The sequence below is a fragment of the Triticum aestivum genome, chromosome 6B (assembly GCF_018294505.1).
Source record: "Triticum aestivum cultivar Chinese Spring chromosome 6B, IWGSC CS RefSeq v2.1, whole genome shotgun sequence".
NCBI lineage: Eukaryota > Viridiplantae > Streptophyta > Magnoliopsida > Poales > Poaceae > Triticum > Triticum aestivum.
In genome coordinates, this window is record NC_057810.1 from 556226075 (window position 1) to 556298163 (window position 72089).

Genomic DNA, 72089 nt, shown 5'->3' on the forward strand with positions numbered 1-72089 from the left:
CATACTCACAGTTTTGGTTTTGCAGATCATAGATTTGGGCTTGGAGGTGCTCGATCTTCTCGTGTAGCTTGAAGATGACCTCCTCGGTCTTCTTGGCATCCGGCTCGTAGTTGTTGGTGAACTCCACGAGCATCTTGTGGGTAGCGTTGATTTCACGCTCCACCATCCCCTGGCACTTGAAAACTTGTTGCTCCATTGCTTCGAGCCTCAACTCCACGCTTCCGGTTCCCTTTGGTCCCTCAACATCGCGGATGTGCAGCAACCCATCACGCATCTCAATGGTTTGAGGGTGTCGCAGCACCTCCGCGAGGTAAGGGTTGATCACCTTCTCGAAGAACTTGTCCTTGGAAGCACTTGGGTCGTCATGATGATCTAGACCTGTCAGAAAAACAGCTCGAAACAAGAACAGGGGAGATTTGCGTGATACGAGAGTCAAAACCTTCGGGAGTATATATAATGAATTTTTACCGACCAAAATACGTATTGTGCAAGGAAACGGAGTCCGGAGGGCACACGAGGTGCTCACGAGGTAGGGGGCGCGCCCAGGGCGGTAGGGCGCGCCCTCCACCCTCGTGGAGGCCTCGTGTCCTCCCCGGACTGCTACTTATTTTTCTAATTTACTAAATATTCCAAAACGGAGAAATATTGCCTTAGAAATTGTTTTGGAGTCGGTTTACTTACCGTACCACATACCTATTCCTTTTAGGGGTCTGGAACGTTCTGGAAAGTGTCCCTTATGTACTCCTCTGGGGTTACGGTTTCAATAATATTAGTTTCAACATTTATAGGATTACCTAAGATATAGTGTTTGATCCTTTGACCGTTTACCACCTTCGGATTTGTGCCTGCGAAGTTGTTGATTTTTATGGCACCGGAACGATAGACCTCCTCGATAACATAGGGACCTTCCCATTGGGAGAGAAGTTTTCCTGCAAAAAATCTTAAAAGAGAGTTGTATAGCAATACATAATCACCTACATTAAACTCACGTTTTTGTATTCTTTTGTCATGCCATCTTTTAACCTTTTCTTTAAACAACTTGGCATTTTCATAAGCTTGGGTTCTCCATTCATCAAGTGAGCTAATATCAAATAACCTCTTCTCACCGGCAAGTTTGAAATCATAGTTGAGCTCTTTAATAGCCCAATATGCCTTATGTTCTAGTTCTAGAGGTAAGTGACAAGCTTTTTCCTAAACCATTTTATACGGAGACATACCCATAGGATTTTTATATGCAGTTCTATAGGCCCATAATGCATCATAAAGTTTCTTGGACCAATTCTTTCTAGACCTATTGACAATCTTTTGCAAAATTAATTTGAGCTCTCTATTGCTCAATTCTACCTGACCACTAGACTGCGGGTGATATGGAGATGCAATTCTATGATTAACGTCGTATTTAGCAAGCATCTGACGGAAAGCACCATGAATAAAGTGTGAACCACCATCAGTCATTAAGTAGCTAGGGACTCCAAACCTCGGAAAAATAACGTCCTTAAGCATTTTAATAGAAGTGTTATGATCAGCACTACTAGTTGGAATAGCTTCTACCCACTTAGTAACGTAATCAACAGCAACTAAAATATGAGTGTATCCATTAGAAGCAGGAAAAGGTCCCATATAATCGAAGCCCCAAACATCGAATGTTTCAATAACAAATGAATAATTCATAGGCACTTCTTGACGTCTACTAATATTACCAATTCTTTGACATTAATCGCACGACAAAACAAACTTACAGGCATCCTTGAAGAGAGTAGGCCAATAAAAACCGGATTGCAATACCTTATGTGTAGTTCTATCTCCAGCGTGGTATCCTCCATAAGCCTCGGAGTGACACTTGCGTAGGATATGTTCCTGTTCATGCTCAGGTACACAACGTCTAATAACACCATCTACTCCTTCTTTATAAATATGTGGGTCATCCCAAAAGTAATGTCGCAAGTCATAGAAAAACTTTCTCTTTTGTTGGTAAGTGAAGCTAGGTGGTATAAATTTAGCAACAATATAATTAGCATAGTCAGCATACCATGGAGTGCTACGAGAAGTGCTTATGACATTTAATTGTTCATCAGGAAAGCTATCATCAATAGGTAGTGGGTCATCAAGAACATTCTCTAACCTAGATAAGTTGTCTACAACGGGGTTCTCAGCTCCTTTTCTATCAACAATATGTAAATCAAATTCTTGGAGCAAGAAAATCCATCTAATGAGTCTAGGTTTTGCATCTTTATTTTCCATAAGATATTTAATAGCAGCATGATCTGTATGAATAGTTACTTTAGAATCAACAATATAGGGTCTGAATTTATCACAAGCAAATACAACTGCTAAAAGTTCCTTTTCGGTAGTAGCATAATTTCTTTGAGCATTGTCTAGAGTCTTACTAGCATAATGGATAACATTCAATTTCTTATCAACTCTTTGCCCTAGAATAGCACCTACAGCATAATCACTAGCATCACACATAATTTCAAAGGGTAAATTCCAATTAGGTGGCTGAACAACAGGTGCAGACACTAATGCTTTCTTAAGTATTTCAAATGCTTCTACACAATCATCATCAAAGACAAATGGTACATCTTTTTGTAATAAATTAGTTAGAGGCCGAGAGATTTCTAAGAAGTCCTTAATGAACCTCCTATAAAATCTGGCGTGACCAAGGAAACTTCTTATACCTTTGATGTCCTTGGGACATGGCATCTTTTCAATAGCATCAACCTTGGCTTTATCAACTTCAATACCTCTTTCAGAAACTTTGCGCCCCAAGACAATACCTTCATTAACCATAAAGTGGCACTTTTCCCAATTCAAGACAAGATTAGTTTCTTTGCATCTCTGCAAAACTCGAGCAAGATTGCTCAAGCAATCATCAAAAGAGGAACCATAGATAGAAAAGTCATCCATGAAAACCTCACAAATTTTCTCGCAAAAGTCAGAGAATATAGCCATCATGCATCTTTGAAAGGTAGCAGGTGCATTACATAAACCGAAAGGCATACGTCTATAAGCAAAAGTACCAAAAGGGCAAGTAAAAGTGGTCTTTGATTGATCTTTAGCCGACACAGGTAATTGAGAAAAACTAGAATAACCATCTAGAAAGCAATAATGTGTATGTTTGCATAATCTTTCTAGCATTTGATAAAAGGTAAGGGGTAATGATCTTTTTTAGTAGCCTTATTTAATTTGCGGAAATCAATTACCATCCTATAACCTGTGATAATTCTTTGCGGAATCAATTCATCTTTATCATTAGGGACAACAGTAATACCTCCCTTCTTAGGGACACAATGGACAGGACTTACCCACTGACTATTAGCAACGGGATAAATTATACCTGCCTCCAGAAGCTTGAGTATTTCCTTTATTACCACTTCTTTCATTTTAGGATTCAAACATCGTTGAGGATCACAAACTGGTTTGGCATCATCTTCCAAATTTATTTTATGTTGACATAGAGTAGGACTGATGCCCTTACGATCATCCAGAGTATATCCAATAGCGGCTCGGTGCTTTTTCAGAGTTTTCAATAATCTTTCTTCTTCATGCTCTGAAAGGTTAGCACTAATAATGACAGGATATATTTTCTTTTCATCAAGATAAGCATACTTCAGATTATCGGGCAACGGTTTAAGCTCAAACACGGGATCACCCTTGGGTGGAGGAGGATCCCCTAGGATTTCAACAGGCAAATTGTGTTGCAGAATAGGTTCCTGTTTAAAGAATACTTCATCTATTTCCCTTCTTTCATTCATGAGCATATCATTTTCATGGTCTAGCAAATAGTGTTCTAAAGGATCACTAGGAGGTACAGCAATAGAAGCAAGACCAATAATTTCATCCTTACTAGGCAACTCTTCCTCATGATGTTGTTTACTAAATTTAGAGAAATTAAACTCATGAACCATATCATCCAAGCCAACAGTAACAACATTCTTTTTGCAGTCTATCGTAGCATTAACAGTATTCAAGAAGGGTCTACCAAATATAATGGGACAAAAGCTATCTTGTGGAGAACCAAGAACAAGAAAATCAGCGGGATATTTGGTTTTCCCACACAAGACTTCAACATCTCTAACAATTCCTATTGGAGATATAGTGTCTCTATTGGCAAGTTTAATTGTAACATCAATTTCCTCTAACTCAGCAGGTGCAATCTCATGCATAATTTCTTTGTATAAGTCAATGGGTATAACACTAGCACTAGCACCCATATCACATAAGCCATGATAACAATGATCTCCTATTTTAATAGAAATAACAGGCACGCCTACCACAGGTCTATGTTTATCTCTATCACAGGGTTTAGCAATTCTAGCAGTTTCACCAGAGAATTGAATAACATGCCCATCAATATTATCAGACAAGAGATCTTTAACAATAGCAATATTAGGTTCTACTTTGACTTGCTTAGGAGGTGTATAAGTCCTAGTATTGCTTTTACGAACAACAGTTGAAGCTTTAGCATGATCCTTCATTCTAACAGGGAAAGGTGGTTTCTCAACATAAGAAGTGGGAACAATAGGATCATTGTAAGTGACAGACTTTTCTTCAACTTTAATAGGTGCAGCTACTTTTACTTCCATGGGAGGATGATATTTAAACCACTTCTCCTTGGGGAGATCAACATAAGTAGCAAAAGATTCACAGAAAGAAGCTACTATCTCAGAGTCAAGTCCATATTTAGTGCTAAACTTACCGAAAATATTGGTATCCATAAAAGATTTAACACAATAAAACTTAGGTGTCATACCTGACTCCTTACCTTCGTCGAGGTCCCAATCTTCAGAGTTGCGTTTAATTCTATCCAATAAATTCCATCTAAATTCAATAGGCTTCATCATAAAAGAGCCATCACAAGAATTATCGAGCATGGTGCGATTGTTGTCAGAAAGCCGAGCATAAAAACATTGCATAATCACTCCTTTTGTGAGCTCATGATTGGGGCATGAATATAACATTGATTTAAGCCTCCCCCAAGCTTGAGCGATGCTTTATCCTTCGCGAGGCCAAAAATTATATATATAATTGCGATCACGATGAACAAGATGCATAGGGTAATACTTTTGATGAAATTCCAATTTCACTCTTTTATAGTTCCATGATCTCGTATCATCACATAGCCTATACCATGTCAATGCGTCTCCCTCCAAAGATAAAGGGAAGGCCTTCTTCTTAACAACATCATCGGGTATACCTGCAAGCTTAAATAGTCCACAAATATCATCCACATAGCGTAGATGTTCATCAGGATGCTTTATTCCATCTCCTGTAAAAGTGTTAGCTAGCAGTTTTTCCATCATACCCGAAGGAATCTGAAAAGTTGTTTCATTTTCAATAGGTTCAGTAGGTTCAGTAGGTTGAGGAGCAACTCTTGGCTCAACTGGACGGGGTGAAGATACCCTGAACAAGCCCCTCGGACAATTACATTCCATAGTAACAAGTGACAGAAAATTTCAGCACACTAAATAAATGTTTCCTTACCAAATTCCACCTACCAAAGGCGCTTCACTCCCCGGCAACGGCGCCAGAAAAGACTCTTGATGACCCACAAGTATAGGGGATCTATCGTAGTCCTTTCGATAAGTAAGAGTGTCGAACCCAACGAGGAGCAGAAGGAAATGATAAGCGGTTTTCAGCAAGGTATTCTCTGCAAGTACTGAAATAAGTGGTAACAGATAGTTTTGTGATAGGATAAATGGTAATGAGCAACAAGTAACAAAGGTAAATAAAGTGCAGCAAGGTGGCCCAATCCTTTTTGTAGCAAAGGACAAGCCTGGACAAACTCTTATAATAGGAAAAGCGCTCCCGAGGACACATGGGCATATCGCCAAGCTAGTTTTCATCACGCTCATATGATTCGCGTTTGGTACTTTGATAATTTGATATGTGGGTGGACCGGTGCTTGGGTACTGCCCTTACTTGGACAAGCATCCCACTTATGATTAACCTCTATTGCAAGCATCCGCAACTACAACAAAAGTATTAAGGTAAACCTAACCATAGCATGAAACATATGGATCCAAATCAGCCCCTTACGAAGCAACGCATAAACTAGGGTTTAAGTTTCTATCACTCTAGCAACCCATCATCTACTTATTACTTCCCAATGCCTTCCTCTAGGCCCAAATAATGGTGAAGTGTTATGTAGTCGTCGTTCACATAACACCACTAGAGGTTAGACAACATACATCTTATCAAAATATCGAACGAATACCAAATTCACATGACTACTAATAGCAAGACTTCTCCCTTGTCCTCAGGAACAAACGTAACTACTCACAAAGCATATTCATGTTCAACATCATAGGAGTAATAATATGCATAAAGGATCTGAACATATGATCTTCCACCAAATAAACCAACTAGCATCAACTACAAGGAGTAATCAACACTACTAGCAACCTACTAGCACCAATCCCGAACTTGGAGACAAGAATTGGATACAACAGATGAACTAGGGTTTGGAGATGAGATGGTGCTGGTGAAGATGTTGAGGGAGATTGCCCTCTCCCGATGAGAGGAGCGTTGGTGATGACGATGGTGATGATTTCCCCCTCCCGGAGGGAAGTGTCCCCGGCAGAACAGCTCTGCCGGAGCCCTGGATTGGTTCCGCCAAGGTTCCGCCTCATGGCGACGGAGTCTCGTCCCGAAAGGTTCTCTTGTATTTTTTTCTCATCGAAAGACTTCATATAGGAGAAGATGGACGTCGGAGAGCCACCAAGGGGCCCATGAGGTAGGGAGGCGCGCCCAGGGGGCGCGCCCAGGGGGCGCGCCCCCCACCGTCGTGAGCAGGGTGTGGGCCCCCTGGCCTTCATCTTTGGCGATGATTTTTCTTTATTTATTTTAAGACATTCCGTGGGGTTTCAGGACTTCTGGAGTTGCGCAGAATAGTCCTTCAATATTTGCTCCTTTTCCAGCCCAGAATTCCAGCTGCCGGCATTCTCCCTCTTCATGTAAACCTTGTAAAATAAGAGAGAATAGCCATAAGTATTGTGACATAACATGAAATAACAGCCCATAATGCAATAAATATTGTCATAAAATCATGATGCAAAATGGACGTATCGGTGAGGCTTTACTCCGCATCCCCCCGCACTTCGGCCTATGGCTAAAAATCTTCAATGTGAAGCCAAAGGTGGTTGGCGGGCAGCATGCGGACTGCAGCGGGGCCATGATTAGCAAGCTGCCCAACGCCACATGGCCCAAGGGGGCCTTCATCGAGACCGTGAAGGTCTGGCAGCAAGAGTGGTTCTACATCACCAAGCCGCGCCATACCAAATGGGCGGCAATTCCGGAGTTCGGATCTGGGCCCCTCATGAGGCTCACTTCATGGACCGCTAAGGGCCCCGACTGGGGGTCCTAGACGGGGGTGCAGACGCTGCAGACGCGCATCACCAATGTGCTGGGCAAGAATGTTGGTCTCACGAATGTGGTGCAGATCATACTCTTCTATCACATCCTCCCCTGCCAACGCAGGGCCTCCCCCATGTGGCTATTCAATCCGGAGGAGCCGCAGACCCTAAAGCACTTCTTCGGCATGATGCACGAAGGAATACGGAAGCTGCTCTTCAAGGCCCAGAAGAGTTGGCCTATGGAGACTGAAGACGTCAGACTCGACACTGAGAATCCGGCCACGCCATTAAGTATTAGCTTTCCGAAGATATGTCCGGTCTATATTTTCGATCGATATGAATCTTACCAGCTCACCCTTTATAGGGCTAGACCAAGAAGGCGGAGTGGATCAAGAGTTCGGCTCCGTTACCTGAAGACCGAGTCACCCCCCAGCTGACGGAGATGCTGGTCCCAGCGCCCTACCAGGCACCGGAGAAGAAGTGCTAGGAGCCCAAGGGCGGGCCCGCTGCAGAGGTCCTTCGGATGCTATGTCCGGAGGGACCGAGGACTTCTCCTCTCATGAGGAAGACGAGGACGAAGAGGAGGAGGAGGAGGAGGTGGAGAGAAACTCTCCTCGCAAGACGAGGAGGAAGAAGAGGACGACCTCCGAGAACCCGGAGGGGGCAACGCCGAAGAGGGGAAGATTACCCTATCGGTCAGTTCGGACTTGGAATCCGAATACAACCCGAGGAGAGCTTCCAGGGTCAAGCCCCTGGCAGAATCGTAAGTATCAAAAAATCTTACTTGTTCAGTCTCCGCTTACCCGCCTCCATTATACAAATTGTATCTTTGCTTGTATTTCAGCCCTTCACGCAATATCCCGAACACCTTGACCTCATCGGGAAACTCTCTAGCGCCTGAAGAGGCGAAGAGCAATGGACCGGTGCAGGCCCCATCCCCCACTGCCATGGAGGATACCAAGGTGTCGTCCCAAAGGACCTCTCCTGCCTGGGGAGGGGCGGACGAGTTCGTCCAGAAGGCGCCCGAGGTTAATACCTCGGATGCCGCATTCGGGGGATGGCGACCCCCACGACCACTGAGGGTAGAGGGTCTCAACAGTTCAGGCCCCTTCCGAACACCGTCCCGGAGACCAATGTGGCTCCGGGTTCAGATCAGCAACCCCGTTCAACGGAAGGGGTGGGGCGGCAACTCCATCAGCGACCTCTGTTAATCCGGAGGCCGCTCCTGCTCTGGAGGAAGCGCTGCAACGCACTTCCATTGTGGAAGAGCACCACACCCTGATGGGTGTGGTTATGAAGAAGGTTCGGTCTGCGAAAAGCGGACTGAATGAAGCCTTCAATAGCCTACTAACGGGCTTTGAGGTATGCGATGTAATTCTCTTACAAGTTTTTCATATGAAAGGTTAAACCCATGTATAGACAGTAGCCCCTGAGACTCTATCCGGATTAGAACAAACCGGACGGAGGATCCCCGGTCATATTATTAACATACTGTGCTAATGTGTGAGACAGGCATCCATGTTGGCGGCTACTGCCCAAGCCGCAGAAGTTTCCGAGCTCAATCGGAAGCTTCAACTAGCCGATGAGGAGCTTGGCCGCATCAACAAGCGGTTTGACGAAACGTAAGGTATGTGTCACTTTTACATACCCGAAGTGATATGTGTGCTAATTCTTTTAACTTATTGAGTTTTATGATTACACTCATAGTTGGCGCAGCCGAGGTCAAGTCCATCAAGGGCATGCTTGCCCAAGCCAAAAAGGAGGCGGAGGTGAGCAGGGCGGCCGCTGACAAAACGGCGAAGGAGTTGGAGGCCGAGCGAACTGTCCGCCGACAACATGAGGCGCGGTTGGTCGAGGTCGAACAAGAGCTCAAGGACGCCATAACTAAGTGCGAGTGCTTGGAGCAGAAGACTTTAGATAAAGCCTCCGAACTCGCCAAAGCTCTCCAGAGCATGAAGCAGGCCCGGGTTGAAGCCCAGGGCGCTTGTCAGGAGATCTAGGAGGCGAGGTAGATAGCGGCTGGTAAGGCCTTTCTTCTGCAAAGCAAATTTGTAAGTAGGAGATACATCTTGCTGACCCGAGTTTGGAGTTCTCCAGGCATGTTTGTGGATCTGCCCAGGAGTGTCGATGATGCCACGGAGTTTTTCCGAGCCGAAGAGGGGAGCTCGATGGATAAGTTGTCTGGTTGCAGTACCTTGCACCAGAGCATCTGGTGCCCCTCAGTGATCAGCTAAAGCAGCTGACCGAGCTGCATAGGGTGGCCAGGTTGGCCATGAAGGATGTAATAGTCCGTCTTTGGCCAGCCAAGCCCATATCCAGTAGCTACTTCAGACTCGTGAGGTGGCTTGTCAATGTGTGTCCTTGGACCGATGCCATAAAGCGGTCGGCCTGCATAGAAGGTGCCCGGATGGCCTTCGCCCATGTCAAGGTGCAATGGGAAAAGATGAAGGCCATCGAAATTGCCACCGCAGGGCCCCCCGAAGGCAAGGATCGCCAAAGGCCAGAGAGGTACTTCGGCGAGGTCCTGGAGGGAGCCCGAATTGTAGAGGGCCAATGTTCAAAGGATATCATATTTGAGTAGTGGAGTTCGGTTTGCCAAGACCATGTAATGAACTCATGATGTTTAAATATTTATGCTTGCGCCTTATGATTTGGTCAGTTTATCCTCCTGTTCGGCTGTTTTATATGTGAAGATTGCCAGTCGTCGGCTTCCGCCCCCGTGAAAGTATTTTCGGGGTGTTCAAAAACGCGTGTCCGCTCTTTATCCAACGTCTTGGTCCGTGGAGGAGGCGTCCACTGGATGAACTAGGTAATCAGACTATGCGGCTTTATTGTCCTCACTTAGCCATAGGAGTCCATTGGTGGGGCTAAGTACTAGCCCCTGTTGCGTGAACGGCAATCCGGAGTACGGCACCTTTGCAACACGGCTTTGTCAAATCCTATCCCCTCGTATAACACAGCATAAATCATGAACGATTTGTAGTATGACACTAAGTCACCGGATCGCTGACCAGCTCTCGCATATCATGACAGCTAGTTTTTGGCTTTCTCTACCGAGGTACTTGACCGGACGAACCGGAAATACAATCGAAGTAGTTCTCCCTTTACTACCTTAGCCGAACTTGGGAACGTAAGGTGGTAAACACAGGAGCCGGGCAACCCAACTATAGACCAAAGACATGATTTGGAGCTGATGCATATAATGCAATATCCGGGATGCCGAAGAGTTCCCTATAGGTGTTCGGACTTAAGAGTTTGTGGGACCAGAGACAGCCCCTGGTATAAAGGTCATGCCGAAGCGCGAATGTCAGTCGAAAGCAAGGAGGGAGTATGGATGATAAGACAATATAAAAACCCAAAAAAAGGTGGGATCATATGCTTCCTTTACATCCTTGTTGAGGCGTGTTTCGACAGATAATGTCACAAATATAAAGGTCATGTTACATGCCTAAAAATTTACATAAGGGAAAGTCTAATACAGCGCCTAAAAGTAATGGTTCGAAGACTCCAGTGATGCCCTGCCGCATGTCTGCACCGTTTATCCTTAGTAACGAATCCTTTGACAGGGGTATTTGATGGTTATCCGTAAAGGAGGGGAAAACTAGCCTTGAAAGGGTCTCTGATGCAACCATACGGCGGATAGAGCTCTTAATGAACCTGCAAAAAATGTATAATGTCCAAATAGGGTCAAGCCACACTATGGAATGTTTCCGTAGTGTGCCTCTGCTACGTCTTGAGCTTGCGTTGGTTTTCCTTGAAGAGGAAAGGGTGATGCAGCAATAGTAGCGTAAGTATTTCCCTCAGTTTTTGAGAACCAAGGTATCAATCCAGTAGGAGGCTCCTCAAAAGTCCCACGCACCTTCACAAACAAAAAAGAACTCGCAACCAATGCAATAAAGGGGTTGTCAATCCCTTCACGGCCACTTGCGAAAGTGAGATCTGATAGAGATAGTATGATAAGATAAATATATTTTTTGTATTTTATAATATAGATTGGAAAGTAAAGATGCAAATAAAAGTAGATTGAAAGCTTATATGATAAAAGATAGACCCGGGGGCCATAGGTTTCACTAGTGGCTTCTCTCAAGATAGCATAAGTATTACGGTGGGTGAACAAATTACTGTCGAGCAATTGATAGAAAAGTGAATAATTATGAGATTATCTAGGCATGATCATGTATATAGGCATCACGTCCGTGACAAGTAGACCGACTCCTGCCTGCATCTACTACTATTACTCCACACATCAACCGCTATCCAGCATGCATCTAGAGTATTAAGTTCATAAAGAACAGAGTAACGCATTAAGAAAGATGACATGATGCAGAGGGATAAATTCATGCAATATGATATAAACCCCATATTTTTATCCTCGATGGCAACAATACAATATGTGCCTTGCTGCCCCTGTTGTCACTGGGAAAGGACACCACAAGATTGAACCCAAAGCTAAGCACTTCTCCCATTGCAAGAAAGATCAATCTAGTAGGCCAAACCAAACTGATAATTCAAAGAGACTTGCAAAGATAACTTAATCACACATAAAAGAATTCAGAGGAGATTCAAATATTTCTCATAGATAAACTTGATCATAAACCCACAATTCATCGGATCTCAACAAACACACCGCAAAAAGAGTTATATCGAATAGATCTCCAAGAAGATCAAGGACAACTTTGTATTGAGATCCAAAGAGAGAGAAGAAGCCATCTAGCTAATAACTATGGACCCGAAGGTCTGTGGTAAACTACTCACAACTCATCGGAGAGGCCTTGGAGATGATGTAGAGGCCCTCCATGGTCGATTCCCCCTCCGGTGGAGCGTTGGCGAAGGCTCCAAGATGGTATCTCACGGATACAGAAGGTTGCGGCAGTGGAATTAGGTTTTCGTGTGCTCCCATGATGTTCTCGGGGTACATGGGTATATATAGGAGGAAGAAGTAGGTCGGTGGACGCCCGAGGGGCCCACGAGACAGGGGGTGCACCTAGTAGGGGGGCGTGCCCTCCACCCTCGTGGCCGCCTCGGCTGTTACATGACTTCCACTCCAAGTCCTCTGGATCACGTTCGTTCCAAAAATCACGCTCCCGAAGATTTCATTCCATTTGGACTCCGTTTGATATTCCTTTTGTTCGAAATACTGAAATAGGCAAAAAAAACAGCAATACGGGCTGGGCCTCCGGTTAGTAGGTTAGTCCCAAAATTGATATAAAAGTGTAAACTAAAGCCCATAAACACCCAAAACGGGTAATATAATAGCATGGAACAATCAAAAATTATAGATACGTTGGAGACGTATCAGCCTCCGGTGTTGCCCAAGGTATTTTGAGTGTGTAGTTATGTACGTGCGGTACGTAAGCCGCAACCTTATAGGGCCGTCGTCGGAGGCCGAACTGCTAATCGAGGTCCGGATCCGTCGAGTCATCGCGGTGCGGTGCGGACCGGACTCGTTTACAGATGTCATTGGTTTTAATGTCCGGTGAATTATTCGGCTTGATAAGGCTGCCGTATACCTCGGCTGCAAGGGCTGTGGTGTGCTCTTCGGTACGGAGGGAGCGCTCCATATTTCCATTGACTGTGATAACGCCACGAGGTCCGGGCATTTTAAGTTTTAAATAAGCATAGTGCGGGACTGCATTAAAGCGAGCGAAAGCAGTTCGTCCGAGCAGTGCGTGATAACCACTTCGAAAGGGGACGATGTTGAAGATCAGTTCTTCACTTCGGAAATTGCCTGGGGAGCCGAATACTAACTCCAGTGTTAATGAGCCCGTACAACGGGCCTCCAAGCCGGGTATCACACCTTTAAAGGTGGTGTTACTGGGCTTGATTCTTGATGGGTCGATGCCCATCTTGCGGACAGTATCTTGCTAAATCAGGTTGAGACTGTTGTCGCCGTCCATAAGGACTCTAGTGAGATGGCATTCGTCGATGATTGGATCGAGTACCAGGGCGGCCGAACCCCCGTGACGAATACTGGTTGGGTGGTCCCTGCGATCAAAGGTGATCGGACAGGCTGCCCATGGATTGAACTTTGGGGCGGCATGCTTTACGGCGTAGATGTCCCTGAGTGTGTGCTTGTGCTCCCTTTTGGGGATGTGAGTGACATAGATCATGTTCACTGTTTTCACTTCTGGGGGAAACTGTTTTTGGCCCCCAGTGTTCGGCTGTCGGGGCTCATCATCTTCCTCACTTGGAGGTCCCTTTCCCTTGTGTTCGGTATTTATCTTACTGGCCTGTTTGAAACCCCAACAGTTTCTGTTGGTGTGGTTTGTAGGCTTGTCGGGTGTGCCATGAATCTGACAGGGCCTCTCAAGGATTTTGTCCAAGTTGGATGGACCGTCCCTGTTGCCTTCAAAAGGTATCTTCCGTTGACCGGGTTTAGAACCACTGAATCCGGCATTGACTGTCGTGTCATCCGCATCGTCGTTATTGCTTTGATGTTTGTTTTTATTGTGGCGTGGTTTACCATTGCCGTCCCTGGCCTCAGAAGTGCCGGGGTCGCCAGAGTTGTTGCTTCTACGAGCCGACCAACTATCTTCACCCTCACAAAAAATGGGTCATGAGTGCAGTTAATGTTGCCATGGTCCTCGGCTTTTCCTGCCCGAGGTGTCGAGCGAGCCATTCGTCACAAACGCTGTGTTTGAAGGCCGCTAAGGCTTCGGCGTCCGGACAGTGCATGATTTGGTTCTTTTTAGTTAGGAACCGATTCCAATGCTTGCGAGCCGATTCGCCAGGTTGCTAGATTATGTGACTTAGGTCATCAGCATCCGGTGGCCGGACATAAGTGCCCTAAAAGTTGGACCAAAAAGCGTCCTCCAAATCTTCCCAGCTTCCAATGGAGTTCTCTGGGAGGCTGTTCAGCCAGTGTCGTGCTGGTCCTTTCAGCTTTAGAGGAAGATATTTAATGGCGTGAAGGTCATCTCCATGAGCCATATGAATGTGGAGGAGAAAATCCCCAATCCAGACGGTCGGATCCATCGTTCCATCGTACTGCTTGATGTTTACGAGTTTAAACCCTTCCGAAAACTGGTGTTGCATTACCTCATCGGTAAAGCACATGGGGTGTGCGGCACCCCTATACCGTGCGACATCACGGCGGAGATCGTATGACATCTGAGTTCGGTGCTAATCCCGAATATTGTAACGTTCATCACGCCGAGCTTCATAGCCGTTATCTCATGCCGGGGCCCGGCCTCTTGATCCATAGATCGATCTGGTCTGACCGGCTTTATTGGCCAGGTCTTGATGCAAGTCATATGTATAGCCCGCAGCTGTTGTCTCCTTGCCTCTTCGGCGAGGGGGTGCGGGCTGGTGTTCAGCTTGATGTGCCGCTTTATCCTGTCCACGTGGTGGTCGGTCTGGTTGATCTGCCTGATTGTATTTCAATGGTATTGGCTCAAGGGCTTCATCGCCGAATTGTGGCAGCAACTTGCGCTTGGGGTAACTTTTTACGGGTCGCTCGGGGCCGTACTCCTCGGCAGTCAGGACCTTGGTCCACCTTTCATTGAGCGTATCTTGTTCAGCTTTGAGCTGATGCTGCTTCTTTTTCAGGCTCCGCGCAGTGGCGATTAGCTGTCGCTTGAAGCGTTCTTGTTCGAGAGGTTCCTGTGGGACGATAAAATCTTCGTCTCCAAGGCTAAAATCCTCTTCGGAGACTGGCACATAGTTGTTGTCTTCCGAATCTTCATGATCAGCGTGTTCGGGGCTATACTGACCCTCCTCACTCTCATCCTGTTTGGACATGGGCTCAACGGGGTCTTTGGCATTATCTCCGGTGCCGGTGTTGATGTCCCTTGCCCGACGCGATCGTGAGCGGCGCCGCTGGCGCTGGCGCTTTGCTGGTTCGTCGACGGGCTTGTCCTTTTCGGGGTCCTGATCATCCTCGTCGTCCTTGTTATCCGGAGTGTCCACCATGTATACGTCATAGGTAGAAGTGGCCGTCCAACACCATGTGATAGGTGGGACTTGGCTTGATTCGACGTCGGCATCGTCGCCCATACCGTCGATGTCTTCGAACGCGTAATCTAGCATGTCGGTTAAATCCTCGACGGTGGTTATTAAGTGGGTGGTGGGCTGGTCATAAAATTCCCCGCTCTCAGCCCCTAGCGCATGTTGGGCGCAGTTCGGAGGTAAAGCTTTTGTGATGGCGAGAGATCGCGTTAAGCCCAATGCTTCATCTAAGAGTGAAAATTGGGTAGGAGTCTGCGGATCTACACGGCTGAGTTCGATGATAAACACTTGGTCGGCCCCGATCGATGCAGACATCGATAGTTCGGAGTCGCGGCCCAGAGGCGAGTCCACGATCGCATACGGGTCTCCGGTCGGAAGTTCCATGATAAAAAAGAGTCCGGCGGGGTTGATCCTCTCGTCTTCGGACGATACGGCCTGCTCCAAATCTAAGGCCGGGGCGGGCGCGAGTGTCGACCCCTTGACGGGATCTAAGAGCGGACCCGAAGAGCTTCCTTCGTGAGGGTAGGGGGCGGCACTCGAGGTCGCGAACCCCTCAAAGATCAGAGATCCTCGGATATTGGCGACGTAGTTCAGATTTCCAAACCTGATCTGGAGGGCCGGGGGCGTAACTGTCGACCTGCTCAAGGTGGCCGGCCGAGTTGGCACGAAGCACGAAGCCGCCAAACACAAAGACCTGTCCTGGGAGAAAAGTTTCCCTAGACACAGCATCATCGTTGATGAAGAGGCGAGCCATCGATCCTTCTGTCGACAACACAGCAGAGCTCTCAACGAAAGCACCAATGTCGGTGTCAAAACCGGCAGATCTCGGGTAGGGGGGCCAAGTTGTATGTCTGCGGATCAATGGTGACGATAATCAAAGGGACACAGTGTTTACCCACGTTCAGGCCCTCTTAATGGAGGTAAAACCCTACTTCTGCTTGATTATATTCGATGAGTATAGGAGTTACAAGAGTTGATCTACCTCGAGATCATGGTGGCTAAACCCTAACTTGGCTAGCATGTTAATGTTATGATCCTGCCTTCGGTCTAAACCCTCCGGTTCATATAGATACCGGAGGGGCCTAGAGTTGTACAAAGTCGGCTAAACAGAAAGGAAACAATATAAACGGACACCTAAACATACCATTCACGTATATGGGAGTCCCAACAGGACACGAGTAGTGATCTTCTTCCTTGTATCTTGACAGCACATTAGTCCGGTCCATAATGAATAGACCGAACGCCCGCGGACCCCTTAGTCCAGGACTCCCTCACTGGACGATGGTGGGGATGGATCGGGTGGACCAAGGCGAAGCTGCTCGTAGCTCGTTGGGAGGTGGCCGGACGATGTCGGCCCCTTCGTCTCCGGCGGCAGCATGCTACAGGCGCTAGCGAAGTCGAGGATTCCAGCGACCATTGGAGCACCCGAGTGGCTGGGGAGGGTCAGAGGGACTCCAGGGGGTCGATGGTGGTGGTGGATGGGGATGAGGGACGCCGGAGCAAGCTCAAGGTGGTGAAGGCCGAATGGCGGAGCTCCGGTCAGAGTTGGATGAGGAGAGCTCACCGGCTTGGATCTTGGGATCCAGAGAACGATTTAGAGAGAGGGAGGTTGATTGGTGAGGTTGGACGGGGTTAGGACAGGCTTAAATAGGCAGGAGGAGAAGCGGGAGCCGAGAGGTGTCGCGGGGATGCGGTCGATGCTCCGGCGAGGCTAGCGCGCTACGGAACGCCTTGAAGCGATGGGAGAGGGCAAAGGGAAGGCGCCCGTGACACCAGGGACACGCGGGTGCGGACGGAGAAAGGAAGAAGAAGGCGAGGCAAAGAACTGAGCCAGTCGCGCACAGTGCGCCCGTGGGCACACGGCATCTAGCGCCGGCGAGGAGGTTTCTGGAGGGGGAGAGGGGTCCCGAGGGTGAGATGGAAGAAGGAGAGCGAGGACGGCACCAGCGGACGCGCAAACATCATCGAGGCGACGCGGCTTGATACGACCCAACGTGCAGAGCGCGGGTGCAGCGGCCAGAGCGTGCGCACAGGCAACAATCCAGCATGGTCACCGCCTGGCATGGCCAGCAGTGGACACTAGAGCCAAGGAAAGGTTGTCTAGCACTTTGTCCTTGCATCCTGGAACTGCTGTGAGGTGATGGATCATCATAAGAAGCTCTGCACTGATGTGAGGCATCGATGGAAGTTTGTCGTAGCAAACTTGGCCACATATCTGTGATCAAATGAGAAAGGATAAGAGGCAAACTTGATGTCTGAGAGGTTTAGTACGAAGGACTACAGTCCTGGGAAGTTTGAGAAGATTAGGACCAATATTCATCATAGTTGCTTTACAACTGCAAATATGGTCCGGAAAATGAAATTAGAAGTGGCACTCACATAGAACATTGGATTGGGCTGAAATTTGGCATGGAATGATGATATGGACATAAAAAGATGTTGTAAACATCTATGCCCCTAATTTGCGCCCACTCTCAAATTTACCCCTAATTTCAAAGCCTGCTCAAATTTGCCCCTCCGCTGTTAGGTGCACTTACAGAAATGCCCTTCTGTGCCGTTACCGTCCGGTCAAAGATGGTCAAAGCTGGTCAAAGGGCATTGACCGTCCTGAAAAAAATAGCAAAACAGTTCTAAAAAATCTGAAAATTTGTGAGATCAAAGATACTCAGGTTCGCATGGTGCGTGCAAATTTTCGTGCTGTTTGGGCATTCCAGGAGCTCGTGTCAAAGGAAAAACAATAAATATGTAAGCCTGTGAACAGTAAATTCAAAAAATAGCAACAAAATTCAAAAAAATATGAATTTTTTTGGCATCAAAGAGGCTATAGTCTACAAGCTGCGTGCAAATTTTTTTTGTGTTTGGACATTGGAGGGGCTTGTGGAGAAAAAAACAAAATTTGGCTCGAGAAAAAACTTGGGAAAAAATGACTATTTTGTTTTTTCTTGCTAGAGCTCCTCGCATGTCATTTGATCACAAAAACTTGCAAGCACCTTGTGCACCCAAGCCTCTTTGATGCCAAATTTTTTCATATTTTTTTTGAATTTTCTTGCTATTTTATTTCAAATTTACTGTTCACAAGTGTGCATATTAAATGTTTTTCCTCGCCACAAGCTCGTGGAATGTCCAAATAGCACGAAAATTTGCACGCACCTTGCGCACATGAGTATCTTCAAACTCACAAAATTTTAGATTTTTTAAATTTTTTTTGCTATTTTTTTTAGGACGGTCAAAGTTGTTTGACCGGACGGTAACGGCGCAGAAGGGCATTTCTGTAAGGGCACCTAACGGCGAAGGGGCAAATTTGAGCAGGCTTCGAATTAGGGGTATATCTGATTAGGTGGTTCGAGTTAGGGAAAGAAATGCAAATGGCCCTAAAAAATTTATACCATTTGGACATGCCAAAATGGTACTTCCTTCACAGTGACCCTCTCTGTCCAGAAACTTGAGAGAATGTTGGAGAAATATTGGCTTGATCAAATGATCCAAAAATTAGTGGAGAGAAGTTATGTGGGTAGGATCATGCTAAGGTAAATTCTCAGAATTAATGAAGCAATATAAAATATAGTTGCTTCACAACCTGAAAATATTGCCAGAAACAAAGATTTGAAGGTGTGCTCACATATATAGTTGGATGAAGCTCAAAATTGGTGGAGAGTCATTATTTGAGCATATGAAGGAGCTTGCAAAATTTTAACTCATTTGGATATTCCTAGTTGGTACTTCCTTCACCAAGACTTCCCTCTGACAGAAACTTTAGAAAATTGTTGAGGAATATTGGCTAGGCAAATGCAGCTGAATTTTGTCATATGCCAATGATTTGGATGTGAGAGTGTGCCCAAAAATCTTGGGTGCAATCAAGAAAAGATATGTGGCACTTCCTTCACAAAAGGCCACTCTAGACAGAAATGAAGAATGAATATTGCTGGATTATCTTTGAACTGGACAAGGAAGGTTTGGACATATTTGGGAAATATATGATCCAGACAACTTATGAGAATTATTTGGAAATTTTGTGGGAGACAGAAATGTAGGTTGCTTCACAACCTAGGTCAAACAGGATTACTCCTTTAGTAGAAAAAGGAATATTCACAAGAAAAAGAATTTGGAGTTGGGCTAGAAATGAAGTGACATGACTTTTGGGGAAAATTTGAGAATGAAGAACCACTTGGGAGAAGGAGAAATGATGATCTCCCAGGTTTTAAGTCCATAGAACTGCTCCAAAGAGAAAAACTCGGAGCAAAACCAAATAAAATCAAAAGAAAAAGAAAGAGCCAAAAATCAGGATGTTATATTTTGTGTGTAATTGCATGTGAATACCCATAGTAGGAATATATAGAAATGCAAGACTTCCTTGTGATATGACATATGTGTAAATTCAAGATCTAGTTAGGTTGACGTTCAATTGAACTAACAGTAACACTACATACACATTTGCCAATATTTTACTGTTAGCACGTGCTTTACTGGTACCATTGTTTTGAACCATGGGTATATACTTTAGTTCTAATGAATGGGATAATGTCTTTGAATATAATTTCGTTGCAACCAATCCAAAGAGAATTAGAAATTCAGAATTAAGAAGAAAAAGAACACCTAATATGCTGAGGTCAAGCAGCACTACACGATACACGGGCAGATGAAAATGCTATATACCAAAATGACCCGTGAGAATCAGTCAACAAAATACATTCACCCAATCAGAGAGAAGACTGTAATCTGTACCAGTGTAGTGACCATCCTCATGTCTGTGTTCAGAGAAAGTAGAAGGAAAAGGGGATTTATAGCGCTCGTACCTCATGTGTGTTTGTCCTCGCAAGTGAGCACACCGGGGAGAATGGATGTCTTTCCTTCCAGCTAGAAATACTCCCTCCGTCCGAAAATACTTGTCGGCGAAATAGATAAAATTGGATGTATCTAGAACTAAATTACATCTAGATACATCCATTTCTTCGACATGTATTTTCGGACGGAGGGAGTACATCGCAGTCGCCATATCCCTATGGAGTCGGTTGAAATGAGCCTTACATGGAGGGGCTAAGAGCATCTCCACTCGCCCCCATCCCCCCCCCCACCCCCCAATAGGCCCCCCAAGCCGCATTTTTATCATCAGGCCGCTTTTTTATCATCGGCTACAAAAAAAGGCTCAGTCGCGTTCATAGGAGCCCAAATTTCGTCGGTTAGGACCAAAATTATCGCCAGCGGACCCAGGCCGAACCCAGCGCGCTGGGGGCGATCGGGGGCGTCGGGGGAAAGAAAAAACGCGCCAAAACTTCTCGCATCGATTTCCCACCCTGTGGGCCCGCCGAGTCAGTGACTGCATCATCGTCCTCATCTCATCGCCTCGGCTACCGCGCGAATCAATACCAAGGCTGCCGCCGATCAGCCTTCCATCGATCACAGGCGGCATAGTGAAGGCGAGCCGCCGTGCGTCCCGCCTCTTCCCGCCATGCGTCCACACTGCTGCCGCCCCCTCACCGCTATAAAATTCGCCCTTCGTCGCCGCTGGCCGCACACTCGCCTCCAGAGCCATCTCTCTCTCACCACCGACCACCTTCTTTCCCTCGGCGCCCTTGTTTGCCCTCTCTCCTCCTTCACAGATGGCTGAGCGCTTCCCCGGCGACAGAGCGGCGGCCAACGGCTTCGGCCGCCGCCATCTTCACGAGTGGGAGGCGCACCTCCTCTACGAGGCCAACTACCCGGCGCCGCCCGACATGCGCGTGCCGGGATCGTGGAGGCTCAGCGCCGGAGGCGTCCCCATGCCCCCGCCGTCCTCCGACGCTAAATGCCGCGATGAGATCGTGCGGATCCGGGCGACGCTGTCGGAGGAAGCACGGCAGCAGCCGAAGTACGCCCCCGACAACCACGCTCTGTGGATGGCGTTCTTCCAGCGCCGCCACGCCGACTAGCTCGCGTCCACGAATGGAGCTCTGCCACCAAGAGGGCGCCACAACTCCGACGCCCGCCGTCAGTGGTGGGCGTCCCTGGGCGCATGCTCCACGCCGCCCTCGAGCACATCGAGGGCGGCAACTCGCCGCCGTTGGAGTACCCGGCGTCGTATTTCTCGTGCCGGAGCGGCAGCTCGTGGCTGCCGAGGCACATGGCGGGGGCGTCCTCCTCTTCCACCGGCTCCCACCCCTTCAGCACAACGACGCCGCTCGCCGTCGTCAACGCCGAGACCCAGGAGACATCGGAGCACCGGCGCAGCCGCGGCCGCAGCCTCATCATAAACGAGCGCCGCCGCCAACCTTCACCTCCTCCCCGCGGCCATCTTCGCCTGTCAGGCCGAAGAAGGAGCCGGCGACGCCGCCCGTGGTCGTCAAGCAGGAGCACGTCGACATGGCCGCCGACCTCGAAACCGGCCTGAAATGGGCGTGGGATGACTACGTGCGGGAGGAGATGGAGCGCCAGCGCCGCGCCATGGAGGAGATCGCCGCTCGGCGCCGCGGCCGAGACAAGGGCGGTGTCATCGTCCTCGACGACAGCGACGAGGAGGCGCCGGCGCCGACCAACCCCGTCCGCAGCGGTGACCCGGGACAGGACTGCAGCAAGGACGGAGGCGTGCAGGACGACGGCGACGGCGGTGACTACACCGCCTTCTACAAGCTCCTTGGCATGTACAGAGGCTAGGGGCGGCGGCGGCGGCATAGTTTTTTAAGTTTTTAATTATGTCTTTAAATTTGCACAAATATGAATGAAAATCGCCTGAATTTTGTTCAAAATCGTGTCATTTTCTTTGAAATTGCTGAATTTGTATTTCAAAAAATGGCGTCTGGGGCCAACTTGGGGCGGCGGTTGGGAACCCAAGCGCCCCAGGACGAAAATAGCGCCGGGTAGCCCCAGGAGGAGCTATTTCAGCCTCGGGGGGCGCCGAACGGCTGGAGATGCTCTAATAGCAAGAGGGTTCCAACGGCATCCGCACACCATCTCTTCTTCACCGCTTTTTCTTCCCCAACAGCGAGCACCCTAGCATCAAAGCAAGCTACCACAAAACCATGAGCCTCTGCTTGCTTCCTGCCGTCGGGGGTCGATGTTGAGCTACTGCCATCCATCGCCTCGAGAGGCATGCGGCCCTTGCGTGCTTCCCTGCCCCGCACAGACATCAACCGTCTATTCACGATCGAAGGCTACGCCACATCACAGAATTAGAGGGCCTCCAGGTCGTTCTTCGGAGCAGCAGCCCGTTTAGTGTTGGGCCGGCCAAGAAAGTTTGAGGCGGAGTGGTGAAAAGGCTACGGGCACGCGCAGTGAAACGACGGGGCGATCCACAACGATGAATGAGCTAATCGAACGGTTTAGAGTGCACTAATGTCAAAAACACTCTTATATTCTCTGGATCTATTTTCTGCAATGGTCTGATCATATAAATTTTAGACCGAAGGACAGCGAAAGGAGACAGTCGCTGTTCAATGCATTCCGATCACATACACCTCTTAAGACACATTATGCTTAATCTGTCTTTGGTGGCCAACAATCATTGACTAATCTCTTTTTAGCTTTGCAAGAGAAGACGCGAAAAAGAGCATCGTGAAAGTATATCGTACGAACCGAATCCAAACAACGCGAATGTTCACCTCATCGTGTCGTGCCACCCAACTATTCCCCCTTTCTTTTGCCTGTACAACCCCTACTAGAAGAGAACCGGATTCTCCTCCCTCCAATCAGGCAGTGCGAGAGCTAATGGGATTATGGGAGTACGACGCGAGAACCTCATTCCTCGCCGGCCCGCCGGCCGGCCGACTTCAAGCACTCAGAGTGAGAGTCAGACGATGGCGCAGGCGTTGGGGTTCTCCTCGCTGAAGATGGTGGTGAGCCGGTTGGCGTCGGTGGCCATGCTGTAGATGCCCTCGCGCACCGGCGTCGGGTAGCTGTACCGGTACTCCCCGGAGAAGTACTCGTGCCGCCTCGGCGTCGCCTCCCACCTCGGCAGCGGCGACGGCGTGTACCTCAGGTACCCCGGCGGCCCGCGGCCCTGCTGGCCGTGGTGTCCCGGCGCGCCGCTGCCCGGGTTGCCGTTCGGCGCGTGCTCCGGCTGCTGTTCCTGTTGCTGCTGTTGCTCCTGGTGTTCTTGCTGCTGCTGCTGCTGCGGTGGCGGTGGCTCGGGGCCGAACCGGACGCGGCGCGGCGGCTTCTTCTTGCCTCGCTTCGGCTGCCTCGGCTGCTGATCGGCCGGCGGCGGGCCTTGCTCCGGCGCGGGCGCAGGCTGCTCGGGTTGTGGCTGGGGCACGTGCTGGGGTGGTGGCGCTTGCTGTTGGGGCGATGGCGCTTGGGGCTCTGGGTGCTGCTGCTGCTGCTGCTGCTGCGGTGGCGGGGGGTTTGGCGGGATCATGTGCACGGAGTTGGTGCCGCTGAAGGTGACGGTGCGCGCCACGGGCCGCATGTAGAGCGTCTCTGGGTGTGGGCCGGGAGGGTAGGCCATGGCGTAGTCCATCCTCTGGTCTTCCATCCATCGTTCGCGCCCTGCATATGTCACCGGAGCTCACAAACATCAGTTAGCAGCTTTGTGTGACAAACGTTGGAGTTCTGAGACTACACAGTATATGATCACGTGACATGAGTTAAACAATAATGAATACTACTACTAGGACCGGTATGAGCTATGGTACAGAAACTTACGCAAAGAAATAAACTAGTAGCAGAAGTAGAACTGAATTGTAGCGACGGAAACCTATCTTGAGAAAGACAAGAGGTCTCTAGCACTAGTGCATAACGATAGTCTGCCAAAAAGAACGACGCAGAAGGTCAAAGCTGCCCCCCGCCTGAGAATGCTTCGAAAGTAACCAAGCGTGAGCTCTCAAAGGCCTAGGACTATCTATCATCAATCGTCGGAGAAAAACCAGAAGAAAAGAATACAAGGGGACGCATCGTACCGTTGCATTTCCCAAGCGCTTTGGAGACGATCACGCGCAGGGGATAGCAACCCATCTCCTTCCTTCCCACCCTCCCTATCTCGCACGGTGCTGGCCTTGCTGCTGCTGGCTCGCGTGTGCCCGTCGCGGCGCGGGTCTGAGCGCGGGATACATGCTAGCTCTCCTTCTGTTCGCGGCAACGAAATAGAACCGGCGAACCATTTAAAGAAGAGGCGCCCTTGGATAATTGTTCGGTTGGTGCTACCGTGCTAGCTCTCGGAGGAAAGAAGGAATCCGGCAACAAGGAGCGCCTACCTAAGCGCTTCTTTTCCTCTCGGCGGAAGGCATCCACCGGAGTGGCACGGAACAGGACGCATCTAAAGGGACGGCCCTCGTTTTCGCGGATAATTGTTAGACCCAGAGCCGGCTGGTAGTAGTGGTGGCGGAATATATTCCTCGGGAGATATGCGCTCCAGAGGAGAGGAAATTAGTAGAACGTACGTCTGGGCTTAGATAGATAGATATATGATGATGGGCGCATGGTTTACATTTGTCAACACGTCGCACAAAAGGGACACGATGACTATGAGGTCGTTTCGATGCTTCGGCTGCTATCTTCTGCCTACTTGCGTGTTGATTTGCCTGAATTTACGCAGGTGGGAAGGGATTCCTACTTTCTTAAGACGGATAGCGGCTTTGGTTTGGCTATGCTCAACGCTTCGAGGAATATCGTGCTACGCATCTAAGGTGTCCATGCACTGTAACCAACACGACATCGGTGACATGAGGTCCAAATCTCAAAGGAAAGCTTCACATACAGAATAGCTTGGTCCAAAAACTCAATGACCGAGCATCAGCACCACTACATCCAAAAACTGCAAACGAAGTGCTCTGCAGAAAAATACTCCAGTTGAGACGAGAGCTAAATCGCTAAATGGTTTATTGCTTCTACAGGAGAATAAAAAAATATATCCAATAGGTACAGAAAAGACACACCCCGCAGTCCAATTATCCACAGGCATTAAAATCCTTATGTCATCTATGAATTACACTACATCCTAGTGCCCCACCCTGATTCTAGCTCACCGGCATGACAAGCATTTCAGAGTTCCTCGCCTCTCCATGCTTGCCTTCCTAGAGAAGGCCTAGGCCCGCTGAAAATATCACAAGAAAGCAGAATAAATCAAGCCCCGGTTGGCTGCAACGCCTTTATTGTTCTCCTCTTCCATGTGTCAGTCTCCGGTTCAAAAGTGAGCTCCCAGGTTGGCCAGTAGTGGAGGTCCTGTTTCAGAGTGAGCACGCGTGGTTTTCCGTTCAAATGGACGGTCTTCACCCTGACGAACTCACGATCTTCCAATCCCTGAGAAAAATATTATTCCGGCCATATTAACTCGAATCAAATGACATGTGAACCATGTTCACCATCAATACAAATTATAGACTGAAATATACCAAAAGAAGACTGCTATTGCCAATGCGTACCTTCACCACTTGAATAAAGGACTCCAAATCTGGAGTTGGTTGCCCGTTAACTTCAACTATCCACTGGAGAGCATAAAGGCCATATCTATGTACGGGACTTCCATGGCACCATCTGCATAACAAACTTGCTGCTCAATCCTAAACCCAACAATGTGCTTATAAACTGCATGCCTAACATCTATATAATCATGTGCAAATTATTTATATTATACTATAGGTACCCTGCCTTGCCAATCGCATCGAAAGGAGGACAAAATGGAATCATACCAAGTGTGGGCTTCAACTATGCCTAGCATTTAGAGGTAACACCACCCAGGCAGTATCACAAAATATGCAGATAAGACATCCATTACAGGATGCGATTTCGCAAGATATGCTGATATCGGGAGAAACCAGTGTCTATTTACATTGATGTAGATGAACTTCGGAGCATGCCACAAGAGGAAAAAGGCATCCATTGATCACTATTTTCTCTTCTTATTTTCAGGAAATCCATTACTTGGTTTACATATTTGCCTAACAGAATTACAGTTCCTATGGGTCACATTCTTGTATTCATTGACCCGTCAGGTCTCCGATTCCATGTGAAGTCGTATACAGCCAGAAGCACAACTACTTGAAAACTGTGTTAAGTGAAAAATAGCACTCCCTTGAGCAAATCATTGCTAGTCTATTCAAACTGATCACTTAAAAACCTATAGTGGCTGCTACAGGTTTATAACTGCAACTAAATATTTAAGTCAAAACTCCTAAATGTGTTAGCACACCAAAACAACTGAAAAATAGCACTTCCTTGAGCAAATTATTGCTAGTGACTCAAATCTCTTTGACTCGCAGGTTCAAAAACACAGGAATGGGAAAAATATAGGATTGGAATGTCATGCTCATCTCAATCCTACAGGATTTTGGTTTGTTTCATTGCATCGTAGGAAAAACAAAGGATTGTTTCAAAGAGGTTTGAGTGGATGCTTGAAATCCTACGGGAAGTACAAAGAAATCCTTAGGATGAATCAAACAACCAACATAGGAAAAATTCCTATGGATTCTAATCCTCCAAAATTCCTATGAGAAATGTAGTACATAGGAATCCTTATGAAAAACAACCAACGTAGGAAAAAATTGCAAGGATTCTACCTATGAGAGGGCCCTGAAAATTCTTTGCATCAAAGGAGCCATTGTAATGTCATGACCGTTTGAATCCTAGAGGATTTTGGTTTGTTTGATAGCATCACAGGAAAAACACAAAGGATTCTTACCAAGAGGTTTGAGTGGATGCTAAAATTCCTATGAATTCGAAATATAGTACTCCCTCCGATCCATATTAACTGGCGCTGCTGTAGTACAATTTTATACTAAACTTGTACTAGAGCAGCGTCAATTAATATGGATCAGAGGGAGTGCATAGGAATCCTTAGGAAAAAAATCCTATAAAGTTCAATCTTATGAATCAAACGACCAACATAGAAAAAATTCTAAGGATTCTACCTATGAGAATCCTTTGAATCAAAGAGGCCCAAGAACCTATAGTGGCTGCTACAGGCTTATAACTCCAAAAAAATACTGAAGTCAAAACTCCTACGGGCCCGCTTGGGAGCATGGAATAAATTTACACCGGCAAATCTTTACGCCTGTAATATACATGTCACAAGTGATGTGCCGGCGGAACACAGCCGTATTTCCATTCCCCTTCCGGCCACTGTTTGGAAAGATTGCGTACAGGTGTAATTCCAGTCCCTTCCATGCCTGGCTGGACTGAAATATCAACAGGCAACAACGACTAACCTTGCACGGCTGAAACCCTAGGTCAATGCCATGGATGGCGGAGAAGCACACAAGGGGGGTGGGCGAGGGAACTCGGGATCGGGGCGCCTCTCTCTCTCTCACTCCCGGTTCTCACCAACGGAAAGAAAATGCGGCCTCCCATGCTCTGTAATGTTTTTCGGGTGTAATGGACCCAAACCGGGGGAGAAAAAATACTGAAACAGCAAACCAAGCGCGTTTCTGGGCTCCCTAAAATATTCCGGTTTTGAGTCCCACTCTGGCGAACCAAGGGTGGCCTCTAAATGTGTTAGTACACCAAAACAACCGAAAAATAGCACTCCCTTGAGCAAATTATTGCTACTCACTCGAATCTGATCACTTCAAAGTTTAAACCTATAGTGGCTGCTACAGGCTTATTATAACTTTTAACTAAATACTGCAGTCAAAACTCATCAGAGTTGGTTCTAATATTTGCGCATAAATATTTGTAAAGAAAAAAACATGTTCCTCACCTAGCAACATAAACTCCATGACCTTCCTCGGGCAAAAAGCCAAGTGCACGCACTGCTGAATGAGGATCCTGAATTATGGATCCACACCAATTCACCATCCTTGTTGAACCATTACCATCTCTTACATCGGTTCCAACAATAAGGTCAATTTCTTTTCCCTGCATGAAACAGTTGTAATAATGATATATATAGATATAGATATTTTAGATTCATATTGTAACTGTACAAAAAAAGGGTTAGTAGATCTTCCTCACCTGACGAAATATTGTCATGTTAAGCAGGCCATCTGAATCGATAGATTGGTCCAACTTTTGGCAAGCATTCTCAATGTCAAGAAAGCATGTTATTGGTTCCTTGTTGATAGCTAGAATCATGTCTCCTTGTTCCAGAAGCTTTTCCGCTTTTGATCCAGCCAAACAACCTTTGACCCGCAAGACTTGTCTGCGCACAGGGTCCTTCTTAGCGAGAGCCTACAAAGATAATCAAATAGAACAATAAATGACTCATTGATATACGCACACAATATTCAGGCCCAGAAGCAACATAAAAACAATATAATCACGTTTGCCAGGTCAGGAAAACATTTTTTGGCGAAATTAAGTGAAACATTAAGCTAATTACCTGCACCCAGTTATCGCTCAATCCATAACTTCTTGCTTTCGAAAGCAAAGTTGGATAAAGTTCCACCTCCAGAAGTCTGACAAGTGGCATCGGCCTTCGAATTCCATTGATAAGACGAAATGGTCCAGGAGTACCCGAGATTATCTTCTCAAGGACTTGACTTATTGCATATATTGGTATACCTCTAACGAATTGATGGTCCTCTGAACTGCTACAACCATATTTGAGCTGGAGAGAAAAATTAGGTCGTTAATTACACCATCAAGTACATGAGAGGTAACAACTAGGGATAGTACCATTACATGATCATTTACAAGCATTAGGACTACAGGTTATGATTCATGATGTCAGGCAAAAGGCCAAGTAAATTGGCTGCTTTACTTAATAGAACATTTAGATTCTTAAATGCAAGTTAGGATCTTTACATACTGAATATGTATTTTTATTTCATTGCCCATTTACTTGATGTTGGAGATATCAAGCGGCTAACCTTGGGCGTAAGCTGCCGTTTTGTGCTTTTCTTTTTTCTTTTGATCTTTTCATGAAATGCTCCTGAGAACATGGGAGCGTCGTTACTTACAAAAACAGACCAAGGTTAACAACACCCAACGCAAACTAACCTGGGTGGAAAAGCTTGCCCATAACGCTTGAACTCTTCCTTGCTCATCCGTCAATATACCCGAAAATGAGCTACCGAAATCTATAAAAAACAGTTTTCAGTACAATTACAAACAATCAAGACATGAGACCGACGAAGGTTAGTTGAAATGTGCATAGGAAGTACCAGTATCAAGCTCAATGACCTCCATATTTATTGCACGATATCGTGGGCAGTCAGCTGAGCCAATATTAACAGCTGTGCAAGGATTGGTTATGGTTGATTTCCTTGATGTAGCTTGTAAGCTTCTACTTAGCCCAACTAGGTAGACAGAATCTCCTCGGCGCAAGGCAGGCTCTACATATACATCCAAAATGGCAAAAAACAAACCGGTACAAAAAGGTTGTTAAGTCACTGACCATATTACTTGATACTTGTGCAATCTAGTCTCTTTCTTTGACCAAACAATATACTTTTAGGAAATAAATAGAAGGGACACTAAAATGGAACAAACCAGGAAGAAGCTTAGCAGCCCGAATAACAGATGCTCCAGCTCCCAGTGCAGAAGGATCATAGGCAACCAGTGCAAAATTATGAACAGGATGCAGAAAAACAACCTGAAACCCAAAATTTGGAAGCTACTATTTAATCGAAATTCAATATGACATGGATTTAGTCAACAAAATGGGTACTGAGCTCATACCTCTGCAGGTATTTCAATGGGATATGCAGCAAAAGAGAGCATTATATCAGAGATAGATACAGCAACTGTATTCCTATCGACGGCAACCAGACCTAGACAGTCAGAATGATATATTATCACACCGGTTCCAAAGAAATGTTGAGAATGCACTCCATCAAGCATGCATATTGGTGGCACATGCACCTATAAAATAGTAGAGGTTAAGGTGAGTCAGGTTTTGAATAAGAACAAATCACAAAACTGCTGAAACCAACAACTGCTGGTTACGATATAATGTAAAACACATGGCAATAGTTCATTCACCAGTCCAAGAGTAAAGAGCAAAACAGTAGATATGCAAGTAAATGAGAGAACAAAAATTACTAAAAAATAATCAATGAGGAAACGAAAACAGGACAGGAGTCACAGGACTATAGGTCATACTCCCTCCGTTCCAAATTACTCGTCGCTGAAATGGATGTATCTAGAACTAAAATACATCTAGATACATCCATACGTGCGACAAGTAATTCTGAACGGAGGGAGTACAAGATACAGATTTGTCATACAGGTATAGGCGTCATTGGTTCACTATCATCAATATATTAAGATCATTTGTAGAATTTCTAAGAAAAATGATGCCACTTGTTCTGAATATTGACACAGTTGTATCAGAGAGAGAGAGGGAGAGAGAGAGAGAGAGAGAGTAGGGGTGGTACAGAGGATAAAGCCATAAGTAACCTTCAAAAACGATAATAAACAACTGAATATACCTCAGTTTCTCTCAAAAATTATCGTCATCAAATATTCAAGTAAACTAAAACAACGAAATAAGCAATAACCTTGATAGCTCCTCAAATTTTAGATTTGAGTATAGCACTCACCTCAAACATTACAAGAGCTGGCTCAATTACTTGTTCTGCCAATGAAGCATTACTTGATATTGTCCGAGCAAGGTCGGAGCCTTCCACACTGGAAGGATGCCTCAATGCGCCATCTTTCATGTCATCTAAATCTCCAAAAGATGATATAGTTCCCTCAGCAGCTATCTCCTCATCCACCCGGCGCCTTTTTTTCTCAAGGATGGAATCTTCGCCAGAGTGGGATCCATCTATGGCAATCTCCTCATCTGTTTGCATTTTTACGCATCCATCTGCCGTATTTTCAGACTCGTGCTGGCATTTGAGATCCATAGGACTTGATTCAGTCAACGGTGAAACAGAATTTGAGTTTGCATCCATATGGCCAGCACGATGGGAAACTACAAAGGGAGATTCGAGTGGTATAGCCAATTTTGCATTCCAAAGACCAGTTGCGTCATTTCGAGTGTATAACTGAGGAGGCGCATACCAACCATGTTGATCAATTGTCACCAGTACAGACTGAACACATAAATAAGGTGCGGGCTTAGTTGTATTTAAAAAATCAACATTTACTATGGAAGGTTTGTCATGATAAAGCTGCCAAGGCCTAAGTAATATTTGTCTACCTTGTTCCGATAACGGTCAGTGTACTTTACATATTCAAGAGGCACTCGTGCTCCCCTAGACAGCTTTGAAATAACTGCAATAAGGTCATCTAAATTTTCAATATCCTCTCCCGCAAACTTTTTGATAATTGAATGGCGTGGAACCGATGCCCGAGAGAGCATGTACCTACATTGCATGGTGTTGAATAAGTCGCTGAAAATGATGATTGCTTTGAACTAAGAAACACATGGTGAAAACCACTCAAACTTGAAGTAAAGTGACTCTGGAGACTTGAACATGGGACAATTGGACAAGTATAATCTTCAAGTAAAATGACTCTGGAGACAAGAGAAGCAAATAAACATACGTTGCAGCTTACACTCTTTAGGAACATTGTGATATTCAGATTTAGTTGGCAAAATGGCACCCGGTTGGAATTCAAATACAAGGCAATTCTACTAGTCTATTCCAAAGTGATGTGCCCAATGACTAAGAATGATAAAGGACTGGCTAGACTAGAATCACCAATATACGTCGATAGTTCTTTCAGGAAATGTAACATCAAGTCATCAACAATTATGGTTAGTTGTCTTACCCTGCTTCAGCAACATATACAAGACCACATTTGAACCGGAAGTTTCTAGCCTGAAACGCGATATGAACAACATTAGTACCAGTGTGAAACTTAAACATATACTGCGACAGCATACGTTCATGTAGTTTAATACAGGTTTGAATAGGATGAATACATGATGTTATCATCAGTCCAATTTCGTTTACCGAACACATGTGGTCACAGTGGTGAGATTAACATTTCTAGCAGAAAAGTTCAACATGTGTCCATTCGACATTTGACTTACTCCCTCCATCTGGTGAAGAGTGTACATTTGGTGTAAATTTTGTCCACAAAAGAGTGTACTTCTATCTTCCCAATGCACTTTAAAGTAGAAAAAAGTGGCTCTCTCTTATCACGCAGTAATCAAGACCAATAACATTCTACACATGTTCTCCTTAATTTCTACATGCACTTAGCTCATTGGGGATTGGCTAATTAAAGAGGAGAGAGATGGTGGCTTGCACCTTTCCAATGAATTTTTTACTCCACTCCATAATTTGTCCTAAAATTTCTATATGTACACTTTTCACCGGACGGAGGGAGTAAGGGATTAATTGTGGTTTACAAATGTAATAGGGCAGAAAGCTCAACACTTCAGAAACCAAAATGCAGCCGGTCAATAAATTAGACAGATCAGGCCTGGCCTGAGCTCATGCTACTCGAGCACGGCTCGTGGAAGCTCAATTCAGGCCTGGCCTGAGCTCAGGCTATTATCAAGAACAGCTCGTATATACTCTGCCACCACCACCACCACACACCCCCCCCCCCAAAAAAAAACAACTTCAATGATAACACTAGTCCTCGCTTGTTCTAATAGTCCAAAGCCTATGTGTTAACGTTAATTTGACCCAGCACAAGAGCCTAACAGCCCATAGATGCCCATCCCAACAGCAGACAGAACTCCAATCTCGCAACCCTAGCTAAACTCCAAATGTCATATTCATCCACCGCGACAGAAATCCTACCGCCGCCGCCCAACTCATCCAGCCACTGCCTCCTCCCACTACTTCGAACGCCTTCCACCATCCACCATGGAATACGTCTCCAAGCGTCGGCAGGTGCCTTGAATTCACTGCTACATCCACAGCCAACCTCCTCTTCCGGCAATATTCTGGGAATGTGAGCTTTTTCACATGGTTTTGGATCTGTTGCCAATAATAGCGTGTTGAGCATTTGAGAACACAACTTTCCTGTTTGGTTATTCATTAGGTCATACATGCAGTTTGTTTCTGAATCTCAGTTTTGTTGCTGGCCTTTTTATCAAGCAGGGCATTATATTACCAAGCTTGGTCGAGCCGGTCCCAAGCCTAGTTGAGTAAGGATGCAAGTTCAAAGACTAACTCAGACTTGCTCAAGCTCAACTCAAACTTGAATGCTGTATATAGCTTGAGCTGAACCAACCTTGGCTCACTCAAGGTCGGCTTGTTGACAGCCCTAGAATAGATTTCACGTACTCTCTTAAATTTTTATTTGCATTCAACTATTCTTTGAAGCAGCATACCACAAAAGTAAATGTGTACTCGTTCCTTGAAAGAGTAAGGAGAGCATCAACTTGGAAAGAAACGAGGGAAACTTACCTGCTGGTATGAAAGTGGATGGATGACAGCACCACTGACTTCCAAGAAATGATTTGGAGTTATAGAGTGCAAATCTTCAACCTGAAGAGTTACAGTGGCATAAATATGGCTTGCTAATTTTATTATAAAAAAGATAGTTGCAACAGCTATAGGTGTGAAAGGAAGTAAACATTAATATATGCAAGTTCTTCTCTGCTGAAAAGATTAAATAAGATGCGTCAAAATTATAAATTACCTCTAACTTTACTGTCAAAGGCACTCCACCTCTTTCAATCTGCAAATTTACCTCCTTGCCAACGCTGTCATCAAGTAAAGTCTCCATTGCGAGAAACTGGGTTACAACCTGCAATTAGTTCAGTAAAAATGCTTGGTGAGAATATGCTTGAGTCAGAAACCTATGAGGTATGAAACTGCAATTAGTTTAGTAAAGTAACATGATTGGAGAAAAAATGAGTCAAAAAAGGAAAGGATAAGATGTAGTAGTACAACCAACAATGCCACATGATATCAGGACAGGGAAAATGGAAAGGAGAAATGTGATTTCCTTGAGGTTGGCTACTATAAAGAAACTGGGAAACTTGCTTAAAACGTTCTGGATCAAGATACACTATCGAACTTCTCCTAGAATTTGCAGATCTGTTACATTATTAGACCATACTCCTTGACGACGACAACAACGACAACAACAACAAAGCCTTTAGTCCCAAACAAGTTGGCGTAGGCTAGAGCTGAAACCCATAAGATTTCGAAACCAACGCATGGTTCTGGAACGTCGGTAGCTACCTTCCACACACCCCTGTCCATGGCTAGTTCTTTGGTGATATTCCAGTCCTTTAGATCTCTCTTAACGGACTCCTCCCAAGTTTGGTCTACCCGACCTCTCTTATGAATATACCTTTTGAGACAAATCTATGTATATCATTGGTAAGCTCTCAATCTAAACATTTGAAACAGTATTTATAGACAAGGTTTTCAAAGTTTGACTGAAGACACCCAAAACGACATGTATTTGTGATATGAAGGGAGTAACAAACAGCAAGATTGTAACATACATGAAATGACATAGCAATTAATTACTGGCATAGTATAGATAACTGACGATTGTTAGATTACTGTTCACGGACAATGTTATATCCTTTTGAACCGACGGTTCACAGCCTAGAGTTGTTTGTGTTTTGGTACTATTGGAAAAAAGAAAATGTCATCACAAATTCATCATGTCACATAGTATCTTCAGTTCTCAGTATTAGGTGAATAGGAATAGAGAACAGTGGATACCAATGTTCTGCTAATTTGCTACTGCTGTCTCTGAAGTTATCAGGCTATAGAGTACGCTAACAAATATAGCAAGCCACTTTAAAGCGATGATTACCTCCCCATTGATGTGAACTAGCACATCACCAGGTTCCAAATGTTTATGTGCAGGTCCTTCTGGCACCTGCAAGGACAGAGCTCTCCAGTTTCAGCAAGACATAGAAAGGCATAATACAAGAAGCAGCAAGCCAAGTAACAATGTAGAATGCATGTTTAGAAGTTAGAACTAATAAATGCAAATTACCACAGAGTCAACAACCAGCATTCCAGTTTCGCCTGCTGGAGAAACAAGGCGTACCATCTGTACAAATAAAAATGACAAGTTCCGGTACTTAATCACAGGACTTGAGAGTTAACATTCAAAAATATATTCCAATGGAAAGAAAAATGTAGATGTTTACCAATATAAACAAGTAGAAGTAGAACAACTAATATTCACATCTGGCATAACTAGTAGCAGGTATACATAAACTTATGTTCATAAAATACAAACAAATTGAACTTGATTCCAGCAATAAATTTGATCGGGGGCAGGCGGATATTTTCTAGACAATTAGCAAACCATGAACAGTGTAAATACCTGCTCTGTTTCATTCCTCAGTCCAAGACGTCGAGTTTCTTCGAATCCTTTGTGTTGAAAGGTCATCTTTAAGGACAAAAAACAGAATAGGGATAATGTGAGATCTAGACTCTAGGGGAGAGTAAAGCAACAGTGATCGATGATAAACAAAAATTACAACTAATAAAAACACCAATAGCATTGCTAACTAGATATTTTTTTCTTGGGCAAATTTTGCTAATTGTCATGGTTTAAAGCAGTACTTTTAATAGTGAGGCAGTGAGCCATAATACCAACACTGCTACACAGTGGCTTATGCAGTGCTCCGTAATTTGTACAGTTGTGGAATCACCGAACATTATACACTACCATCCAGTGTAGCAGCACTTCAGTCCAGATGCATTACAGGATTTCATACAGTCCATGTGTTGCATATCATAGAAACCTAAAGAGCATGTTTGGTTTGAAGCTAGCTACACAATGCCGTAAGTGTGGTGCCCCACGCTTTTGTGGTGAGCAAATCATCCACCACCAGTGTAGAAGTTCTGCACATAAAGAAAGTGCCTATGACAGGTGGGGCGTGAGGCTAAAAAATTGTGGCTTATGAGCACACCACAAGTGTGGCAGCAAATCAAATAATAGGCCAAAATGGTGAGACCAGTCTAAGTGAGTTTTTCCAGACCAACATGCCCTTATAATTTGAATCCATAACCCAGAACACTTAATAGCAGCATTGGTCATAATACAGCATAAGCTCTTTTTTCTATTTCAGCATTTGTTGTTCAACTTCCTATTCATAACCAAGCATGTCGTAGCCACTATATTTCCATTATCCTCTATACAAGACTCCAGTGCTGTGCTTCTGCAACACACTATGTGAACTTCAGTTCTAGGTGTTGAACAACAATGGTAAACAGTTAACATAGCAAATTTAGATACTGAGTACAAATATAACAGGTAAGATATTCATTGCATTCTAAACTATAGAAATATTTGTAGAGAAGTAAGGGTTGAAAAAATATAGGTCACTAAGAAAGAATTACTTAATTTCCATGTGCTATGCGCACATGATTCAGAGCTACTTGACACTGCAGTACGGCACTAGCATACGTGCGAATGTTGTGGGCCCATTTTAAACTCATGTTATCCAGTATATACTATAACTATAAGCAGATAGACCAGAAGACTATTCTTTACACTGTTCAAGTTCTTCAAGGTTACATACATACAGATTTAACAAGACTACAAAGTTCACTGTTCACCATAATTCATAAGCAGCTCTCCACCTAGACAACATCTAAAAATTAAAAAATGGTATCATCGAACAGCATGCACACCTGCAGTGTACCACGAGGAATATAAACAGATTCTGACTTGATACCAAATGCATCCCAACAATCACGTATCAAATTCAGTGCCCTAACCACCTGGAAATAGTTTACACAAACAATGTTAAAAAAATAAGAGTGCCACGAACAATCAATCTTAAATAGCATGATGTGTTTTTAAGGTGTCCTGCCTTAAGGCGCCCTGGCAACGCCTTACAAATATGCCCACCTTAGGCACTTAAGCATCGCCTAGGCGCTAGAGCGGGTGGTGTCGCCTTAGGTTGCCTTACCGCCTTATAAACAATGATGTTTATAATTATATGTAACTAGACAATGTCAAACTCGCATTTGTTTCTGTTTTCTGTTCTTTTTTTGGTGAAGTGAAGTGCATCGGTCACATGAGACCGTACAGCAAGACATTATTAAGGAGACTGGTGCACTCTTATACGTTTAGCTGAAATGAAATTTTCTGTAAAGCCAACTAAATTTAGTATGTGTTAGTTCAATTACATATGGATAATTTATGAATGCCTAACACTGGTTTAACTAGCAGTTTCATTTCCTTATGATCAATACGTTATCCCACAATTCCGGTACATCTCAAATAGTATGAGGAGGTAGTAATGTACTAATGATACTTACACGTTCTAATGGAAGGAAAAAAGCAGAAGCACTGGAAGATTTGCTTCCAGCATTCAGCGCAACAGCTCTTCCTTGGCAATCAACAACTGGGGAACCACTAGAGCCACCTTTAGTTCCAGATGCGGCCTAAAGAAAAAACAATCACGTTAACTTATGAACATCAGCAACAAGACAATTAACAAGTTATATGGCACAATGCAATAAAAGATCATTTCATATGTACGAATCCAGCAATTCGGTCAAACTATATACACATGTCATATTTAGTAGCTAAAGAGAAGCACCTGCATATAGAATGTGTTGAAATCATTGTACCCGTCCCTGTCAAAGAATTAAAGGTTAGAATATATACGATACATGGTGTAACAATCTTATATACTGTCTACAAGCTTGGGGCGGCTAGGAGCATAAAGAAAATATCATAAGCCCATATCATAAACTTGTCATGCAAAAAAGTAAGGCGTACTTCTTGTAGTGAGGCGCTTCTCTATCAAGTCGAGCAAGTGTTCCCGCCAAAATTGAAACCTAAATCCAGTGGAGATGAATCAGAAAATTTTACAGTATGCAACACAATTAAACAACTTTCCACAGCTAATCAGTTATTATTTGCACATTTATTTATTTATTCAAACCGGGCATGACCCCTTTCCATTGCAAATGAACGGAAATACAAAGTTCCGAGAACACGACAGGGGGGAAAGGGAAAGAGGTGCAGCGAGTTCGAGCACTGCCAGAAAACCCACTGTGTTCGCCCGACACCGAAACGAACGCCATGGGGCGAAAACCTGACAGCACCATAGTTCAACAAACACACCAAACACTACAGTCTATTACAGCCAAAAGCCATCACATAGTTATTATTTGCACATGTATCCAGCTAATCAGTTATTATTTTCACATGTATCCTTGTTAAGGATGAACCTCCATATCTAGGGGAATCCACATCAACTCCAGCATGCCGTACAAGAAAGATGTTGCAATCTCAGTTGCAAACTTAATAGGAGTTTGTTTCAATGCTGACGTAAACAATTTGTTCCAAATTCCTTTTCTAGCTATCATCTATCATGTCAAATGTTGTCACTAGCGCTGTTTAGTACATGTCTACTGTTTAACTACCCTCTGTTCCTAAATATAAGTCTTTTAGAGATTTCAATAAGTACTACATGCGGAGCAAAATGAGTGAATCTACACTCTAAAATATGTCTATATACATCCGTATGTAGTCCGCATTAAAATCTCTAAAATGGCTTATATTTAGAAACGGAGGGAGTAGTTGAATAAGTGCATTCCAGGTCAAGGAATATTACAATTGCAACTACTAGTAAGCTTATGGTCTTAGTATGGAAAGGTTGGAGATTAAAAGCTCCTAATTAAGCATCACATTCATCTAACTGAAACCTAAATAGTTCTGCTGAGTTAGACACAAAGAAAGATGGTGTGCGTATCATTATTTTTCTAACATGCAAAACCCTCACAAGCATTTAATCACATTTGCTCTGTGGAATATGATTGCTAATAGCAGTAAGGAGATCGAGATTCAGGTAGGGTCACTCCTAATTTTTCAAAAGAGAACGAAACAAATGCTTATTTCATACAGTTAAGATATCATTATCTTGCTGAAATGGCATAATGTGACATTTTACTAGTGTGGTTTCAAGGAACTGTGCGCATGAATTTTGAAGTGAAATGCTTTGTTTTACAGGATGGCAAAAGAAGAAATTAAAGGTCTGGTAGAAGCAATTAAACATGCTTCATTCCCATAATCCAACGCTGAATTCCTCGTGCGCATCACTTTACGGGATACTACGGTTCATAATGTGCAGCAACCAGGGAGCGAATGAACTAGCATATAAGGAAACCTTTTCGCCGCTGTCATTGCCGACAACTCGGATTTCTAGCCCAACAGATGCTGCTTCAGGGTCTAGAGGGATCTCCTCATACTTGAGGAACTTTATGGCACCTGGATCATAGCGAAAAAAACCAAAATCATGTACCTGTTTTGAGAAGAAGGGGAAAGTTGGATTAACAATACGCCATTGGCACAGGGTTAAACAAGATAAAACAGAACAGAACCGGAATGGAATGGAACAAACACTAACAGGGTCTCTGTACAGGGGGTACACAGGGATCTCCTCCCGGTTCACGAACATCGCCTCCGAGACCACAGGACCTACGAGCACACAGCAACACACGAATGAATATATTGCACGAGGAGGAGGAGGAGGCATCGGATCGGCGGATGGGTGGAGGGAGGGAGGCGCGCACCGGGCTTGACGACGTGGCGGTTGGTGAGGATGATGCCGCGGGCCTTGTCGACGACGAAGCCGGTGGCGTAGCTGGCGCCGGCGACCTCGGTGTCGAAGGCGCGCGGCGCGGTGGTGCGGAGGACGGCGACGGCGGGCACGACGCGGGAGAGCGCGCGGCGCCAGTCCTCGGCCGTGACGCTCGACTCGATCTCCATCGCCAGCTCCCCGCCGACCTCCTCCTTCACGGGGCTCTCCATCGCGGCGGCGATCTGGCTCCCCGGCGCGCCTCCCCTGCCGCTGCCGCTAGGGTTTAGAGCTCCTCACGGCCAGAGAGAGAGAGGAGCTCCAGTTCGGAAGTAGAGAGGGAGGATTTTTTTTATCAACGACAATCGCTCACGCGGGCGATGTGATGAGGAGGGATGGGAATGAGATCACCGGGGGCAGTGGAGCTGGTAAACGAGGATTTGGACTGCTCGCACGAGATTTTAGAGGGGGAGACAGACCACCCTGCCCTGAGTCACGCTCCCCTGGCCGTGGGCGTTGACGAAAACTGATAGAGTTTCTTTTTCCTCGCCTTTTTTGAGTGGGATATTCTTTTTCCTCGCTGAGTCACTGGATCTGGATTAGGCCTTGTTGGCCTGCGATAAGTTTTTCTTTACTATAGAACACTGGGGATCCTATTTAATTAGCGCCTAGGTCAGGGAATAGCGAGGTATCGCGCACCCTCTGTGCTAAGCACAGTTGGGCCAACCCAACTAGCTCCCTTTTTCGGTTCCAGACTTGGGTTTTTGTGTTTTTTCTTTTTGGTTTTTCCTTGCTTTTTTCATTTTCCAGACTTAGATTTATCTTTTTCTTTTACTTTATTTTATCATTATTTTGTTTCAAAATTAGGAATACTTTTAAATTAGCGATTTTTTAATTCAAAATTTTTGAATTTCACAAACATTTTCAAAAGTTTAGAATATTTTTATTAAATTTTGAATACTTTTAAATTCTTGCACATTTTTTCAATTTCGGAGACAAAATTTAGAATTCGTGAACATTTTTCTAATGGGCAAACATTTTTTAACTTTTGCAACATTTCCTAATAGATGAATATTTTTGGAAATTTGGAAATAATTTCTGAAATTTGCTAACATTTTTTGGGTTCATGAAAATATTTTGAATCCATGATTATGTGCTTTCAACCGTACCGCTTTGAACTGAACGAACATTTAGTACCACATAGATGAAGCACAATTATACTCCCCACAAGAGTACACACGTGCCTCCCTAGTGAACTAACTTGTTTTTTCGCGGGGATGAAGCACACTTTGTGTTGTGCGTGGAGTACACATATGCTCGACATGGAAGCACATGAAGAAACGAAAACACCAAAAAACCCAAGAAAACCTACAAAACCAAAAGGTGAAAGAAAAACTTCAAAATCGACAAAAAATGGAAAAAAAAGAGGAAAAGAATAGTTCCAACACGGTTTTTTGTGTAATAAAACAGTTCCAACACGTGAAACATGAAACGATGGAGGGCTCCCCATGCTAGAAAAGAAGTGCCCTCGGTTGGGGCACTCATTAACTTCTTTTACAACTGCACCCTTTATTAAATGTTAATGGTCATGGGGATACAGATAACATCGGGCAAAACAGAAAGCCACACATGGCGCCTGGTTGAGAGAGAGGAAGCAGACTTGGCAAGGGAGTGCGCCTCTCCATTGTGTTATCGTCGCTCGTGGATGAACTTGATGTCCCGGAAAGAACGCCGAAGATGGTCGATCTCTCGCATGATAGCAACATAGGAGCATGGAACTATGGAATCAATGTTGGTTACCACTTCACGCAATCTCATGCGATGCACTCTGAATCAACATACAGATCTGTGGCTAAAGAAGATAGAGCCTCTTAGCACGCCTGAGCTTCTAGGCTTGTTGGGTCCATGAGTCCTTCAAAAACGACGGCAAGAACTCCTAGATATAGACCGCCCTGGTCCCTACAAACCACTGTAGCCTCATCCCTGGTGCCATTCCTGGAAAGGTTGTCGTCAACGTTCATTTTCACCTCGTGAGCTACAAGCCACAACCATGTGTTAGGGCTCCTTGCAGAACCAGACACATGTAGGTCCTCATTCCTCACATGCAGGTTTGCCATTACATGCAAGTCCCTAGCGGCAGTTGTGTGATGAGTTGGAACCAACTCAAGCTCTCGGAAAAAATTCTCAATAAAACAGTGGGTGCTCATTGGACTTTTGGTACTGATCTGAATAGCACGTCGTCGAGCCCACCATATTTCTCACATTGTGATGAGGACTCATGTAATATCGCACGGTGGGAGTGTGTCAACTTGCCATAGAACCCAGATCTTCGCATCCTCTATTTTGTTTGAAATCACCACATCCGTTAACTCCTCGTCCGCTAAGGCCCACATGCATCTAGCCATGCAGCAATCAAATAGGGAATGACGCCATGTATCATGGCCGCATGACAAATTGAGCATTCAGGGGTGTCTGTCATGTTCTTGTCCTTGCAAATCTCATTGGTGGGAAGAGAAGTTTTTTCAAGTCGTCAAGCGAATACTCTAATCTTTGTTGGAACTGGAGACTTCCACAGCTTCGCCCAAGAGCGTCGATCAACCGCTGAATTAGACTGACCCGAATTGTGCTCAAGCCAATCTGTGCATTGCTATTTAGTACTCCCTCCATCCCAAAATAAGTGACTCAACTTTGTACTACCTTAGTACAAAGTTGAGTCACTTATTTTGGGACGGAGGAAGTAGATGATAGTAAGCGGTATGCTGACTTGACGGTAAAAACACCCTTCTTCTCGTAGTGCCAAGACCAAAAATTGTTGGAAATATGCCTTAGAGGCAATAATATTGTATTATTATATTTTCATTATTCCTAATTAAGAGTTTATATTTCATGTTATAACTGCTATGATCTTGGAATATGCAATTAAGTGGAAAACTCATATGCACGTGTGGAATGATAAACGGTAAACAATAGGTTCCTGGTCTCACCTCTAAGACCGGCTCCAGTGTTGTTGGTGATCATGTTTTCCAGATCTTTGGATATCATTAAGTGTAACGATAGTCCTAAAACAACATTGAGTGCATGACGTCATATTGAATCGACCCAATACTTGTGTGTTATACTATGTGATCATATCGTCTGAAATCATCTGTTATAACACGGAGTGTTGGCATGTGTTTTAGTTCCTCGGACCATGAGAGTGTACCGGTCACTTCCTATCGGACGGTGGGCTTTGGGGTTGCTCAAACATCATCTGTAACAAGGTGATCATAACGATAACTTTCAGGCTCACCGGAAAGTTTGATAAGTGACCGGACAGCTCGAGAGTGGGATTTGCTCCTCCGACAATAGAGAGATATTCTTAGGGCCCTCACAGTGTGACAACATCCATCATCGTCTGGCCAAACGCAGGTGACTATGTCATGGCGATGCCAGAATACGTCAACGAGAAAGAAGAACAAAACCGGTAACGGGAGCAACGGTATAGTGAGCATGGTGATGACTCTAGAGGATGCTGATGCACACCGGGTTTTGTGAAGTGTCGCAAAGCAAAGGGAACATCACATGATAACCAAAGGTTCACTCTAATATCATTCGTGTAATCATAGGGACCGATATGGATGTCCATGGTTCCGCTATCGATCATTGAACGAAGGGGTTTCGTTCATGTCTATGATCTACCGAACCTATGGGGTCATGAGCTTAAGGTAATCACGATTTGTTGAGTGTTAGTAGGACAGGAGTGAAGGCACTATATTTGTGTAATTGTTTCATTAATATCCAAAATAGTTTCGAGAGGTTCCGAAAGCGTTCCAGGGTCACCGGAAGGGTTTCGGTGAATATCGAGTAATACCAGGTATTACTGATTAATTATTTATAGGTGGAAAATATCAATGGGCCTTAAAAGGCCAAGAGGTGGAAGGAAATATGGGCCACTTAGGCCCATATGGAAGTGGCAACCCCCCCCCCTTTCCTTGTGGGGGGGGGGGCGAATCCTACTTGGGGAGGGAATGGGACTCCTCCCCAAGGCTGGCACACCAAGGGGGGCTCTTTCCCCTTTGATGGTTGCCCTCTCCCTTCCCTTAAACCTATATATACTAGAGGATTTTCACCCTATGTCAATGTTGGGAAACATTGCATGGAAAAACAAAAAAAATCTACGCACACGCAAGATCTATCCATGGAGATGCATAGCAACGAGGGGGGGAGTCCGTAAGCGGAAGCGTTTAGTAACGCGGTTGATGTAGTCGAACTTCTTCGCGATCCAACCGACCGAGTACCGAACGTACGACACCTCCGTGTTCAGCACATGTTCAGCTCAGTGACGTCCATGCCTTCTTGATCCAGCAAGACGGCGAGGTAGTGGATGAGTTCCGGCAGCACGATGACGTGGTGACGCTGATGGTGATGCTATCTCCGCAGGGCTTTGCCTAAACACTACGAAAATATGACCCAGGGTGTAAACGGTGGAGGGGGCGCCGCACACGGCTAAGAGATTGTCGTGGTTCTGTGTGGCGCCCCCTCCCATATATATACATAGAGAGAGAGAGGCCAAGGGGCGCCCCAAGTAGGGCTGAATCCTACTTGGCGACTTCCCCAAGCCGTGCCCCCCTTCCATATATTAGTGCGGGAGGAAGGCAGGGGGAGGAGCCCCCCCTTCCCTTTCTCTCACGAGAAGGGAAAGGCAGGAGGGGCCACCCCTCCCCTTTCCTTCCCCTAGGGCCAACCAGCCAATGAGAAGGGCACACCAACCCCCTAGTGGGCTGGTTTGTTCCCTCGTTTGGCCCATTAGGCCCATACACTTATCGGGGGTGTCCGGAACCCCTTCCGGTGACCCAATGACTACTTGATGCACTCTGAAACTCTTCGGGTGTCCGAATACCATCGTCTTATATATCAATCTTTACCTCTCAACCATTTCGAGACCCCTTGTCATGTCCGTGATGTCATCCAGGACTCCGAACAACATGCGGTCACCAAATCATATAACTCATATAACACTATATCGTCAACGGACGTTAAGCGTGCGGACCCTACTGGTTCGAGAACTATGTAGACATAACCGAGAAACGTCTTCGCTAAATGACCAATAGCGGAACCTAGATGTACATATTGGCTCCTACATATTCTACGAAGATCTTTATCGGTCAAACCGTTATGACAACATACGTAATTCCCTTTGTCTGTCGGTATGTTACTTGCCCAAGATTCGATCATCGGTCTTCATACCTAGTTCAATCTCGTTACTGGCAAGACTCTTCACTCGTTCTGTAATACATCATCTCGTAACTAACTCCTTAGTCGTTTGTTTTCAAGCTTATGATGTGTATTACCGAGAGGGCCGAGAGATATCTCTCTGATACTCGGAGTGACAAATCCTAATCTCGATCTATGCCAAGTCAACAAACACCTTCGAAGATACATGTAGAGCATCTTTATGATCACCCAGTTACGTTGTGACGCTTGATAGCACACAAGGTATTCCTCCGGTATCCGGGAGTTGCATAATCTCATAGGCGAAGGAATATGTATTTGACATGAAGAAAGCAATAGCAACAAACTAAACGATCAATATGCTAAGCTAACAGATGGCTCTTGTCCATCACATCATTCTCCTAGAGATGTGATCCCATTATCAAATGACAACACATGTCTATGGTTAGGAAACCTTAACCATCATTGATCAACGAGCTAGTCTAGTAGAGGCTTACTAGGGACACGGTATTTGTTTATGTATTCACACATGTATTTAAGTTTCTGATCAATACAATTCTAGCATGAATAATAAACCTTTATCATGAATAAGGAAATATAAAATAACAACTTTATTATTGCCTCTAGGGCATATTTCCTTCAGTCTCCCACGTGCACTAGAGTCAATAATCTGGATTACATTGTAATGAATCCAACACCCATGGAGTCTTGGTGGTGATTATGTTTTGCTCGCGGAAGAGGCTTAGTCAACGGGTCTGCTACATTCAAATCCGTATGTATTTCACAAATTTCCATGTCCCCATCCTTGACCTTTTCACGAATGGAATTGAAGCATCTCTTGATGTGTTTGGTTCTCTTGTGAAACCAGGATTCTTTCGCCAAGGCAAATGCTCCAGTGTTGTGCTACCTCTTGAGCACTGCATTGGTTTTCCCTTGAAGAGGAAAGGGTGATGCAGAAAAGTAGCATAAGTATTTCCCTCAGTTGTGAGAACCAAGGTATCAATCCAGTAGGAGGCTACACGCAAGTCCCTCGTACCAACACAAACAAACAAGAACCTCGCAACCAACGCGATAAAGGGGTTGTCAATCCCTTCACGGGCACTTGCGAAAGTGAGATCTGATAGAGATAATAAGATAAGATAAATATTTTTGGTATTTTTATGATATAGATTGGAAAGTAAAGATTGCAAAATAAAGTAGATTAAAAACTTATATGATAGAAAATAGACCCAGGGGCCATAGGTTTCACTAGTGGCTTCTCTCAAGATAGCATAAGTATTACGGTGGGTGAACAAATTACTGTCGAGCAATTGATAGAAAAGTGCATAATTATGAGAATATCTAGGCATGATCATGTATATAGGCATCACGTCCGCAACAAGTAGACTGACTCCTGCCTGCATCTACTACTATTACTCCACACATCGACCGCTATCCAGCATGCATCTAGAGTATTAAGTTCATAAGAACAGAGTAACACATTAGGCAAGATGACATGATGTAGAGGGATAGACTCAAGCAATATGGTATAAACCCAATCTTTTTATCCTCGATGGCAACAATACAATATGTGCCTTGCTGCCCCTGCTGTCATTGGGAAAGGACACCGCAAGATTGAAACCAAAGCTAAGCACTTCTCCCATTGCAAGAAAGATCAATCTAATAGGCCAAACCAAACTGATAATTCGAAGAGACTTGCAAAGATAAACAATCATACATCAAAGAATTTAGAGGAGATTCAAATATTTCTCATAGATAAACTTGATCATAAACCCACAATTCATCAGATCTCGACAAACACACCGCAAAAAGAGTTACATTGAATAGATCTCCAAGAAGATCGAGGAGAACATTGTATTGAGATTCAAAGAGAGAGAAGAAGCCATCTAGCTAATAACTATGGACCCGAAGGTCTGTGGTAAACTACTCACAACTCATCGGAGAGGCTATGGTGTTGATGTAGAAGCCCTCCATGATTGATTCCCCCTCCGGCGGAGCGCCAAAAAAGGCTCCAAGATGGGATCTCCCGGGTACAGAAGGTTGCGGCGGTGGAAATAGGGTTTCCTAGTGCTCCTGGATGTTTTTGGGGTATGTTGATATATATAGGCGAAAGAAGTCGGTCAGGGGCCCACGAGGGTGGGGGGCGCGCCCTGGACCCTCGTGGCCGCCTCGTTTGCTTCTTGACGTCCACTCCAAGTCTCCTGGATTGCGTTTGTTCCAGAAATAACTCTCCCGAAGGTTTCATTCGTTTGGACTCCGTTTGATATTCCTTTTCTTCGAAACACTGAAATAGGCAAAAAAACAGCAATTTGGGCTGGGCCTCCGGTTAATAGGTTAGTCCCAAAAATGATATAAAAGTGTATAGTAAAGCCCATAAACATCCAAAACGGGTGATATAATAGCATGGAACAATAAAAAATTATAGATATGTTGGAGACGTATCAAGCATCCCGAAGCTTAATTCCTGCTCGTCCTCGAGTAGGTAAATGATAAAAACAGAATTTTTGATGTGGAATGCTACCTAGCATATTTCTCAATGTAATTTTCTTTATTGTGGCATGAATGTTCAGATCCAAATGATTCAAGATAAAAGTTCATATTGACATAAGAGTAATAATACTTCAAGCATACTAACAAAGTAATCATGTCTTCTCAAAATAACATGGTCAAAGAAAGTTATCCCTACAAAATCATATAGTCCGGCTATGCTCTATCTGAAGGAAATATGCCCTAGAGGCAATAATAAAGTTATTATTTATTTCCTCATACCATGATAAATGTTTATTATTCATGCTAGAATTGTATTAACCGGAAACATGATACATGTGTGAATACATAGACAAACATATAGTCACTAGTATGCTCTACTTGACTAGCTCATTAATCAAAGATGGTTATGTTTCCTAACCATAGACATGTGTTGTCATTTGATTAATGAGATCACATCATTAGGAGAATGATGTGATTGACATGACCCATTCCGTTAGCCTAGCACTTGATCGTTTAGTATATTGCTATTGCTTTCTTCATGACTTATACATGTTCCTGAAACTATGAGATTATGCAACTCCAGTTTACCGGAGGAACACTTTGGGTGCTACCAAACGTCACAACGTAACTGGGTGATTATAAAGGAGTACTACAGGTGTCTCCAAAGGTAGATGTTGGGTTGGCGTATTTCGAGATTAGGTTTTGTCACTCCGATTGTCGGAGAGGTATCTTTGGGTCCTCTCGGTAATGCACATCACTATAAGCCTTGCAAGCAATGTAACTAATGAGTTAGTTACGGAATGATGCATTACGTAACGAGTAAAGAGACTTGCCGGTAACGAGATTGAACTAGGTATTCGATACCGACGATCGAATCTCGGGCAAGTAACATACCGATGACAAAGGGAACAACGTATGTTGTTATGCGGTTTGACCGATAAAGATCTTCATAGAATATGTAGGAACCAATATGGGCATCCAGGTTCCGCTATTGGTTATTGACCGAGAATAGTTCTAGGTCATGTCTACATAGTTCTCGAACCCGTAGGGTCCGCACGCTTAACGTTACGATGACAGTTTTATTATGAGTTTATAAGTTTTGATGTACCGAAGTTTGTTCGGAGTCCCGGATGTGATCACGGACATGACGAGGAGTCTCAGAATGGTCGAGACATAAAGATTGATATATTGGACGGCTATATTCGGACACCGGAAGTGTTCCGGGTGTTTCGGAGAAAACCGGAGTGCCGGAGGGTTACCGGACCCCCCCGGGAGAAGTAATGGGCCTAGTGGGCCTTAAGGGAAAGAGAGAGGGGCGGCCAGGGTGGGCCGCGCGCCCCCTCTCCCTCTGGTCCGAATTGGACTAGGAGGGGGGGGGGCGGTGCCCCCCTCTTTCCTTCCCCTCTCCCCCTTCCTTCCCCCTCCTAGTAGGAGTAGGAAAGGGGGAGTCTTACTCCTACTAGGAGGAGGATTCCTCCTCCTTGGCGCGCCCTCTAAGGGCTGGCCGGCCTCCCCCCTTGCTCCTTTATATACGGGGGCAGGGGGCACCCCATAGACACACAAGTTGATCTTCGTGATCGTTCCTTAGCCGTGTGCGGTGCCCCCTCCACCGTATTCCACCTCGGTCATATCGTAGCGGTGCTTTGGCGAAGCCCTGCGTCAGTAGAACATCATCATCGTCACCACACCGTCGTGCTGACGGAACTCATCCCCGACACCCTGCTGGATCGGAGTCCGGGGATCGTCATCGAGCTGAACATGTGCTGAACTCGGAGGTGCCGTACGTTCGGTACTTGGATCGGTCGGATCATGAAGACGTACGACTACATCAACCGCGTTGTCATAACGCTTCCGCTTACGTACTACGAGGGTACATGGACAACACTCTCCCCTCTCATTGCTATGCCATCACCATGATCTTGCGTGTGCATAGGAATTTTTTTGAAATTACTACGTTCCCCAACAGTGGCATCCGAGCCTAGGTTTTATGCGTTGATGTTATATGCACGAGTAGAACACAAGTGAGTTGTGGGCGATACAAGTCATACTGCTTACCAGCATGTCATACTTTGGTTCGGCGGTATTGTGAGATGAAGCAGCCCGGACCGACATTACGTGTATGCTTACGCGAGACTGGTTTCACCGTTACGAGCACTCGTGCTTAAAGGTGACTGGCGGGTGTCTATCTCTCTCACTTTAGTTGAATCGAGTGTGGCTACGCCCGGTCCTTGCGAAGGTTAAAACAACACTAACTTGACGAACTATCATTGTGGTTTTGATGCGTAGGTAAGAACGGTTCTTGCTAAGCCCGTAGCAGCCACGTAAAACTTGCAACAACAAAGTAGAGGACGTCTAACTTGTTTTTGCAGGGCATGTTGTGATGTGATATGGTCAAGCCGTGATGCTATATTTTATTGTATGAGATGATCATGTTTTGTAACCAAAGTTATCGGCAACTGGCAGGAGCCATATGGTTGTCGCTTTATTGTATGAAATGCAAACGCCCTGTAATTGCTTTACTTTATCACTAAGCGGTAGCGATAGTCGTAGAAGCAATAGATGGCGTAACGACAACGATGCTACGATGGAGATCAAGGTGTCGCGCCGGTGACGATGGTGATCACGACGGTGCTTCGAAGATGGAGATCACAAGCACAAGATGATGATGGCCATATCATATCACTTATATTGATTGCATGTGATGTTTATCCTTTATGCATCTTATCTTGCTTTGTTTGACGGTAGCATTTTAAGATGATCTCTCACTTAAAATTATCAAGAAGTGTTCTCCCTGAGTATGCACCGTTGCCAAAGTTCGTCGTGCCCAGACACCACGTGATGATCGGGTGTGATAAGCTCTACGTCCATCTACAACGGGTGCAAGCCAGTTTTGCACACGCAGAATACTCAGGTTAAACTTGACGAGCCTAGCATATGCAGATATGGCCTCGGAACACGGAGACCGAAAGGTCGAGCGTGAATCATATAGTAGATATGATCAACATAGTGATGTTCACCATTGAAAACTACTCCATCTCACGTGATGATCGGTTATGGTTTAGTTGATTTGGATCACGTGATCACTTAGATGACTAGAGAGATGTCTGTCTAAGTGGGAGTTCTTAAGTAATATGATTAATTGAACTTAAATTTATCATGAACTTAGTACCTGATAGTATTTTGCTTGTCTATGTTTGTTGTAGATAGATGGCTCGTGCTGTTGTTCCGTTGAATTTTAATGCGTTCCTTGAGAAAGCAAAGTTGAAAGATGATGGTAGCAATTACACGGACTGGGTCCGTAACTTGAGGATTATCCTCATTGCTGCACAGAAGAATTACGTCCTGGAAGCACCGCTGGGTGCCAGGCCTGCTGCTGATGCAACTGACGACGTTAAGAACGTCTGGCAGAGCAAAGCTGATGACTACTCGATAGTTCAATGTGCCATGCTTTACGGCTTAGAACCGGGTCTTCAACGACGTTTTGAACGTCATGGAGCATATGAGATGTTCCAGGAGTTGAAGTTAATATTTCAAGCAAATGCCCGGATTGAGAGATATGAAGTCTCCAATAAGTTCTACAGCTGCAAGATGGAGGAGAATAGTTCTGTCAGTGAGCATATACTCAAAATGTCTGGGTATAATAATCACTTGATTCAACTGGGAGTTAATCTTCCGGATGATAGCGTCATTGACAGAATTCTCCAATCACTGCCACCAAGCTACAAGAGCTTCGTGATGAACTATAATATGCAAGGGATGAACAAGACAATTCCCGAGCTCTTCGCAATGCTAAAAGCTGCGGAGGTAGAAATCAAGAAGGAGCATCAAGTGTTGATGGTCAACAAGACCACTAGTTTCAAGAAAAAGGGCAAAGGAAAGAAGAAGGGGAACTTCAAGAAGAACGGCAAGCAAGTTGCTGCTCAAGAGAAGAAACCCAAGTCTGGACCTAAGCCTGAAACTGAGTGCTTCTACTGCAAGCAGACTGGACACTGGAAGCGGAACTGCCCCAAGTATTTGGCGGATAAGAAGGATGGCAAGGTGAACAAAGGTATATGTGATATACATGTTATTGATGTGTACCTTACTAGAGCTCGTAGTAGCACCTGGGTATTTGATACTGGTTCTGTTGCTAATATTTGCAACTCGAAACAGGGACTACGGAATAAGCGAGCACTGGCGAAGGACGAGGTGACGATGCGCGTGGGAAACGGTTCCAAAGTCGATGTGATCGCGGTCGGCACGCTACCTCTACATCTACCTTCGGGATTAGTTTTAGACCTGAATAATTGTTATTTGGTGCCAGCGTTGAGCATGAACATTATATCTGGATCTTGTTTGATGCGAGACGGTTATTCATTTAAATCAGAGAATAATGGTTGTTCTATTTATATGAGTAATATCTTTTATGGTCATGCACCCTTGAAGAGTGGTCTATTTTTATTGAATCTCGAAAGTAGTGATACACATATTCATAATGTCGAAGCCAAAAGATGCAGAGTTGATAATGAGAGTGCAACTTATTTGTGGCACTGCCGTTTAGGTCATATCGGTGTAAAGCGCATGAAGAAACTCCATACTGATGGACTTTTGGAATCACTTGATTATGAATCACTTGGTACTTGCGAACCGTGCCTCATGGGCAAGATGACTAAAACACCGTTCTCCGGTACTATGGAGAGAGCAACAGATTTGTTGGAAATCATACATACAGATGTATGTGGTCCGATGAATGTTGAAGCTCGTGGCGGATATCGTTATTTTCTCACCTTCACAGATGATTTGAGCAGATATGGGTATATCTACTTAATGAAACACAAGTCTGAAACATTTGAAAAGTTCAAAGAATTTCAGAGTGAAGTGGAAAATCATCGTAACAAGAAAATAAAGTTTCTACGATCTGATCGTGGAGGAGAATATTTGAGTTACGAGTTTGGTTTACATTTGAAACAATGCGGAATAGTTTCGCAACTCACGCCACCTGGAACACCACAAAGAAATGGTGTGTCCGAACGTCGTAATCGTACTTTACTAGATATGGTGCGATCTATGATGTCTCTTACTGATTTACCGCTATCGTTTGGGGTTATGCTTTAGAGACGGCCGCATTCACGTTAAATAGGGCACCATCAAAATCCGTTGAGACGACGCCTTATGAACTGTGGTTTGGCAAGAAACCAAAGTTGTCGTTTCTTAAAGTTTGGGGCTGCGATGCTTATGTGAAGAAACTTCAACCAGATAAGCTCGAACCTAAATCGGAGAAATGTGTCTTCATAGGATACCCAAAAGAGACTGTTGGGTACACCTTCTATCACAGATCCGAAGGCAAAACATTCGTTGCTAAGAATGGATCCTTTCTAGAGAAGGAGTTTCTCTCGAAAGAAGTGAGTGGGAGGAAAGTAGAACTTGATGAGGTAACTGTACCTGCTCCCTTATTGGAAAGTAGTTCATCACAGAAATCAGTTCCTGTGACACCTACACCAATTAGTGAGGAAGCTAATGATATTGATCATGAAACTTCAGATCAAGTTTCTACTGAACCTCGTAGGTCTACCAGAGTAAGATCCGCACCAGAGTGGTACGGTAATCCTATTCTGGAAGTCATGTTACTTGACCATGATGAACCTACGAACTATGAGGAAGCGATGATGAGCCCAGATTCCGCAAAATGGCTAGAGGCCATGAAATCTGAGATGGGATCCATGTATGAGAACAAAGTATGGACTTTGGTTGACTTGCCCGATGATCGGCAAGCCATTGAGAATAAATGGATCTTTAAGAAGAAGACTGACGCTGATGGTAATGTAACTGTCTATAAAGCTCGACTTGTTGCGAAAGGTTTTCGACAAGTTCAAGGGGTTGACTACGATGAGACTTTCTCACCCGTAGCGATGCTTAAGTCTGTCCGAATCATGTTAGCTATTGCTGCATTTCATGATTATGAAATTTGGCAAATGGATGTCAAAACTGCATTCTTGAATGGATTTCTGGAAGAAGAGTTGTATATGATGCAGCCAGAAGGTTTTGTTGATCCAAAAGGTGCTAACAAAGTGTGCAAGCTCCAGCGATCCATTTATGGACTGGTGCAAGCATCTCGGAGTTGGAATAAACGCTTTGATAGTGTGATCAAAGCATATGGTTTTATACAGACTTTTGGAGAAGCCTGTATTTACAAGAAAGTGAGTGGGAGCTCTGTAGCATTTCTGATATTATATGTAGATGACATATTATTAATTGGAAATGATATAGAATTTCTGGATAGCATAAAGGGATACTTGAATAAAAGTTTTTCAATGAAAGACCTCGGTGAAGCTGCTTACATATTGGGCATCAAGATTTATAGAGATAGATCAAGACGCTTAATAGGACTTTCACAAAGCACATACCTTGATAAAATTTTGAAAAAGTTCAAAATGGATCAGGCAAAGAAAGGGTTCTTGCCCGTGCTTACAAGGTGTGAAGTTGAGTCAAACTCAATGCCCGACCACAGCAGAAGATAGAGAGAAAATGAAAGATGTTCCCTATGCTTCAGCCATAGGCTCTATCATGTATGCAATGTTGTGTACCAGACCTGACGTATGCTTAGCAATAAGCTTGGCAGGAAGGTACCAAAGTAATCCAGGAGTGGATCACTGGACAGCGGTCAAGAACATCCTGAAATACCTGAAAAGGACTAAGGATATGTTTCTCGTATATGGAGGTGACAAAGAGCTAGTCGTAAATGGTTACGTCGATGCAAGCTTTGACACTGATCCGGACGATTCTAAATCGCAAACCGGATACGTGTTTTTATTAAACGGTGGAGCTGTAAGTTGGTGCAGTTCTAAACAAAGCGTCGTGGCGGGATCTACATGTGAAGCGGAGTACATAGCTGCTTCGGAAGCAGCGAATGAAGGAGTCTGGATGAAGGAGTTCATTTCCGATCTAGGTGTCATACCTAGTGCATCGGGACCAATGAAGATCTTCTGTGACAATACTGGTGCAATTGCCTTGGCAAAGGAATCCAGATTTCACAAGAGGACCAAGCACATCAAGAGACGCTTCAATTCCATCCGGGACCAAGTCCAAGTGGGAGACATAGAGATTTGCAAGATACATACGGATCTGAATGTTGCAGACCCGTTGACTAAGCCTCTCTCACGAGCAAAACATGATCAGCACCAAGACTCCATGGGTGTTAGAATCATTACTATGTAATCTAGATTATTGACTCTAGTGCAAGTGGGAGACTGAAGGAAATATGCCCTAGAGGCAATAATAAAGTTATTATTTATTTCCTCATATCATGATAAATGTTTATTATTCATGCTAGAATTGTATTAACCGGAAACATGATACATGTGTGAATACATAGACAAACATATAGTCACTAGTATGCCTCTACTTGACTAGCTCATTAATCAAAGATGGTTATGTTTCCTAACCATAGACATGTGTTGTCATTTGATTAATGGGATCACATCATTAGGAGAATGATGTGATTGACATGACCCATTCCGTTAGCCTAGCACTTGATCGTTTAGTATATTGCTATTGCTTTCTTCATGACTTATACATGTTCCTGAAACTATGAGATTATGCAACTCCTGTTTACCGGAGGAACACTTTGGGTGCTACCAAACGTCACAACGTAACTGGGTGATTATAAAGGAGTACTACAGGTGTCTCCAAAGGTAGATGTTGGGTTGGCGTATTTCGAGATTAGGTTTTGTCACTCCGATTGTCGGAGAGGTATCTCTGGGCCCTCTCGGTAATGCACATCACTATAAGCCTTGCAAGCAATGTAACTAATGAGTTAGTTACAGAATGATGCATTACGTAACGAGTAAAGAGACTTGCCAGTAACGATATTGAACTAGGTATTGGATACTGACGATCGAATCTCGGGCAAGTAACATACCGATGACAAAGGGAACAACGTATGTTGTTATGCGGTTTGACCGATAAAGATCTTCGTAGAATATGTAGGAACCAATATGGGCATCCAGGTTCCGCTATTGGTTATTGACTAAGAATAGTTCTAGGTCATGTCTACATAGTTCTTGAACCCGTAGGGTCCGCACGCTTAACGTTACGATGACAGTTTTATTATGAGTTTATAAGTTTTGATGTACCGAAGTTTGTTCGGAGTCCCGGATGTGATCACGGACATGACAAGGAGTCTCAGAATGGTCGAGACATAAAGATTGATATATTGGACGGCTATATTCGGACACCGGAAGTGTTCCGGGTGTTTTCGGAGAAAACCGGAGTGCCGGAGGGTTACCGGAACCCCCCCGGGAGAAGTAATGGGCCTAGTGGGCCTTAAGGGAAAGAGAGAGGGACGGCCAGGGTGGGCCGCGCGCCCCCTCTCCCTCTGGTCCGAATTGGACTAGGAGGGGGGGCGCCCCCCTCTTTCCTTCCCCTCTCCCCCTTCCTTCCCCCTCCTAGTAGGAGTAGGAAAGGGGGAGTCCTACTCCTACTAGGAGGAGGATTCCTCCTCCTTGGCACGCCCTCTAAGGGCCGGCCGGCCTCCCCCTTGCTCCTTTATATACGAGGGCAGGGGGGCACCCCATAGACACACAAGTTGATCTTCGTGATCGTTCCTTAGCCGTGTGCGGTTCCCCCCTCCACCATATTCCACCTCGGTCATATCGTAGCGGTACTTAGGCGAAGCCCTGCGTCGGTAGAACATCATCATCGTCACCATGCCGTCGTGCTGACGGAACTCATCCCGGACACCCTGCTGGATCGGAGTCCGGGGATCGTCATCGAGCTGAACGTGTGCTGAACTCAGAGGTGCCGTACGTTCGGTACTTGGATCGGTCAGATCGTGAAGACGTACGACTACATCAACCGCGTTGTCATAACGCTTCTGCTTACGGTCTACGAGGGTACATGGAAAACACTCTCCCCTCTTGTTGCTATGCCATCACCATGATCTTGCGTGTGCGTAGGATTTTTTTTGAAATTACTATGTTCCCCAACACTTTCTTCATCACACAAAATATTTAAATCATGCACAACCCGGTTTTAGCCAAGCAATTGTTTCATACTTTAGTATTCTCAAACTTTTCAATCTTCACGCAATACATGAGCGTGAGCCATGGACATAGCACTATATGTGGAATAGAATGGTGGTTGTGGAGAAGACAAAAAGGAGAAGATAGTCTCACATCAACTAGGCGTATCAACGGGCTATGGAGATGCCCATTAATAGATATCAATGTGAGTGAGTAGGGATTGCCATGCAACAGATGCGCTAGAGCTATAAGTGTATGAAAGCTCAAAAAGAAACTAAGTGGGTGTGCATCCAACTTGCTTGCTCACGAAGACCTAGGGTGATATGAGGAAGCCCATCATTGGAATATACAAGCCAAGTTCTATAATGAAAAATTCCCACTAGTATATGAAAGTGACAACATAGGAGACTCTCTATCATGAAGATCGTGGTGCTACTTTGAAGCACAAGTGTGGAAAAAGGATAGTAACATTGTCCCTTCTCTCTTTTTCTCTCATTTTTTGGTGGGATTCTTTGGCCTCTTTTTTTTTTGGGCTTCTTTGGCTTATTTTTCATAAAGTCCGGAGTCTCATCTTGACTTGTGGGGTAATCAAAGTCTCCATCATCCTTTCCTCACTTGGGACAATGCTCTAATAATGAAGATCATCACACTTTTATTTACTTACAACTCAATACTTAGAATAAAATATGACTCTATATGAATGCCTCCGGTGGTGTACCGGGATATGCAATGAATCAAGAGTGACATGTATGAAAGAACTATGAATGGTGGCTTTGCCACAAATACGATGCCAACTACATGATCATGCAAAAGCAATATGACAATGATGATGCGTGTCATAATAAACGAAACGGTGGAAAGTTGCATGGCAACAGAATGGCTATGTAAAGGCCATGATAGGTAGGTATGGTGGCTGTTTTGAGGAAGGTATATGGTGGGTGTATGGTACTGGCGAAAGTTGAGCGGCATAAGAGAGGCTAGCAATGGTGGAAGGGTGAGAGTGCGTATAATCCATGGACTCAACATTAGTCATAAAAGAACTCACATACTTATTGCAAAAATCTACAAGTTATCAAAACAAAGTACTACACGCATGCTCCTAGGGGAAGGGTTGGTAGGAGTTAACCATCGTGCGATCCCGACCTCCACACATAAGGAAGACAATCAATAAATAAATCATGCTCCAACTTCATCACATAACGGTTCACCATACGTGCATGCTACGGGAATCACAAACTTTTAACACAAGTATTCCTCAAATTCAAAATTACCCAACTAGCATGACTCTAATATTACCATCCTCATATATCAAAACAATCATCAAGCACCAAACTTCTCATAGTATTCAATGCACTTCGTATGATAGTTTTTATTATACCTATCTTGGATGCTCATTGTCTGTGTCAAAACCGGCGGATCTCGGGTAGGGGGTCCCGAACTGTGCGTCTAGGCGGATGGTAACAGGAGACAAGGGAAATGATGTTTTTACCCAGGTTCGGGCCCTCTCGATGGAGGTAAAACCCTACTCCTTCTTGATTAATATTGATGATATGGGTAGTACAAGAGTAGATCTACCACGAGATCAGAGAGGCTAAACCCTAGAAGCTAGCTTATGGTATGATTGTTGTTCTGTCCTACGGACTAAAACCCTCCGGTTTATATAGGCACCGAAGAGGGTTAGGGTTACACAGAGTCGGTTACAATGGTAGGAGATCTACATATCCATATCGCCAAGCTTGCCTTCCACGCCAAGGAAAGTCCCATCCGGACACGGGATGAAGTCTTCAATCTTGTATCTTCATAGTCCAGGAGTCCGGCCAAAGGTGATAGTTCGGCTATCCGGACACCCCCTAGTCCGGGACTCCCTCAGTAGCCCCCGAACCAGGCTTCAATGGCGATGAGTCCGGCGCGTAGATTGTCTTCGGCATTGCAAGGCGGGTTCTTCTCCAAATCCTGTGTATCTGTTGAATAGCGTCCGGCTTCCTGTGAATATTGTGCTCCTCAGCTTCCACGCCCAATAATGGCCATCTTCCACGTGTTGAACGAATGCGAAAAGTTAGGGTATTTTTACATTTACCCCCCTAGCTGCGCAAATGAGCTGCCTATAAAGGAGACGAGGATCTAGATCCGAATCACACCATCCTCCCTTCGCGAGCATTCATCAGAGCGCATCTGACAGAAATCCATTCCATCATGGATAGTCGACGCAGCTCCTCCTCTCGCCCTCCCAGCCCTCGGCCTGGAGATTGGGAGAGATGCTTCGTCCCGTACAGCGAGTTAGTGACGCTCCAAACCAAGGGATTTCTTCCCCCAGCCTTCATGGTTCCAGTTCGAGCCGGACTCGCCACCTATAAGGGCGGAAAGCAAGCGGAGAGCGTCCCCAGCCCCTCCAAAGGAGAGCGGGTATGCCTTGTCTCTTATTTGATAAGAGGGCTCGGATTTCCAATTCATCCGTTTCTCCGGGGCTCCTGGAGTTCTACGGCCTCCAGTTGCACAACCTTACGCCTGCCTCCATTTTGCACATTGCGGGCTTCGTGGCCCTTTGCGAGCTGTTTTTGGGCATCGAGGCCCATTTTGCGCTGTGGAAGAAGCTGTTCTGCCTTGTGCCCCGCTCTCAAGAGGGGTCAATATATCAAGTGGGCAGAGCCGAACTATGGCGCATATCCGGGACCGGATATCTATCCGGAACCCCGAAGAAGGCGTCCGAAGACTGGCCTTCGGAATGGTTTTATATAGAAGATGTCCCCCTACCGGACCCTATTCGGATCGGCCTCCCCGAGTTCAATAACACTCCTTTGAAGAAACGCCTAAGCTGGCATCCACGGAGCCCTCAGAAGGAAAATGACAGGACGTCCTTTACCTGATGAGCCGAATTAGGCTGTTAGCTCATTCCGGACTGACCATGATCGGGGTATGGCCACATGCATCATGCGGGGGGTGCAGCCGCTCCAGTATAGAGGCCACCCCATGTGGGATTTCAACGGGGAGGATGATGCCACCCGCTGCGGCCATAAGGGGCCGGGATCGGTCACCGATCTGATGAAGATCTTGTCCGCATTGTACAAGGGGGAAGAGGAGGAATTTCTCCGTGTCAATCCGCAAGGCGGATTTTCTATGAACAATCCTCCAAGCTGGGTAAGCAGACATTTATTTTTTCCTATCCAATCCATACTCCCATCATCAAGTATCTCATTTTGTGATTTCGGCGCAGGAACTGCGCCGGGCCGTAAAGGATATAAACAGCCCGCCTCCACAACCCGAGGATCCGGAACGGTTCCTCGATCCGACCTCCCAAGAGGATTCAGACATATCGGTGGAGCTGATCGACGGGGTATTCCACCAACTCAGCATCGATAATGCCTTGGTCGCCATTACGGCCGATTACCCCAGAATACTCCCCGCCTCGCAGGTAGCTGAGACCGAAGTCCCAATACTTTGAAAATGACCCATCCGTGTGTGTTTTTGATCACCGTATACCAATGGTGTTTCGCAGGGGAAGTCCTTGAGGCGGAAGGCCGAGCCTGCGATGGCCAGTCAACAAGGGACAGCAAGGCCCAACAGGCCAAAAATAAGTGCAGTCCAGATTGAAACGCCGATGCAACGGTATGGCGTGTCATCTTGCTCCCAGGTTTTATTCCTGGAAGGCATACTAACGCTCGTGCTTTTTCAGGAAGAAGAGCGCTCGCCGGACTATATCCGGAGAGTTTGCCAATCAATCCTCCGCTCGCCAGGCTCCAAAGCCAGGTCCAAAAGCGGAGGCGAACACGAGGCATGCGTCGGAAGCTCCTCCGACAGAGGATGCCGACAGGTTATCTGCCACCAATTCAGAGGTGGAGAGTGCCATGAATCACAGGCGTCGCCGGACAGTTCTTCGTGACGCATGTTTCTCCCCAGAGGCATTGAATGCCTTCAATTCGAGAGATGCGCACCTCCGTGCCGCTCAAAATGGTCTAGCCAGAGCCACGAATCAGTATGCAAAAGACATACGGGTGAGAAAATTTGACAGTTATATATGCCAGTAGCCCCTGAGACTTAAAATAGTTAGAATAACTGATTTAAGGATCATTTATTGTGCAGGATCTTACGGAAAAGAATACAAAACTGTCCCAGGAGCTGGAGGAGTGCAAAGCCCAACTTGAGGCCGCACTAGCCGCAGCGGGGGAAGCCAAAGAGACCCCCTCCGGTAATATATGCTTCAAAAGATGAGTAATTTGTGAAGTGCGGCGTGTGTATAAGTCTGACAGTAATATTGTAGATGGCGCCGGGATAGATCCGGACAAGCAACAGCTCATGCGCCGGTTAAAGGCTGACGAGAATGTGCTTACAAGGGTGAGGCAAGAGAAAAATAACCTCCAAGATGCCAACACCCAGCTGGGTGAGGAACTAAAGGATGTTCGTGCCCAGCTGTCTGACTCCCTTCGACGCGGCATTTTTAGTAAGTGCTTGAACGAACTTTGAAAAAAGAGTTCGGCGAGGAAGTCGACTAACAGAGTTATGTCTGTAGGTATGCTCACAGGCCGTCCTGCAGAGGAAATGCCCGGTTCTACGGGTGACCTTCTTCCCGAGCTCTTGCAACTGCACGAACGAGTTCGGCAGGTGATGAAAGGGCGTCGCCCAGGCCTTGTGGCCATCTGTCTCCCTGCCCGAAGGCCTTGGAGAGCTTGCAGAGAGGCTTCAGGGAGCGCGGCAGCGCTTCCGCTTATGGAAGATATCGGCCTGCCGTCAAGGCGCCAGGGAGGCCTGGGCCATGGTGAAGACGCGGTACACGAAGGCTGACCCAAACCACATGGCCGAGGTCGGACCTGCGGGGCCCGATGGGAAGGAGATCCCTGTGAGCTTAGTGTACGGCCAAGTAGAATTGGCCGCAAAGTATTCCCAACAGGACTGTAAACTAGACAGCCTGCTGGATGGCATTGAAGAGGAATATGCCCAGTCAAGTTGACTATGTAATTTAAGATGACATGTAAAATGCCTTCTAGCCGGATTGTAGATCGTTTGTCATAGCGGACCTTTTCGCTTCAACCTCGGGACCCAATAGTCCGGAGTGTGTCCGAATACCCTCGCGGTTATATAAGAACCGGGGCATGCGTGGAGACCAGGCGTAGGGGTCATTAGTGCTTTATCAGACAAGTGCCCAACTAGTTATGTTATATTACATGGTTAGTAAGAAACATCTTCCAGGGAGAATAGTTCCGTTAGGGGTTCCTTTCCCTGGGAGGCATGCCCTAAAGTGCATGTCCGGACTGCGAAAAAAGCAGAAAAACATCTGGGGGCAGATAAATAAATAGATAAGAATCGTCTTTTAGTTCACCGACCGAATATTCCCTTAAGAACGCTAGCTTTCGGCTTCACCCAGTCTGAGGTACACATCCGGCTGACCCGGCAGTAACAATCGCAGAGGTGCTCCCTTTACCGCCTAGCCGAACAATCGGGAACGTAGGGGTAAGCACAGGAGCCAGGCAACCCAGCTTGGCCAAAACTTAAGTCATATCGATGCATATAATGGTGAATAAAAGGTACATGCGGAAGTGTGACACATGTGTTGGGCATGAAGCCCGTATAAATAAGCTTCTGTTAAAGAAGCCCCCAGGTATAATGAGCGCGGATAGCGCGTCAAGTGTGTGCGAACAATGCGCGAACAAGCTTTCAGAGGCTGTAATAGGAAAGGAAGGAGAAGGAGAGAAACAGAAGACAACTAATATGTAAAATATAGACGGAGGAAGGAGACGAACTCAGAATCCGGCGCTAGGCGTAGAATCTTCGGAGACGGGCTGCGTTCCATGGGTTCGGCTCGAGTCGGTTATCCGATGCATCTCACAGACGGTACGCTCCACCAGTCAGGACTTGGTCGATGATAAAGGGACCTTCCCATTTGGGCTTGAGTTTGTCCTTTTTCTTGTCCGGCAGGCGTAGAACTAACTCGCCAACGTTGTAAGTTTTGGCCTGTACTTCTCTACTTTGATATCTTCGAGCTTGCTGTTGATAGAATGCGGAACGGGCTTTTGCCACGTCACGCTTCTCCTCCAATGCGTCCAAACTGTCCTGCCGATCAAGCTCGGCTTCTCTTTCTTCATACATGCGCACGCGAGGTGAGTCATGAATTATGTCACAAGGCAGAACTGCCTCTGCGCCGTATACCATAAAGAATGGTGTAAATCCGGTGGTGCGATTCGGAGTGGTCCGCAGCCCCCAGAGTACGGAGTCGAGCTCCTCTACCCAGTGCGTGTTAGATTCCTTGAGGGACCGCACTAATCTGGGTTTGATGCCGCTCATGATTAGACCATTTGCTCGCTCGACTTGACCGTTAGTTTGAGGGTGATAGACTGAAGCATAGTCGAGCTTGATGCCCATGGTTTTGCACCAGAGTTTAACCTCGTTGGCCGTAAAGTTCGTGCCGTTATCAGTGATGATGCTATGGGGGACGCCGTAACGGTGTATGACCCCTAATATGAAGTCTATCACCGGTCCGGATTTGGCCGTCTTAACAGGTTTGGCCTCTATCCATTTGGTGAATTTATCCACCATGACCAGTAGGTATTTTTTGCTTGTGGGTTCCTCCTTTAAGGGGTCCAACCATATCAAGCCCCCAGACCGCGAAGGGCCAGGTTATGGGTATAGTTTTGAGGGCGGTGGGTGGCATGTGGCTTTGATTAGCAAAGAGTTGGTAACCGACGCATCATTGGACTAAGTCCTGAGCATCTGCCCGGGCCGTCGGCCAATAAAATCCTGTATGGAAGGCCTTGCCTATAAGGGCCCGGGCTGCGGCGTGGTGCCCGCCGAGTCCAGCATGAATTTCAGTCAGAAGGTTCCGCCCTTCCTCTTCGGAGATACACCTTTGAAGGACTCCGGTTGTGCTTTTCTTGTAAAGCTCTCCCTCATGGACCTTATAGGCTTTGGATCGCCGCATTATGCAGCGGGCCTCGTTTTGGTCCTCGGGAAGTTCCTACCTGGTTAGGTAGGCTAGGAATGGTTCCGTCCACTGGGTGATGACTGCCATTATTACGTGGGCTGAGGATGTTACTTTGTTGGCAGGACCACCAATTGTGTCAGAATGTTCGGTGTCGGGCAGTGCGGTTGGGGTCCAGTTTGTTATTTCCGGACTCCCCCTCCCATAGTACGGATGGCTTGAACATCCTCTCTAGGAAGATGTTGGGAGGGACAGCATCGCGCTTTGCGCCAATGCGTGCCAATGTGTCTGCTGCCTGGTTGTTATCCCGGGCTATATGGTGAAATTCGAGCCCCTCAAACCGAGCTGACATTTTTAGTACGGCGTTGCAATAAGCTGCCATTTTCGGATCCTTGGCATCGAAGTCTCCATTTATTTGGGATATCACGAGGTTCGAATCCCCATGCACCTCTAGGCGTTGAATGCCCATGGAGGCTGCCATCCGGAGGCCATGTAGAAGGGCCTCGTATTCGGCTGCGTTGTTGGAGTCCGTATACATTATCTGGAGTACGTATTGAACTGTATCTCCAGTAGGGGACGTCAGAACGACACCAGCCCCCAGACCAGCCAACATTTTGGAGCCGTCGAAGTGCATGATCCAGTTGGAATATGCGCCGTACTCTTTAGGGAGTTCGGCTTCAGTCCATTCGGCGACGAAGTCGGCCAAAACTTGCGACTTAATAGCTCGCCGTGGCTTATAGGTTATGTCGAACGGGAGGAGCTCAATGGCCCATTTGGCAATCCAGCCCGTTGCGTCGCGGTTGTTTATAATGTCATTAAGAGGTACTTCAGAGGCTACTATTATCAAACACTCTTGAAAGTAGTGTCGCAGCTTCCGGGATGCCATGAACACCGCGTACGCTGTCTTTTGATAATGCGGGTACCGTGACTTGCATGGAGTTAGGACAGTGGACACGTAGTAAACAGGTTTTTGAAGGGGGAACTTGTGTCCGTCCTCTGCATCGACTTGTTGAGGTCCTTAAAGTCGATGCATAGGCGCCAGGATTTGTCCTTCTTTGGTACCATCACCAGGTTTGCTAGCCAGTCCGGATGTTTTATATCTCTGATGAATCTGGCCTCCAATAATTTAGCTAGATCCTCTCCCATGGCCCATCTCTTGGGTTCGAAGAAACGCCGAAGAGCATGTTTGACCGGCTTGAATCCTTTTAGGATGTTTAGGCTGTGCTCGGCCAGCCGGCGTGGGATTCCTGGCATGTCTGAAGGGTGCCAGGCAAAAATGTCCCAATTTTCGCGTAGGAATTCTCGTAGTGCGGCGTCTACATCAGGGTTTAATTGTGCCCCAATGGAGGCCATTTTTGTAGGGTCCGTTGGATGGACTTGGAATTTGACTATTTCGTCCGCTGGTTTAAAGGAGGTGGACTTGGATCTCTTATCGAGTATCACATCATCCCTATTCACTGTGGAGCGCAGCGCAGAGAGTTCCTCGGCTGCTAGGGCTTCGGATAGTGCCTCAAGGGCCAGTGTGGCTGTCTTGTTTTCGGCGCGGAGTGCTATGTCCGGGTCACTAGCAAGAGTGATGATTCCGTTGGGCCCGGGCATTTTGAGCTTCATGTACCCGTAATGGGGTATAGCTTGGAAAATTGTGAATGCCTCTCGCCCTAATAGAGCGTGATATCCGCTGCTGAACGGGGCCACTTGGAACGTGACCTCTTCGGACCTATAATTATACGACGTGTCGAACACCACATCCAGTGTGATTTTTCCAGTACAGCATGCTTCCCGACTGGGGATTATTCCTCTAAAGGTTGTGCTGCTTCGCTCAATGCGGCTCCAGTCTATTTCCATTTTTCGGAGGGTTTCCTTGTAAATGAGGTTCAATCCACTGCCACCGTCCATGAGTACCTTGGTAAGGCGAAAGCCGTCCACTATTGGACTGAGGACCAATGCGGCTGGTGCTCGGGCTGTTCGGAATTTAGGTTCGTCACTGGCATTAAAGGTAATAGCCGTGTCACTCCATGGGTTTATTGTTGCTACTTGGTAGACTTCGGCAAGGCTGCGGAGTGTTCATTTCCACATATTATTTGATGCGAAAGTCTCGAAGACTATTAATACCGTACTGGTATCCTTGGGCTGGTGCTCTGGAGTTAGAAGCTCTTCGCCACTTTTGGCCACCTGCCGTAGTATCCAACATGCTCTAAGGCTATGAGTTGGAGTGGCACCCTCTGTACTATGAATTTTGTAGTGTCCATTGAGCCATCCTTCCAGTACGGTTCCATGCCTTATAGAGGGTTTTGGCTTTTTGGTGTTTAACCCAGGTGCCTGGCGATAATGCACCCTTTTATTTCGGATTGGGGTTGTATTCGGGGCCAGATTGTCCCAAAATTTGATTTCAGGTTTCCAGGCGCTTTCCATCACACAGTACTTTCGCACTATGGACGCCAAGTCAGCGAAGCGTGTAATTTCACGACGACTTACGGCGTTTAGGATTCCCTTGTCTGTGCAATTATTGCAGAAGAATGAAATTGCGTCCTCCTCGCGGCAGTCCTTTATCCTGTTCATAACCAGGAGGAATCTGGCCCAGTAATGGTGTACTGTTTCTGCGGGCTCTTGCCGGATTTGGGATAGATCACTTATGTTTGGGTGGGCGGGTGGAATTAAATTCGGAACCCCGTCCACTTTAAGACTCAGGGGCCAAGTAGTTTCCGAACTTGGAAGCTTGGGTTCTTGGATGTTGTCCAATGAATCTAGCCCGCTGTCTGACTTTAGGTTCAGGGCTTGAGTAACATCCTCCCCTCCGCGAGAATCCGTCATGGAGGGATCGGGAATCCGGACATAGCTAGTCCTTAAGATAGAAGAAGGGTCGCTGTATTGTTCCTCTACCACAGCAACGTGGCGGGTAACCTGGGGAGAGTTAATCTCTCTCAGATCGGGTTTAGGCCCAATCTGATCATAGTCTGTAGCGACTCCCAGGGCGGTGATGCGATCCAAGAGCTCGTTTAAGGAAGAGAGCTCCATCAGATCTAACTGCTCGGCGAGTTCCGAGCTAACGTGAAGATTGCTTTCGATGACCCAAGAAGTCATCATCGGCGCGGCGGCTGGACAGGCGGTCATAAGGAAACCGCCTAGCCGGAGAGTTTGGCCGATAGCCAAAGCTCCTTTAGCAACAGTGCCGTCTTTAAAGACGGGATGAGGCATCCTTCCTGATGGCGACGGCACAGAGGAACTCTCAATGAAAGCACCAATGTCGGTGTCAAAACCGGCGGATCTCGGGTAGAGGGTCCCGAACTGTGCGTCTAGGCGGATGGTAATAGGAGACAAGGGAAATGATGTTTTTACCCAGGTTCGGTGTTGGGGAACGTAGTAATTTCAAAAAATTTCCTACGCACACGCAAGATCATGGTGATGATATAGCAACGAGAAAGGGAGTGTATCTTCATACCCTTGAAGATCGCTAAGCGGAAGCGTTTATCAACGCGATTGATGTAGTTGTACGTCTTCACAATCCGACCGATCCAAGTACCGAACGCACGGCACCTCCGAGTTCTGCAGACGTTCAGCTCGATGACGTCCTCGCCTTCTCGATCCAGCAAGACGGGCGAAGTAGTAGATGAGTTCCGGCAGCACGACGGCGTGGTGACGGTGTTGGTGAAGAACAATCTCCGCAGGGCTTCGCCTAAGCACTACGGAAACTATGACGGCGGATAAACTAGAGGGGACGGGGTTGCCGGCACACGGCTTGGTGTTTCTTGATGTGTCTTTGGTGCTAGCCCTGCCCCTCTATTTATATGTTGAGCCTTGGGGTCGAAACTTGGAGTAAAAGCCTCCACAAAGTCGGTTTCACCCGAACGGCAAGAGTCCTTCTCGGACTCCAGGGCCAGACGCCAGGGTTCCCGGCGTCTGGACCCAGACGCCAGGGACCCTGGCGTCTGGCCCCTGGACTCCGCAAAACTTCCTTTTGCGCTTTCCAAAAACCTTGTGGGCTTTCCCCTTTGGCCCAAATAACGTGTTCTCGTACCCAAACATTTCGGGAAACATCCGGAACCCCTTCCGGTGAATTCCGGAACCCTTTTGAAAGAACTTCTTTCAAACACTCCTTGTGTAAGCAGCTTCACCGAGGTCTTTCTTTTGAAAGAACTTCTTTCAAACACTCCTTTATGCTTTGCAGAATAATTCTACATTATTTCTGATCAACAATATGTCATTCACATATACTTATCAGAAATGCTGTAGTGCTCCCACTCACTTTCTTGTAAATACAGGCCTTTCCAAAAGTCTGTATAAAACCATATGCTTTGATCAACTCATCAAAGCGTATATTCCAACTCCGAGATGCTTGCACCAGTCCATTGATGGATTGCTGGAGCTTGCACACTTTGTTAGCATCTTTAGGATTGAAAAAACCTTCTGGTTGCATCATATACAACTCTTCTTTAATAAATCCATTAAGGAATGCAGTTTTGACATCCATTTGCCAGATTTCATAAAATGTGGCAATTGCTAACATGATTCGGATAGACTTAAGCATCGATACGAGTGAGAAAATCTCATTGTATTCAACATCTTGAACTTGTCGAAAAACCTTTTTGCGACAAGTCGAGCTTTGTAGATAGTAACACTACTATCAACGTCCGTCTTCCTCTTGAAGATCCATTTATTTTCTATGGCTTGCCGATCATCGGGCAAGTCCACCAAAGTCCACACTTTGTTCTCATACATGGATCCTATCTCAGATTTCATGGCCTCCAGCCATTTCGCGGAATCTGGGCTCATCATCGCTTCCTCATAGTTCGTAGGTTTATCATGGTCTAGTAACATGACTTTCAGAACAGGATTACCGTACCACTCTGGTGCGGACCGTACTCTGGAAGACCTACGAGGTTCTGTAGTAACTTGATTTGAAGTTTCATGATCATCATCATTAGCTTCCTCACTAATTGGTGTAGGAATCACTGGAACTGATTTCAGTGATGAACTATTTTCCAATTCGGGAGAAGGTACAAATTACCTTATCAAGCTCTACTTTCCTCCCACTCACTTCTTTCGAGAGAAACTTCTTCTCTAGAAAGGATCCATTCTTGGCAACGAATATTTTGCCTTCAGATCTGTGATAGAAGGTGTACTCAACAGTTTCCTTTGGGTATTCTATGAAGACGCACTTCTCCGATTTGGGTTTGAGCTTATCAGGATGAAACTTTTTCACATAAGCATCGTAGCCCCAAACTTTAAGAAACGACAAATTGGGTTTCTTGCTAAACCACAGTTCATATAGTGTCGTCTCAACGGAATTAGATGGTGCCCTTTTAACGTGAATGCAGGTGTCTCTAATGCATAACCCCAAAACAATATTGGCAAATCAGTAAGAGACATCATAGATCGCACCATATCCAATAAAGTGCGGTTACGACGTTCAGACACACCATAACGTTGTGGTATTCCAGGTGGCGTGAGCTATGAAACTATTTCACATTGTTTTAATTGAAGACCAAACTCGTAACTCAAATATTCGTCTCCGCGATCAGATCACAGAAACTTTACTTTCTTGTTACGATGATTTTTCCACTTCACTCTGAAATTCTTTGAACCTTTCAACTATTTCAGACTTATGTTTCATCAAGTAGATATACCCATATCTGCTCAAATCATCTTGTGAAGGTCAGAAAATAACGATACTTGCCACGAGCATCAATACTCATTGGATCGCATACATCTATATGTATTATTTCCAACAAGTTAGTAGCTCGTTCCATTGTTCCGGAGAACGGATTTTTAGTCATCTTGCCCAAAAGGCACGGTTCGCAAGCATCAAATGATTCATAACCAAGTGATTCCAAAAATCCATCTTTATGGAGTTTCTTCATGCGCTTTACACCGATATGACCCAAACGGCAGTGCCACAAATAAGTTGCACTATCATTATTAACTTTGCATCATTTGGCATCAATATTATGAATATGTGTATCATCACGATCGAGATCCAACAAACTATTTTCATTGGGTGTATGACCATTGAAGGTTTTATTCATGTAAACAGAACAACAATTATTCTCTGATTTTAAATGAATAACCGTATTGCAATAAACATGATCAAATCATATTCATGCTCAACGTAAACGCCAAATAACATTTATTTAGGTTTAACACTAATACCGAAAGTATAGGGAGTGTGCGATGATGATCATATCAATCTTGGAACTACTTCCAACACTCATCGTCACTTCCCCTTCAACTAGTTTCTGTTTATTCTGTAACTCCTGTTTCAAGTTACTAATCTTAGCAACCGAACAAGTATCAAATACTCAGGGGCTACTATAAACACTAGCAAGGCACACATTAATAACCTGTATATCAAATATACCCTTGTTCACTTTGCCATCCTTCTTATCTACCAAATATTCAGGGCATTTCCGCTTCCAGTGACTATTTCCTTTGCAGTGTAAGCACTTAGTTTCAGGCTATGGTCCAGCTTTGGGCTTCTTCGCAGGAGTGACAACTTGCTTGTCTTTCCACTTGAAGTTCCTTTTCTTTCCCTTTGCCCTTTTTTTGAAACTAGTGGTCGTGTCAATCATCAACACTTGATGCTCTTTCTTGGTTTCTACCTTCGTCGATTTCAACATCACGAAGAGCTCGGGAATCGTTTTCGTCATCCCTTGCATACTATAGTTCATCACGAAGTTCTACTAACTTGGTGATGGTGACTAGAGAATTCTGTCAATCACTATCTTATCTGGAAGATTAACTCCCACTTGATTCAAGCGATTGAAGTATCCAGACAATCTGAGGACATGCTCACTAGTTGAGTGATTCTCCTCCATCTTTTAGCTATAGAACTTGTTGGAGACTTCATATCTCTCAACTCGGGTATTTGCTTGAAATATCAACTTCAATTTCTGGAACATCTTATATGGTCCATGACGTTCAAAACGTCCTTGAAGTCCCGATTCTAAGCCGTTAAGCATGGTGCACTAAACTATCAAGTAGTCATCATATTGAGCTAGCCAAACGTTCATAACGTCCGCATCTGCTCCTGCAATAGGTTTGTCACCTAGCGGTGCATCAAGGACATAATTCTTCTACGCAGCAATGAGGATAAACCTCAGATCACGGATCCAATCCGCATCATTGCTACTAACATCTTTCAACACAGTTTTCTCTAGGAACATATCAAAATAAACATATGAAAGCAACAACGCGAGCTATTGATCTACAACATAATTTGCAAAATACTGCCAGGACTAAGTTCATGATAAATTTAAGTTCAATTAATCATATTACTTAAGAACTCCCACTTAGACAGACATCTCTCTAGTCATCTAAGTGATCACGTGATCCAAATCAACTAAACCATGTCCGATCATCACGTGAGATGGAGTAGTTTTCAATGGTGAACATCACTATGTTGATCATATCTACTATATGATTCACGCTCGACCTTTCGGTCTCCGTGTTCCGAGGCCATATCTGTATATGCTAGGCTCGTCAAGTTTAACCTGAGTATTCCGCGTGTGCAACTGTTTTGCACCCGTTGTATTTGAACGTAGAGCCTATCACACCCGATCATCACGTGGTGTCTCAGCACGAAGAACTTTCGCAACGGTGCATACTCAGGGAGAACACTTCTTGATAATTAGTGAGAGATCATCTTAAAATGCTACCGTCAAACAAAACAGAATAAGATGTATAACAGATAAACATCATATGTAATCAAAGTATGTGACATGATATGGCCATGATCATCTTGCGCCTTTGATCTCCATCTCCAAAGTACTGTCATGATCTCTATCGTCACCGACACGACACCATGATCTTCATCATCTTGATCTATATCAATGTGTCGTCACATGGTCGTCTCGCCAACTATTGCTATCGCAAAGCGATAAAGTAAAGCAATTATTTGGCACTTGCATCTTTATGCAACAAAGAGACAACCATAGGATTTCTGCCAGTTGCCGATAACTTCAACAAAACACGATCATCTCATACAACAACTTATATCTCATCACGTCTTTGACCATATCACATAACAACATGCCCTGCAAAAACAAGTTAGACGTCCTCTATTTTGTTGTTGCAAATTTTACATGGCTGCTACGGGCTTAGCAAGAACCGTTCTTACCTACGCATCAAAACCACAACGATAGTTTGTCAAGTTGGTGTTGTTTTAACCTTCGCAAGGACCGGGCGTAGCCATACTCGATTCAGCTAAAGTGAGAGAGACAGACACCCACCAGCCACCTTTAAGCACGAGTGCTCGTAACGGTGAAACCAGTCTCGCGTAAGCGTACGCGTAATGTCGGTCCGGGCCGCTTCATCTCACAATACCGCCGAACCAAAGTATGACATGCTGGTAAGCAGTATGACTTGTATCGCCCACAACTCACTTGTGTTCTACTCGTGCATATAACATCAACGCATAAAACCTAGGCTCTGATACCACTGTTGGGGAACGTAGTAATTTCAAAAAATTTCCTACGCACACGCAAGATCATGGTGATGATATAGCAACGAGAAAGGGAGTGTATCTTCATACCCTTGAAGATCGCTAAGCGGAAGCATTTATCAACACGGTTGATGTAGTCGTACGTCTTCACGATCCGACTGATCCAAGTACCGAACGCACGGCACCTCCTAGTTCTGCACACGTTCAACTCGATGACGTCCTCGCCTTCTCGATCCAGCAAGACGGGCGAAGTAGTAGATGAGTTCCGGCAGCACGACGGCGTGGTGACGGTGTTGGTGAAGAACAATCTTCGCAGGGCTTCGCCTAAGCACTACGGAAACTATGACGGAGGATAAACTAGAGGGGACGGGGTTGCCGGCACATGGCTTGGTGTTTCTTGATGTGTCTTTGGTGCTAGCCCTGCCCCTCTATTTATATGTTGAGCCTTGGGGTCGAAACTTGGAGT

The 72089-nt window shown here is 45.4% G+C and overlaps 2 protein-coding genes across 4 annotated transcripts; both read right to left on the bottom strand.

The window, feature by feature from the left end:
- Window positions 1–22680: 22680 nt before the first annotated feature.
- LOC123137976 (ataxin-2 homolog) lies at window positions 22681–24541 on the bottom strand. Of its 2 annotated transcripts, XM_044557867.1 has the most exons (3): window positions 24170–24541; window positions 23916–24016; window positions 22681–23759 (listed from the first exon to the last, which is right to left on the bottom strand). In XM_044557867.1, exon 3 carries the CDS (start codon window positions 23743–23745, stop codon window positions 23062–23064), a length of 684 nt encoding a protein of 227 aa, XP_044413802.1. In that variant the 5' UTR covers window positions 23746–23759; window positions 23916–24016; window positions 24170–24541; the 3' UTR covers window positions 22681–23061. The 2 variants fall into 2 exon arrangements, with proteins under 2 accessions (XP_044413802.1, XP_044413801.1); XM_044557866.1 differs by lacking the exon at window positions 23916–24016 and having other exon boundaries at window positions 24170–24529.
- A 530-nt stretch (window positions 24542–25071) lies between these two features.
- On the bottom strand, window positions 25072–40051 carry LOC123137975 (protease Do-like 7). Of its 2 annotated transcripts, XM_044557864.1 has the most exons (25): window positions 39575–40051; window positions 39409–39479; window positions 39169–39303; window positions 37776–37834; window positions 37594–37630; window positions 37310–37435; window positions 36677–36766; window positions 35361–35426; window positions 35025–35081; window positions 34839–34904; window positions 33702–33809; window positions 33467–33547; window positions 31869–31918; window positions 31294–31459; window positions 30689–31186; window positions 29826–30008; window positions 29637–29739; window positions 29309–29479; window positions 29145–29224; window positions 29015–29059; window positions 28525–28752; window positions 28158–28373; window positions 27904–28061; window positions 25631–25742; window positions 25072–25508 (listed from the first exon to the last, which is right to left on the bottom strand). In XM_044557864.1, the coding sequence occupies exons 1-25, from the start codon at window positions 39810–39812 to the stop codon at window positions 25332–25334; spliced, it is 3321 nt and encodes a 1106-aa protein (XP_044413799.1). In that variant the 5' UTR covers window positions 39813–40051; the 3' UTR covers window positions 25072–25331. The 2 variants fall into 2 exon arrangements, with proteins under 2 accessions (XP_044413799.1, XP_044413800.1); XM_044557865.1 differs by lacking the exon at window positions 29015–29059 and having other exon boundaries at window positions 39575–40045.
- Between the last annotated feature and the right edge of the window lie 32038 nt (window positions 40052–72089).

Coding starts and splice junctions, on each gene's coding strand:
- LOC123137976 (XM_044557866.1), bottom strand. CDS start 24,224: ATGGGTTGCTATCCCCTGCGCGTGATCGTCTCCAAAGCGCTTGGGAAA. Junction 23,760..24,169: donor AGCGCTTGGGAAATGCAACG/GTACGATGCGTC, acceptor TGACATATGCAG/GGCGCGAACGATGGATGGAA.
- LOC123137975 (XM_044557864.1), bottom strand. CDS start 39,812: ATGGAGAGCCCCGTGAAGGAGGAGGTCGGCGGGGAGCTGGCGATGGAG. Junction 37,631..37,775: donor GAAGCGCCTCACTACAAGAA/GTACGCCTTACT, acceptor ATTCTTTGACAG/GGACGGGTACAATGATTTCA. Junction 29,480..29,636: donor GGCTGCTAAGCTTCTTCCTG/GTTTGTTCCATT, acceptor ATGTATATGTAG/AGCCTGCCTTGCGCCGAGGA.